The 72,089-nt window shown below is 37.2% G+C and overlaps 1 long non-coding RNA gene across 1 annotated transcript; it reads right to left on the reverse strand.

Moving 5' to 3' along the window:
- Positions 1-22,258: 22,258 nt before the first annotated feature.
- On the reverse strand, positions 22,259-46,937 carry LOC114017831 (uncharacterized). Its single transcript, XR_003563099.2, has 6 exons — positions 46,860-46,937; positions 35,559-35,661; positions 34,794-34,962; positions 25,187-33,127; positions 23,810-23,888; positions 22,259-23,230 (listed from the first exon to the last, which is right to left on the reverse strand). It is a non-coding gene; the product is annotated as an uncharacterized LOC114017831 (long non-coding RNA).
- Between the last annotated feature and the right edge of the window lie 25,152 nt (positions 46,938-72,089).

Consider the following 72,089-nt stretch of genomic DNA (forward strand, 5'->3'; position numbering starts at 1 on the left):
TTTCCTTTTCTCCTCCAGCAGCACAGATGTTCTTCCTCGGTGAAGAAATCTGTATCAATAAAATGCACTGCAGAAGACCTGGCCATGCACACATGTACATTAAACTTGATATGTGTGCATGGATGAGTGTTTGAGTAGACCCACAAGCTCTAAATCAATCCCATCAAATACTATGTGTGTGGTGCACTCCTCTAATTATTTCTTTTGTGATTATGCAGCTGTTCAATATCTCATCTAAGGGACATTGACATTGATGTCATAGTCTATGCTGTCAGTTTCATTCCCAAAACAACTTGTTACATTATTTTGCCACTAAATTAAATTCTACAGTTTGCCACAAGCAAAGGACAACAAAATAGTATTGAAATATATAGTATAGCTCTGTTCAAAATCTATATTCACAAACACTTGAAATTTTCAGAAATGTGTATCGTAACTTTAAGAACAGGGATCAATTCAGAAGCTGTATAAGAATGAGACAAAGGATTTCACTTCTAAATTTAGGAGGTGGGATCCACTCCAGGTAATTTAAACATTGAATTTCTGCCTGCATACTTAATTGCATGGAGAAAAAATTGTAGCAAGAAAATGCATACTGTACATCTCTGTACACAGAGAATAAAGTATTACTGCAGGCATCTAATCTTTCAGACAGAAGGATGTCTGAAGTTAGGGACACTGGCTCACAGACATGTTTTTTTGGTTTAATTTACTTTTCAAATTATTATGAAAAATCAACCAAAATTATGAAAATTAATTCATCTTGTAGCTCTTATGATTGATGCCAAGTGAAGTTTCTTCAAGTTTCTTCATTTTCCTTATGTTTTGTAGTTTTCTGTCAATAAAATTAAACGATAAAATTATGATATTCCCAGTAGAACTAATGAAATTGCTCTCAGAATCTCTTCCACATCAGTCATTTAAGTCTGTTAGTGAATAACATGTCTTCTGGAAGTGGAGTGCTCTAAAAACATGCAATGTTCTTAAACAGGTTAGCATTTGAATAGATTATCACTGAACCACCAATTTCTAAAATCCTTTTGCTTCCTGATAAAAAGTAGTAAAATGGGCAGGTATTCTAAAAATGGAATTACAGCCCTTTTTCAGTATGCTATCCTTTTCCTTTTGAGAACATTTCATAAAACTTCCCATATTAGTCCCTAAGCCCACTACCTCTCAATTATTTTTTTTCCTATTATGACATACTTTTTCTGATATGTAACTGCATGTTGCAGATTTTTCCAGCATAGTCACAAGCAAGAAGACTAGTCAGCAGTACCTCCATCAGCCACTGGGACTATAATTAATGCATCACTCCCCTCAGCTCAGGGCCACTTATGCCCACCAAGCTCTTTGGACTGCTGGATAAACCAAGCCAAGCCCACTGTCGGCAGTCACTACAGCACACTGGTGTGGCATGCCCTTTAGAGTCCAAGTTCTTTTCTGAGTCCAGCTATTTCTACTGTCATCAGCAAATATGTGTTATGTGTTAACTAGAAAAATAAAGATATTTGGGCATCATCTATAAATAACAATTAAAAATATGTAACAGTATAGTGTAACCACTAAACAGCTTAGATTTCAGGCTGTATCACTTATTTGCCTTTTTATGATTTCTGTTAAGACTTTAGATCTCTCTTTATTTGTTTGGAAACACACACCACATCTAATTTCAGACTATTTTATTTTTCTAGCCTTACGTAAATGTCATGTGTATTCAGAGTTTTCATTTCAAGGATAAGTGAAACTGTGTGAGACCTCAAATTTGAGTTTCTGGCCACATTTCTGTTTTATGGAAACTGATTAGCATGCTAAAGAAGGAAGAAGGGAGAAAGTATACTTAGTGCTTCTTGAATACAGATTATGAGCTTGCATTGTCATTGAAAGATAAATGTGGTAAGCATGAAATACCGTATTTTCTGATCTTGTAACCATCAACCAATTTTAAGTGCAATTTTTTCCCAATTTTTTTTTTTTATAAAAATCAGTCAAAGTGTCTGAAAGTATTTCCAATATCTTATTTGGTCCTTCTACTTAGTTATCTAAGCATTTTACAGAGTTACTTAGTATTCACATGAGAGTTTTATCTTAAGCATTTCCTGTAAACTTATGAAGGGAACTGTTACCAAAAATCATAACCAGGAAAACCAGGAAAAAAAGGATACATTAGAAAGCTGACATCGGTTTATTGCAGCGCTGGGTGCATGCAGGACCTTTCCTTCTAACGTGCACACCAAGTTAATCGGGGGTGGGTACACATTATATACAGTAGAGTACTTGCACATTCATAGGACATTGCATGTTCATTTTCATTCACGCACAGGTTTAGCTGCAAGTTTCTTCTAGTGCAAATCTGCGATTGCAACACCTTACTGGCTTGTCCCTTTGTGGCCAGAACTTTTTCACTTGAAGACTTCTTTCTGCATAATTTAGATAACGATGTTCTTATCATTATCTGTTCTTTGTTTCCCAAGGCTGACCCCCTTGATTAGTTTTGACAACTTGAGATGGGGTACTTGAGAGAGAGAATTATTTAACGACCTGAGAGGGTGAGTCAGCTTCACCTAAACTTTGTACACGTTCCTGTTTAACTAGATCAGAATTCTGTAATTCAGAAGTTTAAGCAACAGAATCACATGCAAATGTTGAACTGTCAGTTCATAAACATTTGTCAGTGCTCCTATTTTTTTTCAGTACGAATACATCGAAAGATTAATTTATATTTAGCAAAATAATTAACTTTCAAAGAGATAATTCAACATTCATAAGCTGTTCCTGCACCTGAATGACAGAAAAGACATATACGTGTACAGACATACATATACATTCATACAAATACTTATTCACAATGTTTGTGTGTAAAAACAGATACGCACATCTATATGTTTATGCTGTATAGATACAAGTATGCACACCTACACACATATACCCACTCATACACCAGAATAATGCAGAAAAGTGTATTACATTTATATTTCAATGGTAATCTTCATTATCACTAAGATAAATAATTTCTCTTTTCATTTGTTGATTAGCGGTTTTGCTCATTCTTTTCTTAAACATTTTGAAACACAAATCTAAACAATGCTCTGAATTCAACATTAGGCTTGAAAGAAGTATATTAAGTGAGGCAAAGTAACAATTTCTTACATTCCAGGAGCATCAGCTTCTGTTACAATGAATTGGACGTTCCCAACTTTCATTAATTTTTTTCTTGCAGACAGAGCTTTACACATTTGCAGAGGTGATATGGAGAAATAGTGTGAAATGGGGACAATGGACACCGACTGTGATTGTATATGTCTGCTCCAGGAATGTGGGTATGGTGACTAGTCATGGGTGCGGTGTCTGGTCACATAGGCATAGGCACACAGCTTTGAGGAGACGCCTACATTTTTGAGGAGACGCCTGCCCTTCTTCCTCTAACAAAGGGGCTATTTAAAAAAGAATGAGAAAAGGATGAGAGACATTCCAAGGCTATCTAGAGGGAGGGAGCGCTAAGTCTCCTTGCTGGAGAAGATCCGGATGGTCACAAGGACGTGAATCACCTACAAATCTGCAAGACCACCACATTCCAGGCAAAGGACTGATAAGCTGATTAACATACGAAGCGGGGTTTAGGTAACGAATATGTATAGGCGTTAATTGAATATTCATTTGTTTTATTGTATAAATCTGAGATGGTTCGTCACTTCGGGCATGCACGCTTGTGGAGGAGCGATCCCCCGTGCATCTGCGCGCAATAAACATACCTACTTTATAACTTTCGAGTTATAGTCTAATTCCGTACATCAGAGGTATGCTCTTCTAAAATGACAGGACCGTAATCGTTGCTGAGTACATGATTACACAATTATTAGATTCATGACTACACAAATTTTTATCACTTCAGAATTCGTCTCTAAACAATTTTGCTGTCGGTGGCAAAACTCTCTGGAATTTACTCAGGAACAATATTCAAGTTTTGTTTTGTGGGGGTTTTGTTGTGGGGTTTTGCTGTTTTTTGGGTTTTTTTGGTTTGTTTGTTTGGTTGGTTTTTTTGTCATACCATAAATATTTTTTAGAACTTTAATACAACCCCCACATTTTAGATTTGACTGGCCTTGAACTTTAGATAAATTTGACGTGGGGATCGAACTCTGCAACTCGAGGAGAGTTCTAAAGCAGGTATGTTTATTGCGGCGCCGGGTGCAGCGGGGGATCGCTCCTCCTAACTTGCACACCATTTCAACAAGCAGTCCGGTATTTATCATACAAAGTCATGCATATACATAAGGTTTCTGAACACTCAGAATCTCCTCCCTCTGGCGCTTCTTCAAGATGTACTTTTCATAATCTTGGGCAGTTAGCAGAAGTTCTTGTTTATCTTTGCGTACATTAGCAGTCTTTGTTATTTAGTTTCTGTTACCTTAAAACATCTGCTAGCTAACGGTTAGTCCTTCCCTGTCGTCCACTCTAAACATGCCAAGCTAACAGATGCCCACTGGGCTGGTTTTAATCTATATCAGCATGATCCTCGGGTGGGGGAATCCACCTTCTTTGGGGTGGGGGCCATTTGAGTAGGAGGTCGCTGATCTACTACTACCACAATTATTTTACCTTGGTTTATTTTCTTTTAGCAGTTAGCACGTACTCGTCAGAAGGCTGCTTATTTACATTCTTGTTAAGCTCATCTACATCGGTACTAATTGTTCCCTTCTTGAAGTGCTAAGTGCTAAGCTCCCACCCTTCGCTCTTTCTCTGGTGTTGTTTCTATGTAGTTTCTGTCTGCAGCAGAGTTCCAGGTTTTTCACTATATCAAATTCAGATTTTATTGTGAAGTTTACAGTTTGCTGTTGACATAAATCATGAATAAGGAAGACTGTTAAAAAGGAAGAGGACACTTTTTTTCAATGGAAATGTTAGCAAATGGGTATTGCACGTAAGACTGAAAGATTGTTGCAATAAGGGGGTGATGATTATACAGAAGACAAAACAAAAACAAACAAACAAACAAACAAACAAAAAAACAAAAAAAAAAAAAAAAAAAAAAGAGCAAGCTTTGAGGTCCTAAATCCCCTTTTGAAGCTGCTAAAAGGCAGCTGCTGGTCTGAATTGAAGCCAGGTGCCAACCTAGCCTGCAGTCCAGGACATTAATGTTTTACACGGAGCTGTAAGAAAGCACTTGAAAAGAAACAAGGTGATTACGGAAGACATAGAAGCACAATGGCAGGTAAACTCGGACAATGCACAACAGTTCTCTAAATACAAAGGCAACATTAAGTACATCTTAAAAGTGGTAGCCATATTATCCAAGCAGTCCTGGGCCGCTGGACTAAAAGGTAAAACAGGTTATGAAACAGTTTATGCTTTTAAATCAACTTCTAGCAGGGTCTACAAGTGTCAGATATTACAGACTGACAGTACTTTGCAACTTTCAACATTCTTTTGCTAATAATGAAGTTAAAATTTCTGTCACAGATCATTTAAACAGGACACTTAGAACCAAGATGTGGAGATTTACAGCTGTTGTGGGGCAGCTCAGCCCACACAGCCACTTGCTCACTCCCCCACAGCTGGATGGGGGTGAGAATTGGAAGGGTAAAAGTGAGAAAACTTGCAGGTTGAGATAAGGACAATTTAACAGGTAAAGCAAAAGCTGTGTGTGTAAGCACAGCAAAATAAGAAATTCATTCACCACTTCCCATGGGCAGGCAGGTGTTCAGCCATCTCCAGGAAAGCAGGGCTCCAGCATGTATAACAGTTACTTGGAAAGACAAAAAGCCATAACTCTGAACATTCCCCCTTACTCCTTCTTCCCTCCCAGTTTCTATCGTTGGCCATATTATATGGTATGGGATACCCCTTTGGTCAGCTGGAGTCAGCTGTCCCAGCTGTGTCGCCTCCCAACCTCTTGTGCACCCCCGGCCTGCTTGCTGATGTGGTGGGGTGAGGAGCAGCAAAGGCCTTGGCAATGTGTAAGTGTGAGTCAGCAACAGCTAAAACAGCCCTGAATTATCAACGCTGTTGTGGTCAGAAATCTAAAACACACCACCATGCAAGCTATTATGAAGCATAACCCTACTGTTATAAATGATAACAATTAAAACAATTTTATTTTGGGTTCAATCAATTTAGGTTGAGAAACAATAAGCAAAAACAGCACTGGGTGCACGGAGAACTCAATTAGTTCCACCACTTGCACACCTGAGTCCTAAAAGCAGCGTTTTTTATCCCCGGATCTTGACCAATCTCTTCTCGCTGGATGTTCGTCCTGCTCTTTCTCCATTGGGTCCTTAGCGTACACATTCTCCTCCTATTGGCTCTCCTTTGGAGCGCTTTTTCTAATCTCAAGGTCTTTGTCTCCTTTGGCAGGCCTTCCCTGGCATGGTTTCTCTTTCCTTATCTGCTTTGGCAGGCTTTTCCAAGCAGCGATTGCCTCAGGGGAAGGGGAAGCCATCCCATTGTCTCAAAGGAGAACCACACATGCCCACTCACCACAACTGCGATACAGGTCCCAGATTTACACAGGGTACAACAGTTACACTTACCACAGTACATTCTATTTTTGACATGAATCATGACTGCGTTTATCACACCTACCTCAGTCAAAACCAGCACAACAGCACAGAACTTCGTTGTGTTCTTTGAGTTTATAAAGAGCTTCCACAGCTTCCACAAAACTACCAGAGCCAAGCCCGCAGACATAAACCTTTTAAACTCTGTAAGCTTTTGAAAAATTCTATGTAGAGATGTGTTTAAAATTAAAGGATCTGTACTTCTGCTCAAAAAAAGGAGACCATGTATAGCTCTTTAGAGCAACTGAGGGATTTGAGAATGGTTATGAGCAAATGTCCACAGAAGAAATTTTCATAGCAGCTGAAGCTGTGAAAATGGGATGTGTAACCGTGTACCACTATAGACTATGGTCTACTATGAAGCAGTCAAAGGAACATTTTACCCTGAAGACCTTCAAAAACTCAGTCCTGATAAGGACTGAATCTACAAAACTGAGATCATCATTGCTGCAAAATGGAAAAGAACAAAGAATCAGCTGCTGCTGAAATGATGTGGCTGGCCCCAGAAGTTCAACAGCTGGAGAGAAGCCTCCCACACTCAGGGTATCTAATGCCTGCCAGTAAAGCAGGGGAAAAAGAACCATGGTGGACAGGGATTTCTACATCATGCTACTCAGCAATGCCAGTGCCAGATTCTGCCCACAAAACACTCTCAAACTTTACTGCACAGCTGGTGAGGCCACTGGAGGTCTCCAATTAGTGGCAGGTGGGGCTGATGGAAATATGGTACCCACACAGCTGGAATAGCATCAGCAAAGATACTGTCTCTGAAATAGCACTGCAGGGAAAGACAGGGCAGTACACTTTGTGCAAAGGTTATTACACAACTCTTCCCATGTTGATGGAATGTATGAACCATCTTCTTAACCCTCACAACAAAGCTTCATCTATTGACTCTGCAGGAGTGGGTCTGGTCCATGACCCAATCATAAGGAAAATAAAGTTCAAAATGGATGTAAAACCTCACACTTTATCTACCACTTGGGATCTGGGATGTAATTTGGGAGCTTCTATGAGTGCTGCTTCTAAGAAATTTCTCTTTGTGGCAGACATCACCAGAGGTTTTAACTCAAGCCTGCCTTTACATGGATCTTGTAAGCACCAGCTTGTTGGGGACCTTGTGGTTCCTTTATCGTGCTGTGTTCCAGCCAGTGGAAATAACAATGAAATCATAACAGTGATGTATGGTAAGCCACATGATGTACCGGTAAACTGCCAATGCACTGACAAAATCAGCATTGAAATAAAGACAGACAAGAACAATCATGTCTTTGCTTTGGGAAGGTGATTATAAAGCTACATCTTTGGCCCTGGGAGCCTGTGATATTTTTAAAAAACATGCCAAAACGGTAGTGCTAAAAAATTATGGGTACCTGTACTTTTACGTAAATTATTACAGAGCCTAGGCTGGCAATGGTCTCCCTGGATATCAAGACATTCCTGTGATGTATGGCACAGATGTTGGAAGTATATTCTGTAGCCTGTATATATAGAAAGGCTGTCTCACTTTTGAATAGTGGTTTGGAAATTGTTTAGCCACACATTAAAGTGTGTTCAGCATACCAGCTGGCAGTAACATCAGCAACCAGGAAAATTTGTTTCTACAAGAGTTGCCCAAACTTCTTACTTGGTTTGTAGGTAACAACACTTTTGGTGGAAATTACGCTAAGAATCCATTCTGCTTTAAATATTATGACAGAAATCTTGTGGCCCTATAAGTAGATGGTGAACCTCATAGATTTCATCAGCCTTGTAACCCTTCCCCAGAGCCTTGTTTTGTTCCCAAGGACACCAGGTACTCATGAAGGCTCTTCCTTCATCATTGTGGATGCAGAGTGCCTAGCAGATTTCAGCACAAGAGTGGCACATGGGAAACAGTAGCTTGCCATTTACTATCACAGGAAGTACAGCGGGAAAAAGGACCACGGGGCAGGTATACTTTTGCTTTGACTATCCCAGAGTAGGATGTCAGGGTATCAAAATTCTCAAAAATAACACTGGGGTGTCCAAGAGGTTATTGTTTTGTTGATGAAGCTATGACCATGGTTATACAGTATATAACAAAGCTCACAAAATTTTCCTACCTTAATAACATTGCTGACATCATTAACATCATAATAATGCTTGTCATGTAAAAGAAAGGAAAGGGTCTTAGGACATATAAAACTGTAGTTTGGCTTAAAAATCCCCCAAACCCTTTTACCTTCAGATAGGAGGATCATGCATACATTAACATGTAGAAGATTGTCAGACAAGGGAATGCCACTCAGTGTGACCTTCCCATACACAGACCATCCCAGTCTGTCACGTAGCAATTTTGCTCTGCTTAACAATTCTGCATTTGTCAGATCCCTCTCTGCTGTAAGCGCTGTGACTGCCAGCAAAACAGAGGTTGTTGCTGTTATTTAGATCAATTCAATAACGTCACTTTTTGTCTTTGATTTTGGAATGGGGCATAGGCTGCGGGGTTTGTGTACCCCTCCCCCAATGGCCTTTACAATATTGTTAGTAAGTCAGAAAGTCTGAATAAACCCCAGCTTGCTCTTATTTTGTAGGACAGTACTGACCCACTCTAAAAATGTTGCAGTGTTCATATTGTTTGAATTAATAGTGAAGGAATAAAAAGTTATGCATGCTGACAGCTTTAAGATGGAGCTAAGTATAATCATGAAGTTCAAACAGCTGGCATAAATAATTAAAAATTTGTTCTATACCCTGACAAAATGTTTCATAAGCATCTTACAGTGCTACCTGATCTCAATTAAGAGATTTGTACTCTTCTACATATGACCTAGACTCAAACCTTTGGACCGGCCATTGCCATTGCTGAATATGCTCCATGGAAGCCATGGGCATTCTCCTTCACCATCTCTGCTACAACTGAGGGTGGGAGGTTGCTGTGCTTTAACCCCAGCTGGCAAATAAGCACCACAAAAGCGCTTGCTCACTCTCCTACAGCGGGATGGGGGAGAGAATCGGAAGAGCAAAAGTGAGAAACCTTGTGGGTTGAGATGAAGACAGTTTAATAAGTAAAGCAAAAGCTGTGCATGCAAGCAAAGCAAAACAAGGAATTAATTCACCACTTCCCATGGGCAGGCAGGTGTTCAGCCATCCCCAGGAAAGCAGGGCTCCATCACGTGTAACTGTTACTTGGGAAGACAAACACCATCACTCTGAACGTCCTCCTTCTTCCCCGAGCTTTACATGCGGAGCATGACATCATACGGTACGGAATATCCCTTTGGTCAGTGGGGGTCAGCTGTCCCAGCTGTGTCCCCTCCCAACTCCTTGTGCCCCCCCCCCACCTGTTCTCTGGCGGGGTGAGGAGCAGCAAAGGCCTTGGCTCAGTGTAAACACTGCTGAGCAGCAGTAACAAAAACATCCCTGTATTATCAACATTGTTTCCAGCACAAAACCAAAACATAACCCCATAATAGCTACTATGAAGAAAACTAACTACCCCAGCCAAAACCTGCACGGAGATAAATCTGGGCTTCTGAATTAGTCATCAGGACCTGGAACTGTAGCAAGTGGACACCCCCTGCGAAACATCATCATTGTGTGGAACAGCTTCCTGCTCTGCAGAGGGCTGCATTAACAGGGATGTTTCTTCCAAGGTGTCATCTTCTACCGTAACTGGAGACACATTCACTGTTTCACCAAATTCAGAAAAGCAGTTTGTATTTAAAGGTCCTTGTGTTCCCCATAACCCTTTGCCAACAAGATGCTTGCAGCAAAGTAAAATTAGTCTAGCTTTCCTAATTAACAGTCTTTGTTGTAACACATTTTTTCTGCTTTGCCAGCCTGTAAGCTAAGGCCCCAGACCTAACAGCTCCACCATCCTTTTTACCATCATCATGCTGCTGCTGCTTCTTTGTGCCTGAAAATAATCATGGTCTTTTAGCTTTGAAACACTCCCACTGCTCTTACTGATCCACTTGCTCTTTCTGCAGAAGCTGTTACCTCTAAGAGCATGGGATGGCAATATGTCCCAAAGCTGGGGTTTGCAGTAACTTGTCTAACATAAGAGGTTTTATTGCATACTCAGTCTTCTGCCTCTTCTTTGCAGCATTGTCCTAAGGGTAGGGAAACCACCTTTATGTGTAGCCACCTTTATAAGACCATTACATGCAGCACCAGCTTGGACCCCTCAGTAGTCTTCCAGATCCTGAAAGATGCCCCAAAACTGTGGACAAAGCAAGCTCTCTCCATATCACCTGCCTTCTCTGTATGATACTTACCTCAAATCCAGTTTGCAATTGATGGGGCCATTCTTCCATTTTCATGTCATATTTCTGGGGAACATATTAGGGTCTTTTACCTACTGTGTCCATGCATATGTTTGTCTGAAGTTGGCATTTTGTTCTGGTTTCTCATTTTCACAAACAGTGTTGCCTGTGTCTTGTACCACTGTGCAAAGCCCAAAGTCTCACCCAGTAATACTGCACAGTTATGTTGGGCCGGGCCTAGACGCCAGGGTCTCTCAGACCAGCTTAGAGGTCTGGGATCTTCTTTGCATCTGACAGGATTTGCACCAGGGGTCCCTTGACAGGACTTTCAGGAGGGGTCCATAGCCCTTGGACATGTTCCAACTTGTTCATGCTGCCCTTTGCCCTTTGGTGCCCCTGTGCCCTCCTAAAGTAATCCACCAATGTGTTGGTACATGTTCTACAGCCTTCAGACTTTAACGGCTGTTTAATTATCTTCTATTAACATTTAAAATTGAATTATTAATTTCATTAGCTCTTATAAAAAATATTTTATTCATTCTTTACCTATGCAGTTATGTATGTATATATATATATATAGGTATATGGGTGCATCTGAAGGAAGTTGGAGGTGGGATAGTGGTCACTTGTCTGGGTAGAAGGTGTCCCAGTACTACTGAAGTGGGGCAGCTGGAGAACTGAATCAAAAGCACGACTATGCTGACTATGCTTTTATCCAGGAACAGATTTAGAACAATTCATTTGAGACTGAGACTGCTGAAAGCTGAGAGCAAGTCCAAGCACTTGTCTTGTCCAGTTAAATAAAGAGATAAAATGAAAATTTTTAGAAAATTCTAAGTATGTATCTGATGGAGGGTGGTAGGTTCTGGAGAACTTCTTATTCTATTTTCAATCAAATGACCATTACAAGACTTTAGACAGTATGTCTTGTATGTGTATATCAGGGGGAAAAAAAAGAAAGGAAAAAAGAAGAACTAGCTGTTCCCAGAAGAGCAATTTCAGTTGAACCTTTTCTAGAGCTGTAACTATAGATTAAATTACTAGGTTTACCTGACTGTCCATGCCCTCTGAGTTTAGTACTGCTTGTATCATTCTGTGTTTAGAATGATATGTACAGTCATGGTCCAAACTATTCAATCCTCTAATTAAGGACTTTACCAATACTAAAGGTTTGTCTGTCTAAATGGACTGAGACAGTTATACAGAGATGTTTAATGCTGGCTATAACACTCAAGATGGGAATACACTTGCACAGGGAAAGACTTCTCATGTCCATCCAACCAGAAGTTTAAAAAGCACAAGCATGCACATGTCTGTTTCTGTCCATGTAGATTATTTAAAGTACAGGTTAACAGTCTTCTTTCCTGACTTCTGTCAAGAAATTAACATTATCTTGACATTCTGACATAATTACTTCTTAGAAACCGGCTATTTCCCTTGCATTTTTTTATAACAGCACTTCTCATCAGTGCATCTGCTTGCTTTTGACATCATGACCAGTTTGCTCTGAAAGAAAAATGCATAATTTAGTGACATATGGTTGATAACTGCACAAACAACACAGCAGGAGAGCCCCAGGCTAAGCTTGTGTACAATGTGAAAAATTATTTTCCAAAAGCTATACCCCATCAAGACAACTAGTAGAGAAGAGATACATCAGAAATTATACCTAAATAGGATCTACACTAACTACGAAGTGGTGAGGTATCCCTCACCCTGAATAGTCACTACAATTGATCTGTAATGAACAGTCTCTTAAAATAGCTAGTAAAGTTCACTTCACAGTGCAATTCATCACTTCCTAAAGCAGATGACCAGATTTGCTCAGACTCAGTGACTTCATAGCTAGACCTACCTTATCTATTATGGCTGGTTTGGGCAAACAGTTTAAGTTTAGATAGGTAAAAAGCAGTGAAATTGATCCCACCCTCACTGAAGGGTTTTATGACTATATGGCATCACAGACACAATCTTTTCAATTTAACAAACCTAACATCACCTCTGAATGACAATATGTTCTTTGATATCTGAAGGTGAATTCTTTCAGTAGGAAAGTGAAAAAGATGGAGGCTGTATATTATGAAAAGAAGCTGTACTATGGATGCAGCTGGCCTGTTAACAATATTACACATATTAGCTCTGTTGTAACAGGCTGGAATCAGCCTTACAAATATGCTTTGGACAGTTCTCTGACCACCTCTTAAAAGAGTTGCCAATTTTATATGGTTGTTTATGCTCTATTTCTTTAAACGGATATGTGTGCTATCAGAAAAGATTGCTTTACTTCATAATACCAGCTACAGCTCCTGAAGTCACAAACATGATTTCATTTTATTTATTGTACTATTTGTCTTTGTGTTCCTATTTGTTTGCAGAAGGCCTAAAGTCCTGCAGCAGGCAGACTGATTTCATCAGACACAGTGCATGCTGATGGATATGCAAAGCTGACACTCTTTTGGGTTTTAACCACATTATTGAGCCTTCCTAACATCATTCACAGAGTCAGGGAAATCAAGATGATAATAGCTGATATGAAGTTAACATAATTTGTAAGCATGCCATTGTAGGATTGAACTCTATACACTTTCAAGGGAAATCTTAATATTTTTTTTCCCCTCCAACACTTGTGGTAAGGTATTTTTCTTGAGATACCCATTCTGTGCCAAAGTCCCTAATACAGTGATTTAAGAACCTCTAAACCCAGCACAGACAAGGATTAACCTGATGAGAAAAAATGCATTTTGAGCTATGTTTTCTTTGACTCTTGACCATGCCTGAGAAGATGTAAACTAAAATTATCACCAAGTGTAAATAAGTATCACTCTTAATCTACTTCACTAATAGCTGTCAAGAGACTCCAAGCAGTAGAAACACATGGAAATTAACAGAAATTGTGTTTTGAGTGTTCATAAGATCTTCAGTTTCAGACTACTTTGAACATTTTAATTATAAGCCAGCAATAATACCTGCCAGTTTTATCACAAATACATTAAAAGAAAAAAACCCACCCATAAAAACAACCCACAACACAAATAAAACCAGATAATACAAATAAACCTAAATAAAAATGACAAAAAAACCCTACCTATTGTACTCACAAAAACTAGTTGATTCTGCTAGAATCATGCTATCTGTCTATGTAATTTATCATTCTTACATGAAATTCACCTGTCACCACCTGCTGGGTCTCCAGTAAGTCTGTACATAAAAGGTAGTAAACGATTTAGCATGTTTTAGTTTGTTTACAGCCAAAGTAATCAGTCAGAAAGATATAAACTGCATTTTAAACAAAAGAGTATTCATTTTAATCCATTATTTGCAGTGCTATTATAATGCAATAAAAGTTTATTTTAAAAATTTGTTTTACTGCCTGTGTGAAAGGTGTAAATGTTTTATTTAGTTGCTTATAATTTAATGTATGTTAATATAAGCCATTAAATATGAAAAGTGAATGGCTGGAAAGCAGGGAGGATGGATGCCTACAAGCTTATAGGCCTTGCCTAAAAGGATAAAATTACTGAAGAGGTAGGGATATTGATGTTTCAATAAGTGCATGTATGCTTAATTTCCAGAAAAAAAAAGTAATTTCCAGATGAAACAGGCAAGGAGAATGAGTGATAAAGCTAGACAAGGGTCAGCAGTTTGTTCAATACATCCACTCAAACAAAGCCAGGTTCAAAGGACACGGCCTTCAAGAACATCAGAAGGATGTTTTTCAGCCTTTTTATTTAATCCATCTCAAGAACAGATTTAGTATATCATTATTACTATTACTATTATTATTATTATTAAAGTTATCTTGCTTTAATTTGTAATATAAGTTTTAATGGCATTTTGAAGCCTTTATTATCATTAGTTTGATCTTCTGATGTCATATTTGTAAAAGCCTTAGCTATTAAATGTGAAATAAATTTAGAATGTAGGCTGCATATACATTGTGAAAATGCTTGAGAAGATGAAAGTAATAAAAAGGGCACGTGAAGGATAAAAGCTGTTTCATCAGAGTCATGTTAATGCCAGTTGTCAACAGCTGATACCAAGAACAAAATGAAACTATGTGGAGTCTTCAAAGCATGTATGTATTTTGGGCTTTGCTAACTGAGGAGTTGTGTATTGTTGAAATCCACCAGCCAACACCTTCTTTGATAATAATTACTTGTATATGTACAGATACCAACATAATAGTTAAAATTTAGCATGCTATTCACCTTATGTGACTATATTATACAGGGCTTCAAAATGCTTCATCACATTCTTGTAGTGCTATAGACATAAATGAGTTAAATTCATAAAGCATAAAGCAGTGAATTACAACTATCTTGGGGTAACAGTCTGCCCCCACAGAATTCTATACCTGCCAGTATAGTCAGCTGTAGGCAGAATGCAATTGTGTAAATGTAAGCATTTAGTGTTGGAATTTAGACGGGAAGCCTTCAAGTCCAGCTCCAGAAGTATGATAGCCTCCTATAAGACCTGTGTTACATCTGTCAGACCTACAGAAATATCCAGAATAACACTTAAACAGCTCTAGGTGCAGATGTTTAGGGAACTGAATAATGTTCTAGGTGTGTACTTCAAAGTGAACTAAATAATTCATTTGACTGTCTGTTCATCAACTACATAGGGAGCCTAGATACCTTAGAAACCTACATACACCTAAATAATAATTCTTTCACTTTCAGACTTATTCCACCCTCAGATTTGTATGTTTCCTTCTCTGAGTTACTTCCTCATTTTATGCAATTATTTCATAATAAACACTATCTTCTCCCCTCAGAGTAAACCAGGATGTAATTACCAATCAGATGTAGACACCTACATGCCAGATATCTTTACCTGAGCTAATCACTACAGACTCCCTTTACAGTCCCTAAGAAGAAATACTATTGCAAGATTTAGTTAATCTCATCCTTATAGAGACACCTCAGGATAATTCAGTTACTTCTGTATAGGTGTCTAATGACATTAAATGCACTCTGTGATATCCCACCTGAGTTTTATCTCCCTGTTTAGAAAGTAATTTCTAAAGTCCTGGTTTTTTTTGCCTGCAAACTCTGTGTGGATGTCAGGGAATCTCAAATGGTACCTGACATCAAAGCTGAAACAACAGAACTGAACTGCTAACAGAAGTAATTTTTGTCATAAAAATGTCTGCTGCTTCCCATTGACTGTGATGGGCTCATAAGATAATTTTCCACTCTTGTCAGTGTCTACATCTTAGGTATCTGAATTTGACATTTAAATGTTAAGTTCATAATCTTTTTCAAGTTCTGGTGATCTCTATAGCCAAAAAGATTTCTTAGTTTCAGGCAATGGACTGTCCAATCTTAAAGAGAGACTGACTTAGGACTTTATACCAAGCTCTCTAACTTACTGAGCAAGTTATGCTTGCTCTTTCTTTAGTACTATCTATAGGAATTTTGCCTGTTTTGGTTGCTATCACAATGGATGTGGCTGTATCAGAAGCAGATGTGACGTTTGATGAGAATAGGTCACTCCTAAGACAGAAAAGTTCCTCTCACACTCAGTTTGGATTCTTAGCATTTATTGTTCATATTAACCTTATGCCCTGAGGTTTAGAGGTAACTCTACATTCTCATATGTCGATGCAGGTTTGGAGGAAGAATAAAAATATAATTTCTTAAATGCAGATCTTATTTATCAAGGATCCAGAAGGGCAGAGTTCCCAGAAAAGGAAGGATCTTTCTATTTTCTTCTGTTGAAGTACTATGGGGATATAATTTCACAGAGATCTTCTGCTTAAATTTTCAGCCCACAATTTATTTGCTGATTTTATGATGCCAACGCAGACATTAAGCAATACACATCTTGTTAAAAATAGCTGAACTTATCTGAGAAATTGGGAGAAAGAGACTGTAAGTGGATGACAGGGGATAATGCTTTCTCTCATGATTATTTCTGAGCCTGAAAGTTCTTTTACTATGAAAAGACTCTCTGGTAAGAAACAGCTAGTTCAAACAGAAACATGCGTGATAAAGTCATGTTAAACTGAAAAGACTGGAAATGAAATAAATAAGTTTGCTGTCCATCTGCCCTACTAAAATGAAATGAAACTGAAATCACTAGAACTTCCTCAGATGGTGAAGATTTACCACTCAGTTGATTCTGTGTAGTGATTTAGAGGAAGACTTACCAGAGAAAACTAAGACTATGCTAACCATTAGCACCAGATTCTGATGAGTTTTAACAGATAGGGATAATAACGATATAATAAAGATGTCTGCTGGAGATTTACATCAGCATATAGACAGTTAAATTCAGAAACTATTGTCAAAGCGTGAAAGTAGGAATTTTATCATTATTTAGGTATATATGCAAGAAGAGATACATATGCATATATGTACATATATATAATACATTATTCAAAATATGTACATAACAGATACTTTTTCTGCCTGTGAATTCACATTGCAAATCACTTTTCTAGTACATTATTTCCTGTTCTGTACACTGATTCTCTTTCAAAAAAATGTGAAATTATTACTATAAAAGTAGTTAGTGAAGCTGAAAATCCTAGCTTAAGCTTCCAGCTAACAGGCTTCAGTAGATGTGCTGAGACCCAAAAATGGCCCTTGTTGCCCAGTGCTTCCTCATAATGGGTTAGATTTGCAGGATTAATACCATTAAGACAGCAACTTAATTCTTTCAGTTGAATCTAACGGAATGAGAAAATAAATATAAAACATTTCATTTTTAAAAACAACAACAAAAATCCCAAAACCAGACACAAGATTCTCTTCATCTGCTCTACTTCCATTCAGAACTGTTTGTGCCCTTTTCAGTTCTTCTTAAGGCTGATGCTACGCTAACAGAAACACAATAGCCAGTTGTTGAATTTTCCTTGCTTTTTTGCTGTGATTTTCTTAAAGAGACTCAGAGTAAGATGCAAGCATTTCAAAGGAGCTGAAAACAACATGCCTCACAATGCCTTCCTTTGTACTGCTGAAATTGGTCTTTCTGGTAAGAAAGGCAAGAAGTAGCTTTAGTATTTCTCATTGGTAGCATTCATGAAGAATCTCATCTGACTGTGCCATGGATGTTTTTGTAGAATCTTCAACCAAAACCGCCACGATTAAACAAGTAAGCAAAATGTAAGGATGAAATCAAAACAGTCATAAGGGATTTTGACTGCAGAGGACTTGATTTTTCCATTCTCATTCAAGGTGAATACAACGTTACTTACGAGCAACTTCACTGATTTACTGGGGCTTCTCTCAGGCTTCAGCTTTGCAAGAAGAAAAGTCGTGGAACCAGGCCCAGAATGAACTATGATATCATTGCCATTTCCAGAAATAATTAACCTTCAGAGAACATTGATACAAATAATATTGCTGCCCAAAATATATCCTCTAATCCTTGGAGAACCAGGGATACAAATAAGCCTGTAGTGACCCTTTAAACACCAGTGCATGATAGGTGAAGTCTGCATTAAACATGAGAATAAGACACATCTTACTAGCTCATTTTAGCAGTTCAAGTGTAACAAAGCTTGTCAGACAATTTGGGAATTTGTCAAATATATTCATCTCCTGTTCCACCCACTAGAATCTTAGAGTCATAGAATCATTTCGGTTGGAAAAGACCCTAGGATCATTGAGTCCAACCGTTAACGTAACTTGGCCAAGTCCACCATGTCCTGAGGCTCCACAACTACAGGTCTTTTAAATACCTCCAGGGATGGTGACTCAACCCCTTCCCTGGGCAGCCTGTTCCAGTGTTTGACCACCCTTTCAGTGAAGAAACGTTTCTTAATATCCAGCCTAAATTTCTCCTGACATAACTTAAGGCCATTTCCTCTTGTCCTATCACTTGATATCTGGGAGAAGAGACCTATCCTTACCTGTCTACAACCACCATACAGGTAGTTGTAGAGAGCAATAAAGTCCCCCTTGAGCCTTCTCCTTCCCAGACTAAACAACCCCAGTTCCTTCAGCTGCTCCTCATAAGACTTGTGCTCCAGACCCTTCATCAGCTTCATTGCCCTTCTCTGGACACGCTCCAGAACCTCAAAGTCCCTCTTGAAGTGAATGGCCCAAAAATTGTAATACAGTATTCGAGATGCAGCCTCACCAATGCCAAGTACACGGGACAATCACTTCCCTAATCCTGCTGGCCATGCTGTTTCTGATACAAGCCAGGATGCTATCGCCCTTTTTGGCCCACGTGGGCACACGGCTGGCTCATGTTCAGCTGGCTGTCAACCAGCACCCCCACGTCCTTTTCCACCAGGCAGCTTTCCAGACACTCTTCCCCAGTCCTGCAGCATTGTGTGGGGTTATTGTGACCCACGTGCAGGACCTAGCATTTAGCCTTGTTGAACCTCTTACAATTGGCCTCAGCCCATTGATCCAGCCTGTCCAGACCCCTCTGTAGAGCCTTCCTATCCTCAAGCACATTAACACTCCAGATCAACTTGGTGTCATCTGCAAATCAGCTAACTAGCATGCAGTTAGGAACAATTCTTCACATGCAATATTGACTGAAAAAACCCAACCCTAATAACAGTAATTTCACTGCAACACTACCTTACTGGCTAGACATCATTACTTCTTTTTGAGCAGATACCATCAGTGGTACCATCTATCATCCTCCAGAAAGCAAAAGGCCTAACTCCTTCTACACACCAGTGATGACTGAATTTCTTGTCATTATACTTTTGTCTATAAAGAAATACCACTAGACCTACCAGTCATAGAACTTGTTGATGACATAAGTGTCAAAAGAAAAAAAAAACCCACAGGAAAATATTTTTTCTCTTAGAGATCACACCTACACTGTTAATTATTATTCCCTTTTGTAGTCTTCCCTTTTCTGAAGACAAACAGTGGACATGCAGAGTTCTTTTACTTTCATAATTTAACAATCTGGAATTTCCATTTGAGGAAAAGATGTTGCAGATTTCAGACATAGACACATTCTTAAACAGAAGTGTTCTGAAAAGCCCTTTGATTCAGTTTACAGAAAATGGAATTTGACATATATTTAGCATAAATACATCACTGAGAATCTAAATGCCATTGTTAGCATAGTACTGGTGTGCTTAACTGTGCTGTATTCCTCACATTTGGTGGGAAGTTACTGGCATCTATACAAAATCACTTTCAGTAATGCAAAACTTTGGGTGCTGCTGCACTTTTTTTCCCCATTCACAGTTTTTTAATCTATAGTTATATGCACAAGGCTTTGTATTATGGCATGCACAACCAAACTCTCCTCTTCTGTTATTGCTATTTTTCTTGGCATAGGAGCAAGCCTGAGATAACGAAAAAACCCCAACAAAATAAAGGATTTTTTTTTTTCCCTCACTCCAGTACAATTTTAATATGATTAACTACTGAATAATGAATTACAGTTAGGCTGAAGTTTTAAGCCTTTCTGTACCTGTAAGGTCATTTGAACACAGTGAAACAATAATGCATAAAGTCCAGGTTCATCCTTGTTTATTTTGTCAAGTATTTTTTCTGCATTCTTCCCAGTGTCAGGAATGCTGTCTGGATTGAGACATTTACAGAAAGGGGTAGGAAAGTTCTATAACACAAATAACGTGGATCTTGAAATTACACCTCCTTTCTCTCTCTACCTCTGAGGTGAGCAGCCAAATAGGAGACCTTGTCAGAAGGGGAAATTTACTGAACAGAAGAAACTGCCTGCTGAAACACTTACAGAGAAACTGCCTGCCAGCCTGGGAGCTGTGAGCCTGGGAACTAGGCCTGGGAACCAGAACCATCCCTGAAAAGTGCAGCTGGCATCTTTGAAGTACACCTCGGTACCTAGAAACTGGACATACTGGAACTGCGAAATTAAGGAACTATAATAACTTATCTTTTGAAAAGGTGAAAAATTACTATGTAATAGAGGGTAAAACATCCTGACAAAATAAGAATCTGTACCTGCCATTGGCTGTTCTAACTGCAAGAACAGGAAAGCAGTCTAGAAAAAACAAAAAGCAACAACAAAAAAAAATGGTCTGAAAGAAAGTAAACTTTTGGCTGCCCCAGGTGAAATAGAAATGAACAGCATCTATTGGCTGCTTGAAGTGGTGATGTTCTATGCCCTATTATTTCTCTATGAAATAAAAAGCTCTTAATTTTTATCCAAAATGTAGCCTCTCTCTCTGAGAACTTCCCATGTGGCATGTACTTTTCCTTTCCTAAACAGGCTGAATTCTCAACATGAACTTCTTATGAGATACTGGACCCTTTCAGGGCACACCTGGCTGAATCCGAACTCCCTGACATGGATCATCTTTGAAATGAAACTGTCTGTTATTTTACTTTTACCCCTCTGGGCCCACTTCTGGGATAAGTTAAGTTTGTCTACCTCCTGATAGAGATCCAGCCATGGTTGCGATCTCTACATACATGCAGGCTGGTTAACCCCTCATGTTGTAACATCTTTTAACACAATACTGCTTCTAGTGAAGTAGATTTACATATTGGCTTGTGAACACCCTGCTCATGATGACTGAAGTGGTATGATGATGGAAAACTCATAATGCTGGAAAACCCACCAGACTTTTCACTCTTCCTTTCATTTCCTTCTGTGCTGGGTCAGAACACTATCTGCCCTTTATTCAGCCACCAGAAGCCAAAACTAAAGAATGGCAGAAACGTTTTTGCTACTGCATTCTTTGACACAGGCTTTTAATGGTATTCTGTGCTTAATATTCACTGCATGTGCTTTATATCTTATTTAGTAGAGCTAAACATTTTGAATTCACAAATAGTACCCTCTACTAGAACAGGAGGCTGTATTTAAACATTGTTTATATTTATTTACATGTTTGCATTAGTGCTCCCAAGATAAAAATAAGTACGTAAGACTAATGAGAAAAATTGCAAAGTCAAGTATACAAATGCCATCTTGATTGAGGTTGCAAACTGCTATCACTACACATATTAGAGTTCATCATCAGTCTTAAAAAGATGGTGTGCTACTGTTTTCTTAGAAAAACACGACTTATTACACATCTCTGTGTCTACATGTATCTGTATGTTCAGAAATAAATATAATGTTTACAAATCTTACCACTGTGAAAAGAGATGTTGATCAGATAGCAGCATACCTGCAAACTGTATGAACTTCATGCATCAATGATTACTCTTTGCATGCTTCTTCATCTCTCTTGTGAAGACATCTGAGAAATGTGCATACAATCTACATAACAGCCTTCCAATTTATTTTGTCTAAGTGAAGTGAAGTGAAGCCTTCAGCATAACTAATTCTTTTTGTGTGGCATTCTCAGAGATTTCACTTTGTAATCTCCAGTTTAACATGTCTGTCAAAATGTTACATGGCAGAACTGTTCAAGTGTCAGAGAAAACATTAATACCAAGACACACACAAAAAAACCCAACAAAAGAACAAAATAACCCTTACATTTGAAAAACTACATTGGCACCTTGCATGTGGAAAAAAAAAAGTTTCTCTACAGTATTATTGATGACTGCTGGATTTTAGAAAAAGAATCTTGAAAACTTGATTTTTTTCTGACTGAAATAAAGAATGACAGCCCTTAAAAATAATAATACAGGTACTTTTCTTAGCAAAGTATCAGTTCAGTGACACATGCATCACTACCAGAATCAAGACTGTAGCATGGGCTTCTAGATGAACAAAAAGCAGAATAAATTTATACTTGAGAGTGCCATTGTCTTTATTTTGCTTTTTTATAAAAGAATGTAACTCCACAGACTGCTTCTCTAAAACCAAGAGATTGCTGTTGTTGAAATTTGTTTTCATTTGTCTTTTTTTGTGGTTAAGATGACCCTTTGTTAATCATAAACTTCTTGATTTCCTGTCACACTGTCCCTGATGTTCTTAAATAGAAACAAAAAACTCTATTTGCTGTGTAGCTGCTGAGAAAATAATGTCAAAGCAACTGTGGGCTTGGGAAGATTTCTGAAGTGTTTCTGAAGCCTAAAACTAACGAGACTGTGGAATGCTACTGCCCTAGAAGGTGTTAGACATAAGTCCTGAACTAAATCTGACTCAATAATAGGGTTTGAATTTCATGGGAAGCTTTCTAAAATTTGGGTTTATTCCAAAAAAAGGCTGAAGTTAAATAGGAAGCAAACAAAGAAACACAGCATTTCTCATGGACTGATCTGCAGCTGTCCCATGAAACTGGCATTCCCAGACCAGCATAGAGTAGATCAAAGGTAAATGACACAGCATTATACAGTCCAGCTGGAAAAGAACTGTAGAGTGTCTGATTTTGCTTCGTAGCATGATCAGACTTAGCTATTTCATGCCTGTCAAATATATTTTTAGGCTGCCTTCAAAGTCCTTCAGTTTTGGAGACTCATAATATCCTTTGGGCAATCTCTTCCAGTTTTCCTAATGTCCAGTCAAAATTTCTGTTGCTTCACTTAAGCCCATTATTTCTTCTCCTATTCACTGTGGACACGGAGAGGAAGGTATCTGTGAGAGAACAAGAAAATCAGATAAAGTACTATTTCGACTAAGTATATTTATTGTTTTTACATTTCTACGACAGTCCTCATTAATCCCCATTAATCTAGATGTTGGTATCCCCTATTTATACAGTGTTGTGATCCCACACACCCCACACACCCCCACAGACTTATTCAGTGAAAAGTAAAAGACATGCTAACTAAAACAAATATTGTATGGGTTTTGGAAAGAGGTTGATAAATCTGAATAGCTGTTAGATAGCATAGTGAAACAATTAGGAGCTGTAAAAATCTGAAAATATTTTATGTAGCCATGTTTACATAAAAAAAAACCCCAAGAGCTATGTTTTAAAGCTCTTCTTTCTGTTTTTTTCAGAAGTAACTTTAGGGGAATTGGTGTTTACAACTTAGTGAAGACTAAAAAGAACTGAGAAATATTTTCTCTTTTTTTTTTAAATGTGTCTTTATAAATCATGTATTGTAAATAATTGCATACCTAGAATGCAACCATTACTTCTAGCGAAGGTGAATGTATTATCTTTATAGCTTGTGCTGCACATTCTTATAAAATGGAACTCAATTTTACCTTGTGGAGTATTCATAGCGACTCTTGATGCTTTGCGTGAAACAGAGGACATAATTTGGTTCAGAATATCCAAATTTTTCTGCAACACCAAAAAAAAAGAAAAGGAAAACTCTGAACTATTTGTCTAATATTCATAGATTTTTATAAAAGCAATACCTCTGTTTATAAAGTATTTTAATGCAATGAAAATAATAAAATACTGTTTTACTATCATTTAGTAAATGACACATTGACGTACCCAAAATCATCTGATAAGATAGTCATAGAATCATGGAACAGTTTGGGTTGGAAGGGACCTTAAAGATCATATAGTCCAACCCCCCCTGCAATGAGCAGGGACACCTTCAACTAGATCCATCTGCTCAGAGCCCCATCCAACCTCACCTGGAATGTTTCCAGGGATGAGGCATATACTACCTCTCTGGGAAACCTGTTACAGTGTTTCACCACCTCATCCTAAAGAATTTCTTCTTTATATCTAATATAAATCTACTCTTCTTTAGTTTAAAAGCTCTAGCCATTGTCCTATCACAACAGACCCTGCTAAAAGTTTTGTCCCCATCTTTCTTATAAACCCCCTGTAAATACTGAAAGGCCACAATAAGGTCTCCCTGGAGCCTTCTCTTCTCCAGGCTGAACAACCCAACTCTCTGTTTTTCCTTATAGGAGAGGTGTTCCAGCCCTCTGATCATTTTTGTGGGCCTCCTTTGGACCTGCTCCAGCAGGTCCATGTCTTCTCTGTCCTGAAGACCCCAGAGCTGGATGCAGTACTCCAGGTGGGGTCTCACCAGAGCATAGTAGAGGGGCAGAATCACCTCCCTTGACCTGCTGGCCATGTTTCTTTTGATGCATCCCAGGATATGGCTGGCTTTCTGGGCTGCAACTGCACATATGCCAGCTTTCACCCACCAGTACACCCAAGTCCTTCTTGGCAGGGCTGCTCTCCATCACTTCAGCCCCTGCCTGTATTGATATGGGGTGATGCTTTGTCCCAGGTGCAGGACCTTGCACTAGGCCTTGCTGAACCTTGTAAGGTTCACATGGGCCCACTTTTTGAGCTTTCCTGGTCCCTCTGTATGGCATCCTGTCCCTCAGGCATGTCAACCTCAACATTCAGATTGGTCGTTTGCTGAGGGTGCACCCGATCCCACTGACTATGTCTATTGATTAAGATATTAAACAGTACTGGTCCCAAGACAGACCCCTGAGGGACACCACTCATCACTTATCTCCATCTGCACATTGAGCTGTAGACCACTACCCACTGGGTGTGACCATTCAATCAATTCCTCATCCATCAAACAGTCCCCTCATCTAATCCATATCTTGGCAATTTAGAGAGAAGGATGTTGTGGGAGACCATGTTAAAGGCCTTACCGAAGTCCAGATAGATGCCATCCATAGCTCTTCCCTTTGCCACTGATGTAGTGACTCCATCACAGAAGGTCACTAGGTTGGGCAGGCAAGATTTAGCCTTTGTGAAGCTGTGCTGGCTGTCTCAAATCACCTCTGTGACCTTCGTGTGCCTTAGCATAGCTTCTAGGAGAATCTGTTCCATGATCTTCCCATGTGCAGAGCTGAAGCTGACAGGTCAGTAGTTCCCAGGGTCCTTCTTTCTACCCTTTTTAAAAATGGGTGCAATGTTTCCTTTTTTCCAGGTACCAGGGTCTTCACCTGACTGCCCCGACTTTTCAAGTATCATGGAGAGTGGCTTGGTAGCTACATCAGCCAATTCCCTCAGGACCTGGGACACATCCCATCAGGTCCCATAGACTTATGTATTTTCTAGTTCCTCAGGTGGTCGTGAACCTGATCTTTTCTTACAGTGGGAGGGGCTTGAATCTTCCAGTCCCTGTCTTGTGGTCCATCCACTTGAGAAGTGTGGGAAGAGAGGTTTCCAGCGAAGACTGAGGCAACAAATCTGCTGAGTACCTCAACCTTCTTATCATCCATTGTCAGCAGTTTGCTAGTTGTGTTAATTGCAGGGGGTACACTTTCTCTGACCTTCCTTTTCTGGCTGAAACTGAGTAGTGTCCTTATACTCTTCCCAGGATACCTGTCCCTGCTTCCATTGCCTGTGTGTTTCCTTCTTGCCCTTCAGTTTGACCAACAGGTCTCGACTCATCCATGCTGATCTCTTGCCTTCCTTTCCTGATTCCTTACACCAGGGGATCAAGAGCTCTTGAGCTCTATGAAAAACATCCTTCAAAATCTGCCGTCTCTGTTCTGCTCCCTTGTCCTGGAGGACAGTTTCCCAGGGGGTCCTACTGACTAGCTCCTTGAACATACTTAATTAATCCAAATATTTTCCCTGCAAAATATATTTTACTCAAAATGTATCTTTAAAGTATATTAGTGGCTTCTTTGTCTTTTGTGACATCTAATATCATATTCATATCTACACTGATTTTAATTGCACTGAATACGGAATAGTTTTTAAAAACCCAGGCTCTACATATTTCAGTATCAATACCAACCTTGCTCTTTATAAATTTAATGTACCAACTAATTCCATTAACTTTGGTTTGTTTTACTGGTTCTACTGAACAACCTGTTTTTGTGGGGGTTTGTTTATTTGTTTGTTTGTCTGGGTTTTTTTCTTTTTTCTTTTTTTAAATTTGATTTCAAGTAGTGTCTCTGTAGATCTTGGAAGAAAACTTCTTGATGAACATTTCTTTAAGATGGTTATTGATTAAACTATTTTTAGTCTTATGTTAATTTTTTTTTCCCAAACCACATAAAATAACTCAACCCAAATTCTTTAAAATTGGTGACAGTAAGATACACGCTTTACTGCTAAAATGACTTGATAGTGCAATGGTTATCAAGTAATATGAAATAATTACAGGATACTTAAACATGCTGCACTCAAAATCCTGCTGAAGGCCAGAACAGTAAGAGCACCTTAAATATAATTAAAGCCAAGAATTCATTGTTAGTATACATGAAATATTAAGAGTCTAATCATTATTAGTCTAGATCTAATTGTTAAATTAAAATGAAAAGAAAGAATGCAGATAAAATCATTGTGCACATGCTTCTTAGATGCAGCTCCTATGCCCAGTGCTGTGCTCATGCTCTTGATGGTCCTCTGGGCTCTAAGGTTGGTGGGTTTTATTCGTGTGTGTGTGTGTTGGAGGTGAGGGGTTTGACACTGAGTTGTGAGCCTCTAGAGTCCTTTACAGGGAGGACTGTGATGTTCACGTTGATGGGTCTCCCTTCCTCTAAGGGTCCAGTTGGAGCCATTTTGACATGTTTATGCTTCTACAGCCTTGCTCTTTCTTCTTTGGTTTGTAGCTCGATGTTATGTCCAAATTAACTACATATGGCTCCCTTTACATATGTCAGATATTTTTTTTTCCTGTTACCCCTAAAACCAATGTTGCCCAGGTCCAGGTCTTTAACCCACCATGGGAGAATTTCTCACAGCTGTGGTACCTCCAGTGCCAAGAGCCCATCTCTTATCACTCCTGTGCCTGAGCTCCTCTACACCACATCCTGTGTCCCCTGTGTCCCCACTTCTTCAGGTCTCTCCTGTCCTACCATACCTGTGTTTCTCTACACAATGCCACTGTATTAGGGCTGTATATATCTCATTCTATACAGAGTAACTACTTATTACAACCATGGCTGTACTGTTTTAAAAATAAAGTAAATCAGCTGTAGGCACCTGATCAATTAAGAAAATTCCTGTCACAGCTAAACCAAGCAAACCAAACCTGCAGGCAGGTCAACAGAAGTTCAGACAGAGCAGGTCTGTCAAGCGTCAGCCCTGAGGCCTTGCAGACTCAGTACAAAGCTCGGCCTGTTACCAGCAATGGCAATGCTCTATTACAGTGTTACATCACTGCAAACTGTCCTAATCAAATACTCTTTTTTTTTTTTAATAGGAAGTCATGAAGCAGATGTGCCATGGAGGAATTTAGGGTTGAGGTGGCCACAAGGACAGAACCACAACACTCAATTGCATAAGGTCTTAGACTGGCTATTAGGAAAAATTTCTTCACTAAGAAGGTTGTCACGCGTTGGAACAAGCTGTCCAGAGAAGTGATTGAGTCACCACCCCTGGAGGTATTTAAAAGATGTATAGATGTGGCACTTAGGGACATGGTTTAATGGTGGACACAGTAGTGTTACGTTAACTGTTCAACTCGATGATCTTAAAGGTTCTTTCCAACCTAATTGATTCTATGATTTAAAATTTGTTTATGAATGAACATAGGTATAGCGGGTTGATTATGATTTCTATTCCAAGGTCTCTGTCCTACAAAACATACACTTTCTGCACAGAATACAAACTCTCATACAACACTGTATTTACTACTACCTTTTGGTCTCCCACTTCAAACATGTTATAAGAATGTAGATATCTTGAGAATTAATTTGTACTTCTTTTTGTTATTTCCTGTACATAGCTGCATACTACCAAGGGTTTTGGTAAGCCTCTCCAAAATGATTTTTTGTGCCTCGTTTGTTTTCCCAGTGGAGAGTTCTGAGCTGGGCAGTGGTTCTCAATGTCTTATTTACCTGAGCAGTGTTTTTGGGTGCCTCTCACCCCATAACAATATTTTTATAAAAAAGGCAGACAGCATTGAAATTTTTTTAATAATTTCAGTCCAGGTCCATATATGTGCATATACATGCATGTTTTTCCTATAGTTCTTTCACAAATTACTTAAGGAAGCTTAGTAGATTCAGGGTAACCATCACTCATTCACTTTACATCTGAAAAATCAATCGCTCCCTCAGAAAGTGATGGTTTATCCTTGCTGCTCAGTGAAAGCATTTTTTCTCATTCAAGGATATCAAAACAAGTAGGTTTTACCTGCAGAAGTCCTGCTGTGAAGCCTAATATCTCTACAGCAAATGAAAACTCATAATCATCCTTTTCTGAATATTAGCATTGCAGGCTAGAATTTACAACCTATATCCATTCAAATAACTTAGCAACTGTGCCACATAGATAAGAGAAATGCATTTACCAAATGGTCTCAAAAAAAGCCAAGATCTAGTATCAAGGCAAAAAAGTACATTTAAAGATTCACTGATAAGATCAAATCAGCCATAAGGGACAGAATTTGACTGAAAAGAAGGTGTTTCATCAGTCCATCAAAATGTAAGAACTATTGTCAAAAGCGTCTGGATACTAAAAGTTCTGAAGAAATAAATGTAAAAATCCTTTTTCTTAAATATCTGTTCTTCAGACTAGAAGAATGATTTGGAATGTATCATCAGCCTTTAAAGACTAAATTTTACTGATGATCAATTTTTTCTTCTCTGTTGCAAATACTTTTGTTGTAAATTGACCCTCTTCAAGTTTTGAAAATGTTGACTGTTTACTTAATTACTCAAAGAGGTTTAAAGATTAATTATATCCCTGTTTCTCTTTACTTACATATATTCCAAAACAGAAGGCAGAACATAACTTTGTCCATCTTTATAGATGGATATAATATAGATATTTACTTTTTAAAAGGGAGACTTTTTTTCAGCTGAACAGTTGTTATGGAATCACAGCTGCTGTGAATGAAGAAAATAACTTGTTTCCTAAGTCTTGCAACAATGAAAAAAGGGCAAAACTTAAAATTCTAAATAAAATACATCAAGTATAATTGCAATGGTAAAAGATCAAGGTTGTGAGATGCCTGAAGCTGGAATATTCTACAAAACAGAAAAGTACTGTAATAAAAAAAAAGAAAAGCCAGCCCGGCTGGATAACATTGAAAATTTCCACAGAAGGGAGATATGAATTAAATAATAGAGAGAGAATTCAGAAAAGGTAATCTCAGTGGATTTATTCAGAAAGTGTTTGGAGACTTGCTTCATCAACAAAAGGCAGAGGAAATCATAATTGACAGGCATTGTACCTTCCCTCCAGTTCTGACAGCAGGCCAATGTACGTTACATTGAGGTGCTGTTATGATGCCAAATGCAGGTCATTTTGAAAAAGAGGGGAACTGAGTATAAGACATTTTCAAGGTCATATAATATAATACATAAAGAAATCTCTACCCTGATCTTCAAAATGGGCAAGGTACCAAATGTAATAAAAGCAGGGTTCGAAGAAGCAGGCTGACAAACACCATGAATTTTACTTGGAGATACTGATTTTTAAAAATAAAAGCATAGCAAGAAGAGCGGAGAAAATCATCCAGAAGTGATGATTTTTAAAAATAAAAGCATAGCAAGAAGAGCAGAGAAAATCATCCAGAAGTGGGGCAGGCATGGGGTGAGAGTGAGAGGCTGGTAGGGGTGGAAGCAGCTAAAAGAACCACTTGTGACTGCTGTGCATCTGGAAGACTGAATGTTTGTAATAAAAAGACTCTCTGCCATTTCCCCCAGTTCTCTTCACGCACTGAGTTAGCAGTGTTTCTTTGTAACAGAGGTTTGTGTTTCTCTTTATGTTCAGAAACATGAACATATTATAATTTTTAAAATATGCATGTTTTATCATCCACATAAGATGTCCAGTGGATCTGATATTTCTAAATTTTTAATGTCAGATATTTCTATCTTTCAGGTAAATATACTTGTTATTAGTGTTCTTTATCATTCAAGGCTTTCAAGGAGACATAAAGACAAACAATAGGGAAAGTGTAACTCCTCTGTTTAGAAAACAGTTTTGTCACTTCCTTTTTAAGAAAAAAAAAAAAAAAAAAGCAGCTAGTAAACAAGGCATTTTATCAGCCATCAGCATTATTTTCCCCAGAATAAACATATGCAAATGCTACTTGAAAACATTGCAGAAAAAGCCATGGAGTACTGTAATACAATAATAAATCCCACAGATCAAGAATAGTATATTCTTATTTATAATTTCTGTAGAGTTCTTTGACTCTGGACAAAACCCTCCCAAAGGAAGAAACCATTCTTCTCTTTGATAGCCTAATCAAAAGAATGGTTTGCTGAGGAATAAAGATGAGGATAGCTGAGGGTTATTCACAAAAATATAACCAAAGTAAATAAATCCAGAACCTTGTCAGCAGTGTCAAAAAGGAGGGAAACATGCAGGAATATCCTTGGAGTAGATCCAGTTACGCAGTGAGAGCCTTGAATTATGTCATCTATATCTCAAGCAAATATTTTACTTCTAGATAAAGGGAGTAATAATAAAAGAGAGGACAAAAGAATATTTCATAAATAAAATTTCTCTGGTGAATGGAGGTGTTCTTCAAGTTTTCTCCTAGGTTAGATCTTGCAGATGAGTTTGGCAGTGAAATGCCACGGACTAGTACATGATCCAGTCACAGTTATGTTGTTATTCTAATGAGCAACAAATAGGTCTACAATGGGCTTTACTGTAAAAATGTAAATAGCTGGAAAAATTATGCATTATCATTACAAGTATCATAATTTTACATAATCATGCTCAGCTTTACAAATACGTAAAGCTTACACTGTACTCTCTCAGCTCACAAATCAAGTTCCATATTACAGCTTCTATAAATCTGGTCTGTTAGGGGCATGATGATGAAACTTGGCATGTAGTAATAGATGCCTCAGAATGTCTGTGACTAGGGTAAAGCCACCACAGGTCTTTCTGGAATTCCTGACTCAACATATATAGACTTTTTTAGCATATATGAAGATATGATATATTATGAGAAGACTGATTCAATATCCCTAGTTTTGCCACACTGGTATTCATATTGAAACCTCTTAGTTTATTGGTTTGCTTGCCTTTCTGGAAGTATGAAAATGGACAAGTGCTTATGTGATCACTTTAGAAACTTCTTCTGGACCCCTGTCAGAGGTTTAATGAAGAAGCACTGGAGCTTCTTAAAAGACAGCACGAGAGGAAATAAACAGAACATAAAAAAAATAAAATTCAATGCAGTACATATATTTTTAAATAAATGGTTGATTTATTTCTGAATAGCTGAAAATCATTAAAAATACTTTTAAAAAATTGAAACATTTAAAATTAAATTTTCATAATGAAGTGATGTTTTCTTCCCCTTGAAATTGTCCTAATAATACTAATTACTTATGTACTGGGACAAATGATGAATTCTCTGGTAAAAAACCCCAAACAATAAAATAAGTCAAAGGTAAATGTAAAGATGAGAATAAGAAATTCTGATAATAAGAAATCTTTAAGAGATGAGAAGAATGAAGTCTGAAAATCCTGCTATGCTTATTTACATTCTAGCTTACTTCTGAGTAGCCAAACAGCATAGTGCAAATTTTATAAAACAATCTAAATTCATCTAGCATTTTCAAGATACCATATAGTTTGTTGCCATAAATATTTGTGAGTACTTAGTCTTAGGATATGTGAAAATTTTCTGCCAATGACATATGAGTAGGAATTGCAAAGAGAAAACAATAGTCATACAGTTCATCTTCTTCTCTACCACTGCACTTTTTTTGTTTGAATACATACTTGTGATATAAATCTACCACTTAAAAGCATTCTATCAAAACCAATCTTTGTAGTCTTGATACTATTTAAGATTTTCAAAGTGTTTTTTTCTCTTGACCAAAACACTAGCTATACCATTCCAGTGACACTTGGCTGTACCATTTCAGTGAGTGAGTTAGCTAGAACTGCATGATGAACCCAACAATGTGGGGTATCTCTGGAAATACAGAATGCTGTGTGTTAGTCACAGAACATTGTCAGTCGGGAAGGACCTTTGGAGGTCTCTAGTCCAAACCTGCTAAAAGCAGGTCTAATCAGGTCAGACTGTTCAAGGCTGTGGCCAGTACAGTCTTGAACACCTCCAAGGACAAATATCCCAGAAACTCTCTGAGCAACATGTTGCAGTGTTCAATTACCCTTATAATAATATATGCTTCATCATATTTAATTGCAATTTCCCATGTTCCAACCTGTGTCCATTGCTTCTCATTTAACCTCTTTAAAGAGTTGGACTCTGTCTTCTCTGTATCTTCTGATTGGGTACTGGTAGACAGCAATATCATCTTCCTGTAGTCTTTTCTTCTCCAGGCTGAACAATCCCCGGTCTCACAGCTTCCCCTCATAGACAGATGCTCTGATAACTTAATTATCTTCATGTCCTTTTGCTGGACCTCCTTTTTTATATCCATGTCTCTTTTATACTGGGGAACTCAGACCAGGACACTCCAGACACCACACTCCAGATGTGGCCTCACAAGGACTGAGGAGAGGGAAAGGACAACCTCCCTCAATCTGCTGGTAATGCTCTTCAAAATGGAGCTGGGATGCTGTTGTCCATCTTTGACACAAAGGCACATCTTTGATTTTTTTTGGGGGGGGAGGAAACTTTCTAGACCAGTCTTTACAATAAAGTAAAAGACACACACAAGTTATTAATCCTGTTTATGAGACTTCTGTAAAAAGAAGGAAATAAAAAAGAACTGGATTTTAATCTTCTTGTATTTTGAATAACTGTATGTATACTTGTAATAAACAGGGGGAAAGGTGGTGCATGTATGCAAAACTTGGCCATCAGAATAGCATTTTCCATTGACGTTGCAAAAGAGAAAATTACTGTTTAAATAGCAAAGTGAGAAATCTCAGACTCCTTATGGTAAAATACAGCTATCGGATGCATGCATGCTCATCAGTTGGTGAACATGTAATTGATGTTGATTTTATCTGGTGTAATAGACTAGGAGTAAGAAAGAAAACCTTCTGAGCTAATAAAAGACAGGAACTGAGGAAGTTTAATTGGAAGAAAGGACAAATGTAAGGCTACAGAAGCACAGGTATAGAATAAGCAATTATTTTTAAAAAAGAAGGAAAAGCATCTGAAAGAAAAACCAAAGAAACAAACCAACTATGATTTGGTCTACCTAGCTTGCATGGAACTTTGCATCATTTCCTTAACAATACATTTTTGTTCTGTAGTTCATGCTTCATTTCCTGTGACGTTTCCAATTACAGTAGTGAACATGTATAAAGTAGAGTCTTAGCAACTTACTTATTACAGAAAAAGGACTCTGATTCCACATCATATGCAAGAAATAAAAATACAAATGTATCAACGAAAAACAGTTTATATGAATGTAGGATAAATTTCTACAAAAAAAAAGGATCTCTGTTCTGCACTGGAAAGGGTACAGATTTATTTCCAGGTCTCAATAAAAAAGGCACAACAGCATAGTAAAATTTGTTAATAGTAAGAAATAGAAAGTGAAATATAGATTGTGAGTGAATATTATATCCCTTCAGATGTTGGGAACTTCAGCTTTGGACAAATGCCCAGTGGACAGACAAAGCACACTATGCAGAATTCCCAGCCATGGAGAGGTTCAGTCTTCCTCTATTACCATGGTATCCGCTATTTAGTGTAATAAACAAAACTATATTTCTTGTCTTGACACATAGGAATGTTGTCTCTTTTTGTTCACCAGAGTATATCCAGCTGCATGTATCTGGGAGCTACATCCAGGAGCAGCATGTTCTGGGCATCCCAGCATGTTCTCTGGCATTGTTACATTGGTAAGGTTATACAGTGGTCACTCATGCTGGCATAGGGGTTATTAGGCCTGACATGGCTTGCCTGAGATCACAAATTCCTCAAATACAGTATCTTTCATAACAGTCCAAATACAATATCATCAGTGGAATCAATCAATATACTGCAGAAAGATGCAACAACATTAAATATAAATATATTTTTTAACAAGTATTTAGCAGCAGTAATAACGTGTAACCATTGTGGATACCCTCGTAAAAGAGAAGCAACAAAATATTCATTGAAATAAAACAGTGAATTAACAAAGTTCAATGGCAAAGTACACTTGATTACTACCGCACAGAGGACAGGTTCAAACAAAACTGTCAGGGAGATCCTCTCCTTGAGCCATGAGGCTCAGAAAGGACTGCCTTGCTTTCTACATTCCTACTCAGAGAGGAGCCTAGGTGCGGCTGGATCCAATCCTATTCCCAGACTTAGTCAATGGTTTATGTCTAAAGGGTTATATGTGCAAAATCAATCCTTTTTATTGCTTAGCTAATATTTCAAAGTTTAGCATGCTATTAATCACTTACCAAGAATCTGTTGCAGGAAGAAAACTCTCAGCTTTGAGGAGTAACCTGGAGAGGCATCCCTGCTCAAGGAGAGGTCCTGGCATGCAACCTGATGCCATGCAGAACTCAACAGGCTCTGGGCTGTCCACTATTTATAAATGGCCAGTGGGGAGCACACTGCCAGAAACACCTATGGAAAGGAATATTTGTATAGCTAGCCTCTATTTTTTTCTGAAGTATGGAATTTTACTCTACAAAGATGCAAACTGATGGTATATGTATATATGCACACATGTACTTCCATTTCTATCCATATTGAACTGCTTCCTTCAAAAGCCCTTTCTTAAGTTTGGACTCCATGAAGGGTATCATTATTATATCAATTATTTACACAATAGCTTTGTTTAAGAAAATTAATTTCTCACTGCATCAACCTATTTGAGTATTAATATAAAACAAAGGTCAGCATACTACAGCTAATCAAAATTTCAACAGTTTATCATGGATAACTACTTCTCTGATGAAGATATATAAAGCATATTGTATTGCTTGCAATTGTATACATATGCATATACATATATATATACATACATGCATATATACAAATACAAATGCAAATACATATGGAAATACAAACACAGCTTCCAGTCCATCTAGCTGGACAATTTTTTTAGTTTACATATGTTCCTGGTACACTGAAGATTGTCAGAGTTCCATTTTCAGTCAGGTGCTTGAGAGAGGCTATTTTTAGAAATACTTTGGCCATGTGTTTTTATAGACACTCACTTTTGCTCTCAATAGAACTGATCATTCTCCTTTTTCTCCTGTTTTTGCAGTCTTCATGAAAATGCTTCTTCTGTGCTTCAGGAACCTCAGGTAAACTTTAAAACTGGAATATAGAAATAGCATATTAATAACCCTTCTGGATCACTGAGTCAGTTCCATGTTCTTGAATACAATCACAGTATGTAATTTTTGTCATGATATATCAAATGTTTACTTGACTGTAGCTACACTTTTTTTTGCTCATACTTCACTGAGGGTAAAGCTGCTACAGAATATCACTATATGATGGATAGGAAGTGTCCTTTCCAGTCTCAATGTATTCATGGGCAGTTTATATCAATTTTTGCTTGTGTCAAGATTGTTCTCCGTTTGGATAGCTCTCCTCCATCATTTGTAGTATAGATTGCAGTTATGTCTCATAAGCAGTCAAAGATCTATCAGCCTTTCATTATTCTAGTAACCCTTGCATGCATTTATTCTAGCACAAATTAATTTTTCTTGGGAGTGAACTACCAGAAATATCTGCTGTATTTTAGACAATGTCATGAGTGACTTGTACAATGTCATTCTCACTACGCCTTTTTCTGTATTACCTATAATTATTCATTTTCTTAATACGTAACTTCAGTTCTGCTCTCAGGATAATAATTCTAATTCTTATTTTACTATAACACAAGTGTTAATTTTAGGTGTCTTTGTTCCTGTGAATGGAACAGTGTTGGTATGCAAGAAGCCTTGGCATTGATGACTTTGGTAGACTCCTGTCTGCTCTAGGCTAGGATGATTACTGCAAAGTCTGTCTACTGTGACTTGGTATTCTGCTAGCATAAATCAAAATCTCATGTGTTAATTAGCAATATTTAACTTGCAGGTAGAGAAAGACTAGAAAGATCAGGGGAGGCTAGCAACCCAAATGAATAAATGCCTTATAGAAGAATGAAGCACTGGTGAAGAATTTCCAAAATTGCTCATCTTGTGAGAATTGAGCCATTTTGACCTGTACTTAGAATGATGAAGACATCAAATAGACAAATTAAGATACTTTCTTCTAAGGTCATAGGCTCCCTTGCAACTCCTGTAATCTCTCATAAAATACATGTGAGGGGACTTCCTAGAGAAATTCTTCTGTCACTTTTAAAGGGAAGATGGACAGAGAATACTTCCTAGTCACCACTCTTGCAACTTTATGTCCAAAAGGGAACAGAAGCAATGACAGAGGATTATGCTCTGCCTACTCCATGAATAAACTCCAGAAAGCAACTCAGACCATCATCCCACGATATTTATGCCATATATGTCCATGACAGGATTAACCAACTGGATAAATTTAGTTGTAATTCATTATGTACAGAAATATGCTACTGGCAAAATTGCCAGGGCAAACAATATAAGCCTATTCCTGCTGACTATGGTTTATGAGATTTATCCTGTCTAGAGGACAGATGATGCACCCCTTTTTATAAAGCCAGCTAGCAGTAAGTACAGCTGCTAAAAGTAATAAACCCATTTTGAACAGTCAAGGTGTTTTTTTATATGACCATTATTTTCTCATCTGGCTGTGGGGGTTTTCATGTGGAAGCAGGATTCCTAAAGCTGGAGCTGCTCTTTTACTAGAACAGCCTCAAAAGTCTGTTGTAATTGATGGTTCTGGAGTGCTTTGATGCACTCTATGCATATTACCGCCAAGAAAGCAAAGGTGTACTTTCTAACTTTCTCAAAACCTAGCAACAAACCATACCATAGTGTAAGACGACCGTTATCCTAAAGCTGGTATGTTGGTGGGAGGCTGGTAAAGCTAGTGGCTTTTGCCCACACCTGCCCATTTGCCAGTTTTCTGTTCTTTTCATAATTTTTCCCCCTTAAAGAATGACTTTTTTTTGTCAGTCTTGAATAAACAAAGTAAACCATCCCTGAGGGAAAGATGTCCACTTAACCCAGGTGCCTTAAAGTTGCAATATCATGGGGTGACATAGACTGTTCATAATTGTAATCAATTTTGGATTAGTTTGCCTCTCTCCTCACGTTTTGCTTGTTTATTTATGTACTTTTAATTATTTATGTAGCATGATTTAAGCCATTCTGCAAGTGTAAAAACCCAGATTTGTACAGAAAGGCTCCACAGACTATTTTTGAACCATTTGTCGTTCTTCCATTTCTTGGTAACATTGCTGATCTAAGGCTGCAAAGCTCAGCAAATCTGTCCATTTGCTTGCCTGTCTGTGAGATTTATATGGTTCTGGGAGTTGTCTTGTCCCTTTATCTGAGGGATGGCACAGGCAGCTACCTGTGTCCCTCTATGACTCCAGTTATATAGAATTTTACACGTCTAAAGACACTGGTTGTAGCAGCCATGTCTTAAAAATCCATAATATTCTTTGCTAATGCCCTAAGTTTCCATGTTCTCTGGGGACTGCGGGGCAATTCACTGCTATTTTATGGAAGTCACTGAAATGTTAACATGAATGAGAAAATATGAAACAAGCATAGTTTAAAGGCAATGGAAGATTAATAACAAGAGTTCCAGGCTTATAAATGACAAAGGCTTGTACCAGAGATTAAAATGACAATAATAAAAAATGCAGTCTTTATGCATGTAGTATAACTAAAACCTTTTACAGCAGTGTATGGATTAGCCTCAGTTGCTTTTAAGCATATGTAGATGGAATAGGAAGCATCCTTGATTGTCTGTCAAGAATTAACAAATCAGATTTTACTATTACATTATTATATTGCATAGATTAATATTTTAATTACATTGCAATATATTATATAATTGTGTAAGTATTATAATGCATTAGTGCTATAATTATAATGGATAGCATATAATAAATATATGCTATACTAATCATAACAAATAAAATATAATCAGCATGTTAAGATGGTATTTTAAACATTTATTTATATATTTTAAATTTCTAATATTATTAAACTGCAATAATATATAATATATGTTTGCAATATACAACATAATTTCTTATTAAAAGTGTATAAGTATACTGTCTTATATTAACATATTATTTTTTATTTAAAATTTAAAATTTAATATTTTGGTCTTGAAAAGAATGTATATTAATATCCTATTTATAGTGTTACTATTTGTATTTATAGCTGTCAGACTCATAGTATCAGATGTGAACAGATAGCAATCTGAAATAAGTCCATGCTTTAAATTTCTCTTTTGATACGAACTTCCAGAAATATAATGGTCTTCTGCAGATATTGCAGCATATAAGAAAAATTCCACAACACTTAAAGCCTAACAGGTAAATAACAGTAAATATTTCTGCGCAATATTTGCCACACTGCTTTTTAAGCATCAAAACAACTTAAAAACCTTACGTGACAGGATGTCATTTAAACTGAAAACAGCACAGCGTAGATGTGTTTATTTTGAAGTTGTTTCTTGTGAATAAACTTCAAGGTATAAAAAGAATTATCAATGCAACTCTTAAAGAACTAAGAAAAATATTTTATTTATTTACAGATATTATATAAATTAAAAGATAATCAGAATTTATTTGAGTGGAAGCATTTAAAGATATGCTAAGAAAATGTTTCATGCATGTAGACCTGTGTGCCAAGAGTGTCTTAATGATAGCAGGAAACATAAACAACTTCATGGATCAATACATCCTCAGCCTACACGGGAGAGGAAGAAGGATGCATAGCTGTGACCACATTTCATGTTCCAGATCTCACACCTTACTGATGCATTCCCAGTAGCGATGCACTACAGTCCCAACTGTTAAACCCACAGCTAACTAATCTCCTCGTGTTCATGAGAATAAAACAGGAATTTCAGATGTTATATCCTAACAGTCACACTTGATGGATAACACATGTAAAGTCATTCTCCTAGAAGGACTTCATTGACATTCTTCCTTTAACTATATGTGACAAGTTTCTCTGCCACTTCAGTGCATCTTACGCCTGTGACAAATGGTCAAAAAGACTGCTAAAGTTAACTTTATTCTTTTAAACTTTTGTCCTTTGTGGCAAGGAGATGGCAGAAAACAAAATCTGCAGTCCTTTGCATGTATTCTTCATATACATTATGTAAGTGTCACATTAAGAGTGACAAATGGCTGGGGGCTAGGGGGAGACTGCCCTCCCATTGAGTTAAGAGGTTCAGAAAGGATCTCCTTCCTTTCTGAACTCCTTCTCAGAGCGGAGTCTAGGTGTGGCTAGATTCAGTGCTAGTCTTAGATTTGGTCAAAAATTTCAGGTGTAAAGGATTATATGTACAGCCACTCACCAGCTTGCTTGTCAGAGCCCCACTTAAGGACTTTCACTGAAAGAGTTTTGCAAAGCTGAAAAAATACGTGACTTATTAAGGCAACAGATGTAACAAATCCAGAATTGCCATTGATAAATACACTCACTGCAAACATCAAGCCTAAGTAAAGAATACAGCACTTCTGTTAGTAGAATTGTCCCAGGTAACATCCAACATAGTCAGAGCTGCAAGTCACACCAAAGAGGCATCCCTGCTTTGGGAGGAGAGAGGTCCAGGCTCATTGACCCGTCCTAGTTAGAATTCTCTCCTCAAAGAAAGAATAAAAGGATTCTAAAATGACAGATTTTATGTTCATGGCAAGGTGGGACTAAGTCTATTATTGTGTGCTGACTGGCCCTGAACAAGGTATCAGTTCTGGAAGGTCAGTTGGGCTCAATGAGTTAGCATGGCGCAGGGAGGATTCAGTGCAGACAGATTTATGGTACACGTTTACAGCGACAGCCGTGCAGGGGTCCTCCTGGCCTTCACGTAAGCAACACCAGCCTGTGAGGCCCGTGCCTCAGCCCAAGTTCACTCAGCTTGTTTAGACCACATCTGTTACATGCTTTGTGCGATAGGCGAGCTGCTCAGGTCAAACTCCTAAATCCACTTTGAGCTGAACAGAATTGTTCATTTTTAGGAGAGGATGGCAGAGCACACCACCACAGTGTTGCAAAATTGTTTAGGATAAATTTGAAAGGCACTGCAAAAAAGGCAGATGTGTCACCATTTTAACTCTGTACTGATTTCTTTGATAACTCTATACAATGAAATAATAGCAGCAAAGAGTGCCTTAACATCTTCTAGGCTCATATTGTAATTGTTATAACTGATATGCTGCTGCACCTCACATTAATTTGATTAGACATAATGAGACCTTTTCACTAAGAAGTTTTACCCATTAAACTTGTAAGTATTTGTTCAGCTGTTATCTTTCCGATGCCTGCCAAAAAGCATGGACTAAAATGGGAGTAAGTAATGCCCTAGATAAACTCTTTCATTTTAATGGCTCTCATTCAGAGAAAAAAAAATCCAAACATTTAAAACTTCAGTGAATAGCATATTTTCCAGTTGGCTTCTCAACAATTTTCTTTATAGGCTCTGGTTGAATGGTGTTTAAGTGAACAGTACATTTTTACGAATCCAAATTGAAAGCAGTAACTGCATGAAATAAAACTGGACTACATGGTGCAGTATTAACATAGTTCACTAGGTAAAGCATGAACACAGAGTGAAAAGCTATGTGTGATGCTGACAGTGAATATAAATAATGAAAAAAACTTAGGAGCCTGGCCCCATCCTTTTGACACTCACCCTTAACATATTTGTAGACACTGATAAAATCCCCTCTGTCTTCCCTTCTCCAGGCTAAACTTGCACAGCTCTCTCAGCCTTTCCTCATAAGGGAGATGCTCCAGTGCCCTAGTCACCTTTGTAGCCCTCTGCTGGACCTTCTCCAGCAGTTCCCTGACTCTCTTGAACTGGGGAGCCCAGAACTGGACACAGCACTCCAGATGCGGCCTCACCAGGGCAAAGAAGAGGGAAAGAATCACCTCCCTCGACCTGCTGGCCACACTCCTCCTGCTGCACCCCGGGATCCCACCGGCCTCCTGGGCCACCAGGTCACACTGCTGGCTCATGGGCAACTTGCTGTTCACCAGAACTTCCAGGTCCTTGTCTGCAGAGCTGCATTCCAGCAGGTCAACCCCAGCCTGTCCTGGTGCACGAGGTTATTCCTCCCTGGGTGCAGGGCCTTCACCGAACTTCATTACATTAGTCTCTGCCCAACTCTCCAGCCTGTCCACGTCTCACTGAACAGCAGCGCAGCCTGGAAGAGGGTCCAGATAGACCTTATTGTGGCCTTTCAGTACTTAAAGGGGGCTTACAAGAAAGGTGGGGACAACCTTCTAGCAGGGCCTGTTGCGATAAGGCAAGGGGTAATGATTTTAAACTAAAAGAGAGTGGATTTAAACAGATATAAGGAAGAAATTTTCTAGGATGAGGGTGGTGATACACTGGAACAGGTTTCCCAGAGCAGCAGTAGATGCCCCATCCCTGAACACATTCCAGATGATGTTGGATGGGGAACTGAGCAGTCTAATCTAGCTGAAGATATCGTTAGTCTTCACAGGAGTGGTTGAACTAGGTGAACTTTCTATTAGGTCCCTTTCAACCCAAAGCATTCTAGAATTCTATGATTCTTATTAAGAGTGTCTCAGGACAGAGTAATTTGGCAACATTTCTGTGGCATAAGTACCTGTAAGATATAGTACATAACAATCATATACCTTGACTCATCCATGTGTTTTAGCCTGTTTTGTTCTATTAACTAAGCTTTTTTATCAATCAGCTAAATCTTGTTAAAAAATATCTCAACGTAGTGTGACACAGGATGATTTGACATTGAGACCGAATAAGTGTCATTCTGTTTTCCACTGTATATGCTATAGCTTTTATCATCTGATCTGTTTGTTGGGTGGTCTTGGTGAATATCCAGTTGGTCACAATGCAATGAAGGCAAGAACAGATATGTGAAAATGCTGAATGTTACTTGCTTCGTCATGTCAGATTTCTCTGACTTGCCCATTTCTGAAATAATCAATAGAGAGCATCATACTGTAAAATAAACAGGCAAATAAAACCCCTGTGAATTCAATTTTTCCCCCAAATGGACCTCTTAGTTGTTATGCTTTTTAATTCTTTAATAGCTTTGTGATTTAATTTGGCATATTGCCATAATAATGCATATAGTATCTCTAAGCTTGGTGTATTTTTCTTAAGAAAGCAAGACGACTTATGTGACTAAGTGTATCTAAATAAATCTTAATGTTTTCAGTTTTTTTTTTTTTGCTTTAGAAGTATAGAGACAAAACTGAGCAACAAAACAAAAATAATATCCATAATTATGGTAATACATTTTATAACACTGGACTGAAATTTCTGTGGTTAAAATAGGGAAAAATTATGGAATGAATAATTGGTTTAACTTTTTTTAACATGAACCTCATTTTTTTAAATAGCTTGTACAGACTTTTATGCCTGTTATACTGTGACAATGGTTTTAATGGTATATGTGCATTAGAGAAATTTGCACAATGATAATTGTATGGTTCTGTAATTTTGATGTAATGAATTTATGAAAATTCAAGTTCGTATTGCTATTACATAATCTGATTAATTACCTGTAAATTACATCAGTAATCTTATATATTCCTACTTGCAATAATGTAACCTGTAACAGTAAGTACTGACAATATTTTGTATGCCTCAGTAATCCGGTTCAGATAAACTACATTGCTAACCGAGAACTTCAGAGACTTTGACTTTGCTGGGATTCTTTGCAGTCTTCCTATGAGATTATGAGCTCAAGACGCTCAGTGTCAGGGACATATATCAAGCCAGGTCTAACATTCCAGAATATTCTTGAGACTACTGATCATTCATTAAGAAAAAGTAGTGCAAGCTACATCATTTCTCTCAAAATCACTGGAGGTTTAGTATTTTCTGATAAATACTAATCAACTATTCAGTTACAAGTGTACTTCTCAGATAAAAAAACCCTTTCATTTACATCTTATTCTTCAAAAAGGGACTTTAAATTGTAATTACAGGCTGCCTTCAAATAGGGTAGTCTTGAAAATAAAACAAGTACGGACAGAAAGAGAAAAAGAGAGAAAATAAACAGATCTTTAGCACTGTCCTGCCATTATTCATACCACTTATTTGTATGATGATTTCAACCACAGGTTTTGGCCTGTATCACGTACTCTCCCAGCAGAAGACCAGGCAAGCTAAGAGATTTGCATGTGTCCAGAGGCTTTCACCAATGGCTTGTATAGACAGGACCATTCTGCCCTTGACGGAGCGAAGAGTTTCACATTACAGCTACCACCAGCGTTGAGTGAGTTCTTTGCTTTCCAGCCCAGAGAATGGACACTATTGTAATTACCAACCAGCTTCATTTTGCAGTTTGATGACGGGCTACTGATCTAAAGGAAAAATGCCTACTTTCTGTGTTCTTAAGATTGTTTATCACTTTTACATTAAGCTGTCACTCAATTTAATGTATAGACTGTCCTAGGAATGTAGTCCAGAAGTTAAGTCTTTTCCTTTATTAAGGGAAAGATCTTTCTTGCTCAGTGGCAAGGTCTCACTTCAGAAGAGCCTTTCCAGTAGTCAAGGCATTCACTTTGGGTTTTGAAAGGTGGGTGTGAATTTGCCTTTTCACTTATATGCTTCCTCTTCGCTATTTCACATAACTTTCTATGCTAGCCCTGCTGCCTCAAAGTAATCTGACTTTTATTTTGAGTATTTCTTACACTGATACCAACACAGTCGCCCTCAGATTTCTAAAAGCCTCTTTTTACAAATGTGAGAAATACCTGATTATCATAAACAACTGAAACTCGCTTGAGGTAATTTGATTAAGCAGTAATGAAGCTGTTATTCTAAACACATAATACAAAGTTTTATTCAGGGGACTATTGTGTATACCAGAATAAATTTTCCTTCTATTGCTACTTACAAAAAGAATTAATGTTATTAACTTAATTAAATGTTGTATGAATTGGTAACTAAATATTGCTTTGTAGTAAGTAAATATTTAACAGCTATTATGTTTCTTTTACTGTTCTTCAAGTTCCACCAACAATTTCCTTCCAAATAAGATTACAGAGGACAATGAAAGGTATTTTTTAAATTGACACTGTAATTTTAAACCTACAGTAGCCAAGGTTCTGATAAAGGTTATATCAAAAACCTATTTTTAATTACTTTTACATAAGATATAAGAAACCAGTCCAGATTTACAATTTTTATATAACTTGCTGAGGGATGCTAAGTTTTCTTTTTTTAAAAAAAAAGATTTATCTTAGGCTTATACTGTTAGTTACATATATAAAGGAAAATGGGTTACCTTTTAAATTTGCAGCTTTCTCCAATACTGTAAACCATACCCATCTCCAATAGAAAAACAAAAAAACAAACCAATCAAAAACCAACCAAAACCCCACAAAACATAAACATAATTTTAAGTCTACCTCTACACAATTAAGAATTTGTGTTCATAATTATTATATATGCATATCTTAAGGTAACAATGCAATATGCATTTGGGACTAGAGAGGAAGCATGGGAGCATAACTAAGGAAATATTTTACATAGTAGAAGAGACTGAATGAATATACACACTGTGTTTCCTTATCTGTTAGAAGACTGAAGTTGCTATTGAAATTTCAATCTGACAGGGAAAATGTCACATGTAGGTATAAAATGACTGTAAAAATGATCTTTAATTTGTCAGTTCCCTGGACTTAAATTATAGCAAAATGAATGTTACTTTTAGAAACTGCAATCCACTTCAGATAAGGATTTTGTTTGCTTATTTTCTGGAGTAGCTCAATTTAATCCACACACAAGTTGGGGGATAACTACTTCTCTAAGGAATACATGTCATTTCAATACATTTTCCTTTTAAACTTGATTAAATAAGAAGCAAACAGTTTCTCACTGGTCACTTTGATTATTAGTGTTATGTTCCTCTGTAGCAGAACACAACAGGTGCTGCTTCACGGAGTTAGAGGTAAGCTGGAGTAGGAGACAGTTCCATGATATTTCAGCAGTGGACTGAAACAGAATATCACTCATTTAGGCTTAGTGGTTTCTCTGTATCCCCATGACCAAAAAAGTAAAGTATTTTTTGCCTAATTTCAGTGTGTGCTGCTAACCTGACATACACTATTTTTTCCAGCAACCCTACTGCACTCATACCACAATAGGTAGCAATGTACTGACAATGCAATGCTTCCATTACTGAAGCTCTTTAGCAAATTTCTTCTTGTGCCAGTAATAACTTACAAGGCTGTAAAATTAAAACTACAGAATTACTCACAAATAGGATGTGTAATTGGTCTTATTTTGTGCAAGGATAGTCTGAATATTTTGTGCCACTATCAATGTTGAAAACCAAGCCTGAAATCGAGCATGTGATCTTCAGTATATAAAGAAAGTTTTTCCCCTTGAAAAATGAAGAAGTTTCTTAAAGAATAAGGACAGAAGAATTGTTGTGAAAGGTGTAATGCCCCGTGGTGGGTTTGACCTTGGCTGGCTGCTAAACCCCCTGTCTTGCCACTCTGTCACAGCCTGTCCTCAACAGGACAGGAGGAGAAAATAAAGACAGAAAAGTTTGCGAGTCAAGATAAAGACAGGGAGATCACTCACCAACTACCATCACAGGAAAAGACAGACACCACTTGGGGAAAATTCATTGAATTTTCTGCCCACTAAAAATAGACTAGGGAGGTAAGAAACAGCAACAAAAATTAAAATAAACAACTTCCCTCCACCTATTCCTTCTTTCCTTTCTCTACCTCCTCTCCCTAAGCAGTGTAGGAGGATGGGGAATGGGGATTTTGGTCTGTTTATAACAATCTCTGTCACTCCCTCCTCCTCACGCTCCTTCCCTGCTCCAGCATGAGGTTGCTTCCGCAGAAGATAATTCTTCATGAACATCTCCAGTGTGGGTCCTTCCCACGGGCTGCAGTTCAAGAACTGCTCTAGCATAGGTCCTTTCCACAGGGCATAATCCTTCAGGTATGGACTGTTCCAGTGTGGATCCCCCATAGGTTCACATGTCCTGTCAGAAAACCTGCTTCTGTGTGGGCTCCTCTCCATGGGCCACAGTTCCTGCCTGCTCCACCATGGGCTTTCCATGGGCTACAGCTCCCTTCAGGGCGTATCCAGCTACTACAGCATGGATTACTCCACAGGCTGCAGTATGGATTTCACCTATTAATTATGATCAAAATTTCCCATATAAATATATAAAAAAATAATTGTCCAAATTCCCATGACAATTGAATATGTTAGTGTTCTGTAGTTACATTACCATGTGAAACTGAGCAATATCAATAGGCATCTTTTATTATAACTTGTAGCTCAAGGTGAGGCACACAGTGTACAAACTATATTGAATGAGCATGAGGAAAATAATTTCTTGTGAAGTTTCAATAAATGGTGTAACTTACCGATGGGAAATTCTAAGTGCACTTATTGCTTCCATCTCTTAATTAGTACATCAAATACCCAAACGTTCTTCTGAATCTGTGAGTAAGAAGATATGTTTAATGACTCTTGCATATAATATACACTCCCAGACATCAGATGTCTGTTGAAATGAATGCACAGAATACATCAATAGAGACAATGGAAAGGTGCCCTAGAACATCTGGCACATAGATGCATGCACGAGAAAGCCTAAGACATGTGATATACCATATGAGAAGCAAAGATCCAAAGAGATAAGAATAGCTTGGAATAAACATGGTTTTAAAAGTAAAAAGCAAACGAGCAGAAGAAAGACATGAAGGAAATCAGTGAAGGGTAACAATTATAATATTCAAAGCTTTGTATGGCACACCTTTTGCAGAATCACGTGAAAACTCCCCAAAGTAGCAGTTCATATATTTGTATTGTCATATATTTATTATACATATCCAAGTTATTTATTAGTGAAAATGTTTTTGTTTTTTTTTTTCTTTTTTCCCATGGAAGGAAAGGTTTATCCACAATCTACTTCACAATGAAATACAGTAAAATTCTTCCCCAGGGTTTTCAGACCTGTCAGCTTTTAAACATAGTTTATTTTTTCCAATGTTCTTTTTGTCCTTTGTTTTCCAAAATGTTCCTTTTCTTGCTGTTTTGGGTTCTTTCCCACCCCCCTTAATTTGATATTTTGTTTATTTGTTTGTTTGTTTTCTTTTAGCTCATTGGAGTTTAAGATGAGGTGATACACAAAGAAATATGAGGCAAAGTGTAAAGGAACATCACCTTTCAAGTTTATTCTTCTTTGCTCTGTGTATTCCTATTCTTTTTAACTCCCCAACATTGTCTATTAGAAGGAAATTACAGGAAGCCCTATGCAAAGCTTCATTTTACTTGAAATGCCTTCATCAGTCTAGCACTGCTGTATCTCAAAACTTTTGACATTTTTTCTGTTGATGAGATGCTGGTGTGGAATACAATAACATGATGAGCATTTCGATTTCTAGCTCATCTTCAGCGGAGAACTTGCCCAAAGTATGCAAAATGCAAATTGATGTCAACACCTCTAAGTCTTGCCCATTTAAACTGACATTGACAAAACTGTAAAAGTGGAAACTGTATTTTTTCCAGAGTTTATTTCTTAGATATCCCTGTGACTTACAAATTACCCTGAATCAAAAACAGGTTGTCTTGGCTGTCAAACAAAGTGAGGTAGAATTAACATGTAACGGAGAAGGAACCAGAGGTCTCATGGATAAAATATATGAAACTTACATATAAATGATGATACCAAAGTGTACATACAGATATTTAATATTGTTTTGGATTGCCCTACTTTTTCTATAAAATACTTTTCCTCCAGAAATGAACCCCTAAAAATACATTTTCAAAGAAGCCTCAAAGTTGCTTAATTAGTTTGAACAAAGTAAGTCACTGAAAGCAGAAAACAAGGGGCTGAGTATCTATTCCAGAGGGGAGTTTAGTAATAAAGTTTTAATCTCAATAGTAGTAATTTTAGTCATATATAGCAAAGTGTAGCTGACAGGAAATGTCAGATTCATTAAAGGAAAGAAAAAATAAAAATCCCATAACTATTCATATTTGTATTAAGTTCTTATTATATATAATCAAAATAAAATATAATACATAGCTTTAATTAGTCGATACTTGCTCTTATATTGTTAATTATTGTATGCATGTGAATAAGTGAAACAAAGAACTGTTTTTCAAGGTATTAGGAATAACAGCTATTGACTTTTCTCCCTTTCTTTGAAATACTGAAAAATTATCTTTCTGGAACTTTGATACTGTATCATTAGCTTTTAATTCTAAGAAAGTGAAGAGAAGAAAATAAAAAAAGAACTTTACTTGTAAAGTTACTAAAATTGCTTGTCAGATGAAGTAGTATTACTATATTATCTTGTTCTTCCTGAGAAATGCGAAACATGTCCCAGAGCAGCAACGTTCCTTCTTGGATATCTGCCAATATGAGGAAACCAGACTTGGTGAAAGAGTCATTGGCTGGATGATTACACTGAACTGTATAGTACCTGTTCCCTGAAAATACTATATCTCAGATCAACTTCATATCATCCTATGTGAGAATATGATTTTGCTGACTCAAATAGCTCATGAAATTTTCTAGATATCTGCCTTTGCTAGTGAATGGTGATACCTCCCATCCTTAAATCACAGTTTTCTATGGTGATGGTTTTTTATAGACTGAATGGGTATTTCAAGAACTAGTGCCTAATCCAAGAAGGATCCTTTATTTTTGTACAGGATATCAAAACCTAGTAAGCTACTCTACATTTTTATTTTGTACAGTTGTTATGTCAAGACTGAAAGTTAAGAAGGAAAAAATTACTACTTGTTTTTAACTTGACATTTAATTAACAACTTTTTAAAAGAAAAAAGAAATAAAAATGAAAGATCACACCGTTATGTAATACTAATCTTTAAACAAGGTTTCAGGAGACTGCAGCTCCTTGCAAAGCTGAAATAATATCTTATTTAAGCTATTTCCCCAGCAATACTTAGTGGTTTTCTTCTCTCTTTCTGAGGCGAACCCGAGGTCTGCCGATTTGTAGACAGCTCTCCAGCGCAGCACTAAGATGTCATAAAAAGATAAAGTGGAATCTTAATATTTATAATCCTACATTTCAGTTCTCATTATTATTGCCACTGACCTTTCCTTTTTGATTTTTTTGCTAAAAGGATCAGAAAAAAAGTACAGAGATTTTGTAGGAAAAAAAAGGACTTATCTAGTACATAATTTTTTTGGTACAAAATTTTTTTAGTACATCTGACTATTATATCTCTATCACTGATTTATGTAAAGTTTTTAATTACTAAAAAACCTACGAAGAAGGGAGAGGTAAGATAAAAAGTTTTTTCTTGACATTTTTACAATCTCTTGATCTTCTTTGCAATTATTGAGGAAAAGGAAGGACTTCTAGCTCCAGATAAACACCTAAATGACATTAATTTTATTGGACGATAAAGTAGTTTGAAGATAATAATTTATTAGATTACTTAACTATACTAGTAAAAATATTTGTGACATAATCAATAGCAATATTGCTACAGTGCTCAAAGTGTTGTAAATGATAAAACAAAACATGGTTGACTGCTCTGGAATACTGGAATATTTTCCTCATTTGCTTTCCTTTATCAATATTTCTTTTCACTGCGCAAATTGCACTATACTGTTACTCAGCTAAACTGTATTAATTTGTTCTACTGGTTCACTGCTTCTAAATCAGCACTTGTGTTTTGTTATCTGGGTTCTTAGCTCACTGTGGAAAAGCAGTTCATAAACAGTCTGTTACAGCTGCTGTGGTGGTCTTAAATAGTAACTGGGAAACCATTTTGAAGAGATAACTGAAATGACATATTGCTCAATTCATGCCAACATTGTAAACGTCTAATAGCATATCAGCCCTGTTACTAAGTTTCTAAAGAATTGTCTCTGCTTTCAAGGAGACCTCACTGACTTCTTCATAAATGAAAAGAAACAAACAAACAAACCATAACTAATATTCATAAAAAGTAAAATTTTTCACAAATCCTCTGCAGCTAGAGACAGCACTAACAACATGAAAATGAGATTCTTCAAGCATAATTTCCACTTACACTTAATATAGGTGTGACTGTTACTTGGCAAAAAGTGTTGGTCTTTCAGACCTTTCAGTCTTTTCATGTAAGACTGGAATGATGTTGAAAGAAGTGTGAGTCATGGTGCAGTGCTACTTCAACCCCAGGAGGAAACAGAGGTCAATTTCCTGCTTGCTTGGCTGTACAGGTTAACATTTTTAAACAGTATTTCAAAGAACCCTTCAAAGTGCTACCAACTCTGACAGGTAAGATGACTCAGCAGACACACCAGGTAGCTTAACTTTTTGTAACTTGAGGTACTTTTTGTTTACCCCAGTTTAAAATAAAATATGCTGCATATTCTTTGATTACAGCTACTGTTTTCAGTTCGTTTACAGGTTATTTGCAAATTTAATTCCACATTATTTAATTTAGTTACAAAGTATTTCTTGAAATATCCTTTTTAAGTAGAAGTTAGTTCTTTTAACTTAATGCCTGTAGCTCCTTTTAAGGACCAGAAATTTGCTGATACCCAAAGTGCATGATAGATATTACATAGTATGCACAGATCTTTCAAAGTCATAATAATAATAATAAAAAAAAAAACAAACCTCAAACTTTTTCTCAAACATCTTGCTAAATTACAAGTCAGGCTGTTCATTCCATTCCACACTGAAAAAAGGGTACAGCAACATGTTTAAATGAGAACTCTTTAGGTTTGCTTCTTAAACCACATGCACTGCCAAATAGCAGCTCTAATTCTTTACAGTTTCTTTTCCCATATTTTTAAATTAAATTATCGAGGACTAATGGGTATTTCCTCTCTTTTGAGCCTCACAAGTTAGTAAGCTTGATAGCACTCCACTCAACACTCCCCACGTGTATGCAGTATCACTTGATTTACTACCACGCCTGTTGCCAGAATAAAGATAACTTTCCTTTACAGTCCTTGCTCTGAGCAGAATGTTACGACTGTTGCAAAAAAGATGAGCTGGGATGCAGCTTAGGGAATGTCTTCCTGCAGAAGAACTAGAAGAGCCAAATGCCAGCCTTTACTTTAAACTTTGAGGGAATCAATAAACAGGAGTAGAGTCCATGTTGCAAAACGAGGGCCAGGTACCAGCTGGGTAGGTTTTTTCAGAATACAACAGAACCTGAAAGAGGAAGGAAATGTAACTTCCACCACACTGAGAAAGAGACTCTACAGGACAGAAACCACAAGAAAGACTGGTGATCTAGGAAATCCTATTTGAAATAACCATGTAGGTTTATACCAGAAAAGTCAAAAGAGCAAGGCGAAAACTCAGCTAAGTTACAAGCACAGGTGCTGTCCTGTCATTATTCAGCCAGGCTTAATTTTCAGGAGATTCCCAGGCATGGTTTTGGCATATGCCATCTGCTTTTCCACTATTAGAGGACAGCATCAACCAATGACTTCCAGTTCTGCAATCTAGTTATTTTTTACAGTTATAGGGTGAGGGCACTAACTGTTGTGTGCCATTTGCCTCAGAATCAGTAAGTGGTCCCTGGATCATTTTAATTACCAATATAGATAAAGTTTAAGGAATTGAAATGGAAGGAAAGCTGTGGGAAAAAAAAGAGTTGTTAGAGAATTCATAAGCTTCTGTGAGATTGGAAAAAATTTCCAACATCAGGGAGGAGCTGGAGAAGCTGTAAGCTGATATCTTGGAACAAAAGTGATATGAAAACCCCAGGAGATAAAGATCTGGAGCTGAGAAAGGAAGGAAGATTTATTTATAAATATAGGATTAATTAGATTCCCAAGAATAAAACGTTACTTTTACTCTTCGGTACTGTGAACATGCAAGAAAACATTGAAAGTCATAAAGGACAGCCAGAATATTTTGTGTGGCAGAGGATTTTGGCAAAAATGGTATTATTTTGACAAGTCAGGGTCTGTTCCAAAGTTGGATAAAATAAAACTTCTCATATACTCCACAAGTTTTTAACTTACCCCTTAAACAAACAAGGCTTTACACAAGGTTTCATACTGACTAACAATCTCAGTTTGGTAAATGTAAGATTATCTTTATTATCCATGGTACAATATTTATTGTATTTCTGACTTTGAGGTGACTTGTTATAGAAGGGGTCATTTTTTGAGAAATGATTTGATTTGGTGAAAAAAATACTGCATTTAATTTGGAGACATTTTGTGGAAAGGACGATTAACTGTTCTGGGAAAAGGAACTGTCACATTCATAAATTTACATATGTGAAAGATCTGGAATAACAAATGTTATATATATTTACAAAATTGTACTTGCCTAGCGGCTGCAGTGGCATCACTTTTAAGTTACACTTAATTTGTGACATATTTTATTTGGTTCATTCTCTAAGCTTCTAGAGTCAGGCCATTTAAGGGTCTCCCCCTTCTCACAACTTTAGAATTCATTGCAGGCACATGCTCAGAGAAGTTTAATGTTATGACACACATAGCTGTTATCTTATGCTACATTCATATGACACTTCAGTATTACACTTGGGCACTTACTGGTATTCAGCTAAGAGTCCCCTCAGGAGCTAGATCATGTTTCTACATTATTCAGAAGCTTGTAATTCAGAGTTTTATAAATTTTATATGCATTAATAATGAGACTTGGTGGTCTGTAAAGATCAAAAATTGATACTTCCTACTTTAAATAAATGCATCTCAGAGAAAATATCAAATTTCTTATTATTTTTTATTTGCAGTATTGGCTTAACTTCATCAGAACAAGATTGAACAATCCTAATGCCAAAGAGCAAGCTACTTAGTAGAGAGTTTTTTCCTGTTACAGGGCATAAACATTTTGATTTGATTAAATGTTATTACTCTGTTTTCAAAAGAAGTTCCTTCCCGGCATGGGAATTTAAAAGTATTGTACTAGGAGATTTTAAATAACAATGTTTGTGTCCTGAAGAGGACAATACTATACTGTTGTTAAACTGATAAGAAATTAACAAGGCTGGCAAAGGTAAGTAATAGTTTTCTGCAGCAGAGCAATTCATTAGTCTCCCTGCCATACTCTTTTAAGAATTCACAGATGATACCCTTCTTTCTACACATTCCTTCAAACAAATCAGCACTGTCTAATATTATTCTGAACTGTTCAAAATCTGTTTTATCTGAGGAAAGTAGATGCTCATCTAAAGAGTTCAGCTTGCAACAAGAAGTTCAAGATGGCATATGCTTGATCTGTCTTAGTAACTCTTCTTGTCTTTGTATGCAAGAACCCACTGAATCATTTTGCAGCTTCCCTTTCGGAAGACTACTCTCATCATTTCAATTTCTTATAAAGCATAGGCTGTGTGTTTTGTAGCCTGCTGCAAGGTAATCCTTCTCTATCTATAGTTAACTGAAACCTGTTTTCACTGATTACTTACTCAGTGCAATACATGGTAGAACTTTCATTTGTTTTGGCACTGTTTACTATATATGTGATTAATATTAGTTCGTTGTTTTGTTTTGGTTTGTTTTGATTGAGTTTAGAAAGCAGAAAGGAAAATCACCTGCTTGTCTTGCTTTACAATTGAGTGGTGAACCAAGTAAGGCTGAGTAAAAGGTTATTTCTTTTTTTGAGGTAACTAAGGGTAACTCTGTTGGTAGCAAATCCTGGAGCACAAAATGGGGCAGGTACACAATGAGGCATAAAAAGTAGGGAGCCTGCAATATAGGTAAAGACAGGAAGACTCCTCGTAATGACAAATACAGGAAAAACCTTGGAGATGGAAAGAAGCAGGTTTCAAAAGGAGGCCATGTTGTGTTACAACCAAGAAACCCATTGATAAAATTGTTGAACCCCCACTTGTGTGGTAAAAGATTTGCTTTCAAATCTTTCTGCCTCAGCTGATTTCACTGTTTTAATTTAAAAAAAAACAATAATCTTATTTCACTTTGTATTCTGAAAGAAAATAGTAATGGAGGTGGAAAGCCACTGCAGTTTTATACAGTGTTGTTTGAATCAATTCCTCACCGACCTTATTCTAGTCCTAGATAACTACCATGTTGCATTAGGATGCAAAGGTTAAAGAAAGGGATCCTGCCAACTGTGAGATTTACTTTTTTATTGTCTCATCTCTAGGTAGAACACCATTAGGCCCATAAAGTGCTAATATAGCACCATAAAGATAATAATGCACCATAAAGAACAGGTGCTCTGTTCACTGTTTACCTGTTGTTTCTCATTTTTTGTAAAAATGACTTGTTAACACTGTCCCCTGCCTCCACCACTTCCTTCCATCTATTGTCTCCCATACTAATTTGGTTTTTCTTCAGATTCCTGTAAAGATGGTCACTCATTTCTAAGGGATAAACCAACAGGAATTATGACCAGAGGAAAAAACGTCAACCTACCCATTTCCTACAGGGCAGAACTGATGGCCTCAACAGTAGCAAATGCAGCTATTCATTCTCTTAAAGCCATTCCTGAGCCCTCTCCCATCAAAGCAGAAGGCAGAGACCACTATGGCAGGGACTGACACCTCTGTAATCCACAACCACTGTTGCTATGCCTACCACCACCATACCGTTCTCACTACTATTTCTGAAGACTACGCAGAACAGGTAATGGAATGGGCAGCACTTTTTATATCCATTACAATAATCATTTCCAGCTGTGGCCTACAAAGACATTTAGGGAAAAAAAAATACTATTTTCTAATTATATTCCTGTCTTCCAGTGTTTTCCACTGTGAGAATCAAGAAGACTGAAAAATGAATGAATTGGGATTCAGTCTAACAGTTACTAGTACAGGATGCATTGCTATTTCTGGAAATATTACATACAGGGTTTGTTTAGAAAATAAGTTTTTCTTAAAACAGCTGGGAGTTGATTCTCCATTTTGCTCTGTTCCTATGAGGCAGCATGGTTTAACCATAAAGCATTGACATGGGACTTAGATATCTTGGTTCTCACCTTTGCTAATAAGTATCTTGTGATCTTAAGCATTCCACTTCCTCTTTGTTACTTTTATGTATTAAATAAGATGACGATTCATTACTTTTCTCACAAAAAATGGTAAACTATTAAATAGAAGCCTAACTTCAAGATGCAATTTATATTTTTAAACCCCCTTTGTTTAAGTTTAAAGCACTGAAACAATTCCATTAGTCTTGTGCCATTGTACTTTGACTTATAAAAAACTAAAACACTGACATGATTATGCAGTAATTCAAGTATGTCTAGTGGAAGGATAAACAATTTAGATTTAGCTAACCTAAAGAAGTTCTCACTGTTAATATGACTTACTATCCCACCATTATAAACCCAAACCAGATGATTCTTATCTCTGCTACCACAAACATTTTTTTTTCTATAAGAATACATAGCATAAAATTGTCTGGGAATTTTCTAATTATCATAAATATGAAGCTATTTTTATAAAACAAATACTTTAATCTGAATGTATATTTGGATAGAAGACAAGAATCTTCAAATGAACTGAGTTTTATTAGAGATAATGCTAACGCTTTCCTCTGCTGCTCCCAGTGACTAACTTTAGCCAAGAGAAGTTTACAAAATGTGCAAACAAGATGGAATGAAACCCACAGAATGTCTTCTAACATGATCTGTAAACACAAGCTCAAGCTTCCAGTCTATTTAAAAGTATTTGTGATAACTTCTTTGAAACTTACTTCAAATTAACATTGCAAAAATTGCTCAAGGTTTATCAAAGTATAGCGTATGACAATCACATAAAATAGAAGGCTTGTGGACCTAAAAATAATATTTTCATAGGAAATATAATTTATAGGTTGAATTAGGATTAATACAAATCTCATACTTTCACACTATGGACTGTAGATTAACTGTTACAAAACTTTGGACTTCAGTCTGCAAACATTTAAGCAATGTATAATCTCATATATTTGGACAGAAATACAACAAAGTGAGAACCCTACTCTGACGTTCACTGAAGACAATTCTAAATTTCAGTTGGCTTTGGATCAGGCCATACATGAAAATATGAATTAAATTAATCTGTAGGTTTGTATATACATTTCAGTTTGGGCCTTTTCTCTAGGCATTCTACACATAGTACATGGTTGTTTTGCCTTCAGTCTTACAAAGATTTTACAAAATCTCATGAAAACTTTTCATATGTCATCTAAACAAATATACATGTTTAACAGATAATACTAAAAGGACTCAAATCAGAAACATATTTTATGATTGATAAGTATTTTTGTCCATGTTTTAATTATATATAATATGTTATTTCCTAATATAACTTTTTTGTTTCTGTCAAATTACAGCAGGGATGACCAGTGGCATTATTTTGCTAACATCTGAAATGAGAATCTGAATTTAAATTTGTCATTCTTTCATGGATTCTTAGTGATGCCACCCACTACACACCTAGTTAGACTGTCCTGCTTAATGGATAAGCACAATTATAATTTTATTCCCTGTAGTAAACATGCTGATAAAAACCATAAATTAAATAAAAGGAAAGATAGTCCTATGGCAGCATGCAGGTCTTGCAGACTGAAACATTAAGGCCAGGTCAGTGGTGATAAGACTGAGCTAAAGATCTCATCTTTCTCTCTACATTATTGAGTGAAAGTATTAAGAAAATCTTTCACCTGCCTTCATTTCCATGAACTGCAAGGAATTTGGGAAAAGAGCCAAAGAGAATGTAGGTGACATAATGCTAAGCACTGCAGTGACTAACATTTAGGAACCTGATTTCCAGATCCCTGGGCCATGCACCTGCTCTTCCTGCACACGTAGAACCCAAACAACTCGTATGCACAGTGTGAGAAGTTACTTGGTGTTAACTACACAGGAGAGCAATGGAATAACAGTGTAATCTGCTCCTTCAGCAGGTACTTAGAAACACCACTGTGCATTTCAGACTTGTCCTGAAGACATCCTCTGATGTCCTTTTCTTCACAAACAAACAAAAAAAATATAACTCCACCTGTGCGATGCTGCTTCCTTATTAAACAGTAATTAGGAGATAAAGCACTTTACTAACTTCATTTTCCTCTCAGCGGCAAGATACACCTGCCCAGAATAAAATAAAAATCAGTTACAGGCAGTCATAGCAGTTTCTATTCTTATTTTGCAGTTGTCTATTTCTCCTCTTTTTGTGTGCAGAAAATCTGAGGCTTGACTAGATCAACAACTGGTAGCATGATTCTACAGGCAAAAAATTTTTGCACCTGCTTGGAGCTGTAGCTTGCATTCATTGAGGAATATTTCTGTACATCTATATTAAATACATATTTGCTAAAACATACAAATAATTATTAGAATGACGAAGATTCTACCTTATTGTTAGTGCCCAAGTATGAAATACAAATTTTAGACATTAACAGCCTTAATCCCTCTCTCTGTGTAGCCCTGTAGCTGAGCAAATCATAGAAATATAGAATGGTTTGGGTTGGAAACCTTAAAAGATCATCTAGGTCCAATGCCCCTGCCACGGGCAGGGACACCTTCCACTAGACCAGGTTGCTCAAAGCCCCATTCAACCTGGCCTTGAACACTTCCAGGGATGGGGCATCCACAGCTTCTCTGGGCAACCTGTTCCAGGGTCTTGCCACGCTCACAGTAAATAATTTCTTCCATATATCCAATCTAAATCTACCCTCTTTCAGTTTAAAACCATTCCCCCTTGTCCTATCACTACAGGCCCTTGTAAAAAGTCCCTCTCCAGATTTCTTGTATGTATGTATTTAATATTTGTATTTAAGTATGGAAGGCTGCTACAAGGTCTCCCTGGAGCCTTCCCTTTTCCAGGCTGAACAACCACAACTCTCTCAGCTTGTTGCCATAAGGTATTGTCATTGTTATTGAAAAGCCACAGGTTTAGCCCAAAATCTCCAGTGCCTCAGGACAGTGAGTTTGCAGGACCTGCAGCAACACTTGTCTTGACCTGTCTGGAGCTTTATATATATATAACTTAGCTGTAATAGCAGCTGTCAAATTTCCAGACGATTATTAGTTAATTTGTTTTAGATTTAGCTTACTTTTGTACAACAGTTTGACATAACACCTATTCTTACAATAATTTTGATATACATCTGTAACTAGAAAATGCTGAAACTAAATGTGTCCATGTAGAATAAACTGTGACCATAGAACAAAACCCGACATAGAGAAGCTAAGGCATGATAACAGAGCCTTGAAAGTGTGTATATGGCATGATGACAGAGGCTGCGAACAACACACCCATAATCAAACATTAGCTATTAAAGGGTTGCAACACTGGGAGCAGGACAAAACTTATTTGAGGGGTTATAAATGTGGATGTTATTTGGAAACGAAGACCAGTGAAGAAAGAACAAAGTTTGGAAAATACATAAAATTAGACCCTAGGAGGTCTAATGAGGAGGAATGATCACTCCTGTCAAAATCGTACTTTCCCCTGTGGAGGAGTTGGGGTGCCAATGACCCTCTGAAACCCGTACTCTCGACCTCCTTCTTAGTGAAGATTGATGGCTTTGACCCTGAGACCCAGGTGGGCACAGAAGGGTGAGCCTAACATTGGCTAAAAGGTAAGGATGTTGAGAGAGTATGTGTGTATGGGTGTGTATGTGTATGTGCCTCTAACAATTTTAAACCTCATTATACGTGAATGATTTTTTTCTAGGTAATTTATACTCTAAGGGTTAATGCCGTTATGACTGGACTAATACCAGTCCAGCTAGACTATTAAGATATGAACTGAACCCAAAGTAAATTTTTGGCTTTGCACAAAATGCATGTTCTTTCAAGACCAGTTAACTTGCATCGGGGTTAATGCAACACCTCTGTCTTCCTGCCCCTCCTCATCTAACTCGACTCTGATATATATATATATAAGTGTATACATATATATAAAATAAAGACCCTTTTTTGTGTCTCTAGTGTGCCTGTGTCTTCTGTTCAGAATGATTAAAATGCTTTAAAACTTAAATAACTTCAGCTCATTTGACTGCAAGTTAGAAACTTAACTGTAAAATAACAAAAAATCAAAGCCTGTGCTTGTTCCAAGTTGTGTATTGCTTACACTCCTGCATTAAGAAAAGGGTCATATGGCTCTGTGCTCAGCATGCTGGAAGGAGTACCTCTAAAAAGCTGATTGAGGGTGGGCATCGGAAGTTTCATTACCTTGTATAGTAGGATTGTGTTACCCAGAACACAGCTGAGTTCTTAAATTAAAAACGCAAAACAAAACATATTTCTTAATTTCTCTCAAAAGAAACTAACAAAGTAATTTACCTTTAATGAGCATCCTCATCGTTCAAATCAATTAGCCACTCGTTAATTGAGATGTTACATCATCTGAACCTACTGACCTATTTCTTGATTCTTGCATTTCAAGTAACTGGTTGTTAGCGAATTTTCTCTGAATTATACCTGCTTGGAATACAGGAAGCTGAGAAAAGCCACTTCCCAAACAAACTCAACAGTCAGGAAACCGTGAAGCAGGTTTTTGTTTATTCAGCGCTGGATGCGAGGGGGATAGTTCCTCCTGGCTCACACGTTCTGGCTCTCAAGTTACTTTTTTATATACATACAGTTGCATTAATATTCAATAAATCTCCTAGAACAGGCAGCGCTTATGCAGATTATTTACATCTCGCACAACTGTCTCTATTGCTCATGCACAATCTCTTTTGGGTGGTCGTCCTCAGCCTCCTGGTGGTCGATAGTGATGAAGGCCATATGTCTTCCTCACCTTGGACTTTTCACCTCTACTTCCTTGCGCATGCTCTCTATTAATTTACACTATCACTAAACCACAAAACTGGTTAAGGCCAGTGCACATCCCCACAGCTGCTTTTCTTAAGCTCTCTGACTGGCTGTTCAGCTGTTTGCTTACAGTTACAAAACTTAAAACGCTTTTAGTGCAAAAAGCTTCTACTTGATATCAACACTTGCACGGACTTTACTTTTTTAGTAAAATCTATAAAATGCTTGAAATGTATAGAGTTAGTTTGTTCCATAAAACCTCAGAGGAAGACTAAGTGCAGATGAATACTGAGAAATACGTCAGTGCTCAAGATCCCCAAAAGGATTTGCATGTTTAAATTTCGTTACAAAACAATAACCACACTGCACTTCCACTGGCATTTGGTAACACTTCAGTCTTGTGTATCAATAAGGGCACTCTGAGAGAATAAATGGTGAAAGTGTATTTTGCATTAGGGTGAATTTTCCTAATTCAGGATTGTGCTGATTTTGGAGAACTCTACAATAGAAGTAAATTTTTGAGTAGGTTGATGTTTCCAGGGAGACGCAGTTTAAGATGTGTCAGACCCACGGGTATCTCTCACGATCAAAAAACCAGCAAGCTCCCAATGTCGCACAGCTCCAGGGTCAGCCCACAAAACTTTCCCAATTCAACCATGGTCGCTAGACAGACATCTAACATGTAGCTCACTTAAAGATCAATTTGACAAATCAAGTTTCCAAAGCAAAAGAAGCACAAATCAGAGGCAACCTCATCCCTAGTGGAACTAATTGAAGTAATTACAGCGTTTCTAATGACTGGCTTGGAACTTCAGGGTTTTCCCACTTTATCCAAAACATTTTATCAAATCAAACTGAAAAGTAACAAAAAACTCCGAATCCATCAGCCTAGACAAGCTGCTCTCCTTAGCCGTGTATTGGAGCAAAAACAGCATCAAACTGACACAGCATGAGGAGGTCTGAACTGGCCAAGTGCGATGTTACACTTACCTGCTGTCCCGGCCGGGGACCGCCCGGCCCGGGGCGACCCGACGCGACCCCCGCGGCGCGGTGCAGCCGCTCGCGCCGCCAAACGCCGCCCGGCGGGAAAGTGCCTCGGGGCGGCGCGTCCGTACGGACACAGCGGCGGGAGCGGGCGGGAAGGGCAGCGCGGGAGGCGCCCGGGGGACGGCGCCGCGAGGGACAGTCACCGCCGCGGGCCCAGCGGCGTCAGCGGCCCCGCGGGTCCCCCGCCCGTCGTGGCCCTTTGTAGCGGCCCGCGCGTGCCCGAGGCGGCCGTGGGTGCCCGGGCCCACCCCCCGCGCGGGCGGGGCCGCTGCTGGGCCCCGGGCGGTGCCCGGTGGCGGGTGGCTGTTTGCCCCGGGGCTGGGCACCGCTGCCGGGGGCGGCCGCACCGCCGGGGCGGGGGGAGCGAGCGCTGGGGCGGGCAGCGTGCGGCGCGCCGGCCGTGCACCCCTCTGCCATTTTTGCAGTCATTCTAAGTGTATCCAATTAGTAAATACTGAATCAATCACCTATATGGAACCCACGTATTATGCTTAAAATTCTTCCATGGATCTGACCTAGTTATATCTGCCTAATGTAAAAGCGTATTTCCATTTGTCAAAAATAGATGTGAAAGTAAATATGGAGTGACAGCAAAACAAAATGAATTAATGAGCATAACATTGTAGAGAAAATATGTGAAACAGTCATGAAGGCACCTGACATTCATACTTTTGTGACTTGTCCTAGACTGTTTTCAAGAAGTTGCTGTAATTTATTTTTTTTTGTAAAAGCTTTCCTTTTTTTCTTAATTTTTTTTTTCCTACAGCAGAGATGCTAGAATGAGAACGTGAATTTTAAGATAATATTACCACTTTCCATTTTCTCAGTGGAAGAGCTACAGTCAGAAAAAAAGGCCAATATTTAATTATGATAACTCAAGGGGCATTTGACAGAGTTAATAATGAAATAGTTCTGTTACACCCAGAATATTTCTTTGGGGATTATTGGTGAAGCGTGGAAGTCACCCTGTGCTTTCTTACCAAATATATGTCTGTTTTGATAGCTTCTATTCTTTCTTTAGAAGGCAGAACTCATTACAATAATGTGACAAAACACTCAAATAAATCCATATAATATCAGCCTTTCTCCTAGACTGAAGTTCAGTTTTTCACAGTTAAGCGATGGTTTAATTTGCTTCATCCTTTACTGACCTTTGGGTTTTGTACTAATTTTTTTTCCTGTTCTCTAAATATTTAACCTAGGAAGAAAGTGAAATAAAAATGTCAGAAAGAAGCATGAATATATTTTTCCAGCTGCTAGAATAGTATTTTTTGCTTGTGTGCAAATTAGTACACGGGATGAATACTCCCCTACAAATACGTTGATCCATTTCATACAAAAGGTGTTGAAATGGGCTCAAAATGAGGCTGGGACTAGGAGAGCATATATGATGGACGGATACATGACAGGAGCAGAAGTTCTCTGATAATTCTTAATCTATCTAACTCATGAAGCTTTCTCAGCCTGCTTCTGTCAGTAAATCATCCCATTTCAATTTATGAAACCACTCCTTTTTTTTTTTTTCTTCTCCCCATTTAATCAGAATGTTTGAGTATAAAATGACCTTATTCATGACCCTGAGATCCATGAATTAAAGGGACTGTAAATGCAAGTCTTCAGGAAGACCAGAAATTATTTATGATGTCAAATAGATTTAAACAACTTCATGTAAGAGGCAATTTTCAACTTAAGCTGAGCTTTGACTTTCCTAAATCCTTCCCTGCATGCCCAGGCAATAGTGTAACATTCTTTGAAGGAAGCTACTAGCCACACACTTCTTTTCTGTATTTGAGCTCAGTCAAGAGTTTCCTGCTCTGATCGGGCAAGCTGGCCTCCAGCTATGCCAGTCTGTTTTGTTCTGCAAATAGATGGACAGCTCTGTTGCTTGGAGAGGCGGTCCCTGACAAAAGACCAGTTTCCCAAAGTTTTTCTGTCCTTCAGGGCAGCCTCACACTGCCTACCCACATACCCTGAACAAGCCAAAGTCTGCTGTTGTGAAATCCAGGGTCTGCTACTTGCTTTTCACGTACCCCCCAGGAGGCATTAAGTATATTGAAAACCATCATGGAAATTTTTTTGTCTGATTTTGCTTCTCAGACTCAATTGTTCCAACTAATTCCTGTTTTCAGTTCTCCAAAACAAAGGAGAAAAAGCCTTGTAATTACACCAGTAAATTTATATAGTCTATATTGTACTTACTGTCCTTCATTTTGGTGTTAAAGAATAGCAATTTATCTTAAAAAGAATGTCAGGAGAAGCATTTAGAAGAACAGATAAAAAGTGACTTGTGAACAGAACTTGGAAAAAGAACCAGAAGATGGATAATCTATTTATAGTTACAGCAGTAAAAGTTTATGGGTTATGTGTAATGAAATAAGTCATCAAAATAAATAAGGTGATTACAAATAGTGGTAAGATAGCACAAAAACTATGCGTGCACATTGTATTCAGAAAATCAAATCTGATGTTGTTCTATATCTAATTTTACCAGTATCAAATTTTACTACACATTACAAGTTCATCTCTTTCTCATCAATTATTTTCTTTCCTCTGGTAGGATTTTTCAAGTAGAAAAGTAATTTAATGCATTTCAACCATAGTTTTATAACTTGCCAGAAGTCTATTAAGTTCCTAAATGTATGCAAGTCCAGTGTTAAACTGTTGTAAGCTAACAGTACTACACTGTCGTATTCTGTAGTCCTCTGAATGAATGGCTAGTAACCTGAGTGTACTGACATAGACTGAGTATGCATTTGGGCTTCTGCATGAAAAAGCACTGAAATTATATTAGAGGGAAGATTAGTCCCCTCATTAAAGAACCCAACATGAAAGAATAGGAGATGATAATGATGATGATATACATACATGGGTATAAAATTTAAATTGTAATAGAAATACCAAGCTAAAGTTGGTCAAGGTGGATTTTGCTTCCAAGTAATGGAGGAAAGAAAGTCTGCAGGGTCAGCAAACTGCATGCTTTGTAAATATAGGCAGAAACCCCCTCACTTTTCCCATATTTTGCTTTGTATATTTAGCTGAACATATTTACTTACAAAATACTTGTACATGTTATTAGATGAAAATGACCTGATATAATTTTTTACAGATTTCCCCCCCCATTGAATGGTAGCATTTCCTTGTCTGTGTTTAAACCTTTCTCAAAAATTAGCACAACAGAATAAAAGAAACACACTTTACACCTAAGCCTTGTATCTGCCACAGAGGATCATGTTTTCTTTCATGGACTACATGAAAAAGAAAAGGGGATTATATATGAATAACACTAATTTCCCTTTGCATTCTCATTGCTCTTCTTTTTTCATATATGCTTGTGTTGTCTGCCTAAATGGTAGGATCCTCAGGACAATTTTAATATTGTCTCTGTACAGTACTCTAAGACTGGAACTGAAATTTCTGTATAATGACAAGGGTGTTGTGACATGATTAATAAAATGTCTTTGGGTTCTAAATCTCTTTTTTCTGAAAATAGGCTTATTTATTAAAGTAAATATGTTGGGTTTTTTTAATGTTGCATTTCATCTGTGCTTTAATTAGCAATAGCTTTCCAACAGACTCTTTTGACAAAATGCAGTTTTGTCACTGAGATTTTGGAACAGTCAGGTAACAGTACCTGTCCCAAATTTGTTAGTTAGCCTAGAGCAACTGAGCAACAGGTGACATTCATAGCCGTACCTTACAGCTGCTCCTGTCTCTTTTGTGCTCACACACCAACAGAAATGGTTCAGCTAGAATAATCCTAGTTCTGATTGATTTAATGCTTACGCAGGAAAGGCTGCTTGCAAAGTCATCACAACCACTCCTCCTTTGCAAGGATTTTGCACCTTATAGGGAGAGCTCAGAGACTACTTCCCACCCTGCCTCTAACATTGCCTAAAGCTAATTTGCCATGACAGGTGATTCTAATGGCGAGAAAACAAAGTATTGATGACACCGTGGATCATTGTAACATTCAGAAGAGAAAGAATACAAAATTGTTGTCAGTTTGCTCTTTCAGGAGAAAAGATAAGGTAGGAATATAAGCTTACAATATTGGTAAATCCAGACACTTTGCATCTTTATCTATAGACAAACAAATCATGTCACTCATTGTGGAGATGCATCTACTTCTTGGTGCAACTCCTGAATAAGCTGGGGTATGTTCAGATGATATTCAAAGTTCTTTAGAAGAGTGTTATCTATCAATTAGATAATTTTGCCAGTTTGTCTTCCCTGGTTATATTTCAAATATAATGTATATAATGCTAATGTTATACTTTATTCTAAATAAACCTAGCTTTTAGTGAACGAAGCGTAGGGCTGTGTTTGCCTAATTTTTTTGAGAAGTGAAATACAGGAAGAAAGGGGAAGGGAATATAGGAAATTCTGAGCTGGTTTGGTTTCTGCCTTTTTCTAAATGTCTCCTTAAAATTATTTTGCCATAATATCAGTAAAAATGTGGACTGATGGTAGAGATAAAAATTTGGTGTTGTATTTTTTCCCCCTTCATAATTGTCAAATATTAATATCAAATCTTTTCATTACCCGTTGGAAAAGATTCTTCTAGTTCTTTATGGATGCATCTGAACTGCAGGGTAGAAACATAGCAATACTGACTGCTAATATAATTTGCCCATATGCCTGGATTTCATGTGGAAATGGAAAGGAAGATTCACTATAGTCTTTTGAGAAATATTTTCACAGAACCAGAGTGGTCCAGATCAGATGTCTTCAAAACTGCATGAGAGAGCAGACACAGTACCCTGGATATTTTATTTCCATGATGTGTCAGCAGAGTCCTCACAAGGTTCATCTATACTACTGTCTCAGTCTGGACCAGGAGTGAGCTTCTGGAATGAATTTCCCGGTTATCTCTGCTACTATAATTTATGCATCATGGAGTGGTACCCAAGTGCTTGAACTGAATTCCCGTCAGGTGAAGCTGAAAAATGTGATTCAGGGCTATACCAAAATGCCATACATGCATGCAGTTCATGACACTGGAGTGAAACTAGTTTGAAGAAAAAAACAACAAAACCAAAACCAGTGAAATATGTTTACTATGGACATCTGAGCCTCAGCACTGACTGTTCTGCTCTAGAGATTTACTCCTATTAGTCCTCATTATATGCTAGTGTAGACATCATAAACATCACTTTAAAGTCACAAAAGAAATCAGGGAATTCCATCTTGAAATGAAATCCCAGAGTATTTCAATAGGCCTGGTAAGTAGATGCACCGTTCCTACTATTAACTGCTAGGAAATGTCCTTTTTCTTCAATTTTATACCTAAATATCTCATTCATTCTTTTTTTTCCCCTCCACCCTCTTTTTCTTTCCTACCACTTCATTTCCCATATGTTTGTAATAGCAAGACTTTTTTTTTTTTTCTTGTTTGCTTTTCTAATGCAGGTCTTTACCATATCATAAGAAAATACAAGTCAGTATTTCAGACCAAAACGTGCTTTAACAACCTGAAATGACAAAGCAAGCTCCTGAAAGCTAATATAATTTGGAACTATCTTCCATAATTTAGGTTTCTGACAAGTTTCCACAAGTAGCTAACTTGGTTTAAGTTCCCTTTACAGTCTCTAGAGACTGATCTTAATTTCAAAAGCAATGTATAGCTACCCCAGTGTCAATTAACTACATTGTGACTATTTTTGGTATTGAAGCAACAAATTTATCCAAAGCAAACCAGATGGTTTGGGGTTTTTTTCTCAGCTTTTTAGAGGGAGAGCTACAGTGTGAACCAGAACACATTAAAATATGTATATTTTAAACATACTGACATTCCACGTAATTCCTGTGTCTTTATTTCTCACTATGATGTGTCCCATTTGCCTTACATCTTTTTTATTTATCTAATTTTAATACCAGCTTCAGTATTTAGGTAGGACAAAAGCACATTCATAAAACAATTTTTCCCCGACTATGTTAATTCCAAACAGCTGTGTTTTAATATTGGTTGGTTTTCATCAAGACAGACCCTTAAAGCTCATTCTTTGCTCTGAATAAAACTGACCATGAGGAAAAAAGGAGCATAATTAATGAAGAGCATTTAGTTTGCAAAATTTAGAAAGTTCTATTTCCCAAAAGTTCATGTGAGGTGTAAATGCGTGATTCACTGAAGATTAAAGACAGCAGTCATGTACAATTCTGGATATTCATAGGAAAGATATTTGTACCGAACTAATAAACTATGGCTTAAAGCACCAAAAACAAGGGAGTGTCTAATTTTCTTATAGAGCAAGTGTTTCTTCAGAAAATTAATTTAATACAGTTCTTATGTATTTTTACAAACTTTGTTACAGGGATAGGGTTCATAATTGTTATTGCTGTGAAACTGTTAGTGGCAGACACGCACTCCTATCTATGGAATATTGGTTGAACCATAGATGTGGACTGTCACTATCAATTAATAGGATAGAAATGAAGTAAACAGAAAAGATGAAGAATGAAAAAGACAAGTGGAATTAAGGACTGTCAAAGTTTACCTTTTTTGCTTTCCTTCCTACATTATTGATAACTATTTTATAAATTTACAGCTTTTTTTTTTTTTTTTTTTCACTTCTATTTGCATCATTTTACATCATAGTTCCTTACTGAAGGCTGCTAATGTATATCCTCTTCAAATAACTTTATCAGTCTGGAAAATTGAAGGCTGCTAATGTATATCCTCTTCAAATAACTTCATCAGTCTGGAAAATTGAGAATAGCAGGTGGTGTATAGTATATACAGGATGAGTTCTAAATGCATCAGTATATATCTGATAGAATTTATTGGCATTTTGGACTAGTTTTCAGCAAATTGCTCAGTATGCGGAGAAGAAAGCTATGCTCCAAGTATATTTCTTTTTCTTATCTGACAGCTGAACCCAATGAAAGATGTTCTCTGGTCTGAAAGGGCTTTGGTCAATCTTTCATTGGCAGTGACTGATTGACATGCTTGATTTTTCCTGGTGCAACACTGATACAGAGAAATGCAGCAAGGGAAAACCCCCAATGTTCTTTCAGTGAAGAAAACGAGCTGGAAAGAAGTTTTATTTATGCATGTGCATATGATAGTTGATTTCATTTTTTATCTGCCAGTTATGAAATAATTTTCATCTCATGTATCATATTTTTCATTATCTACTAACGTTACTACTATGTTAATGCTCTTGGGGAAAAAAAAAAAAAACAAACAAAAAACCAAACAAAACAACCAAACCTGACAAAAGTCCAAAATCTTGCTAGGGAGAAAGGTTTTCCTTTCCAAATCATAAATATACTTTTAAAGAGGTAACTTAATTCATGTTGATCCTGCTGGACCTGTGCTGCCAAAACAGCGTAAGGGATACTGTACTGAAAAAATATCTACCTCCACAATAAAGTGGAATTACCAAGATAAGAATATATTTGAAAAAAAGAGTACGTGTACAATCCTTTCAAAAGAGCTCCCCCACTACAAAATTTCTGTTGAAACCATGCTTTCCTTTTTTCATATTCTTCCTGGCATGTGTTAAGTCACTTACTGTGTGGTTGTTTTGGACAAAATGTTTTTGTTGCCAGGACTGGCTTGAAAGCAGTGGTTTTCTCCCACATATTAGGGGAAATAAGGATAAGAAGCTTCAGTTTTGCCAAACAGGGACTTCAAAGCTTAGCCTACAGATGGTTATGCATGTGTGCAGTACTTGCGCTTCATATACTGTTACTTCATTTCACTCCCTCCTCCATCATTTCAAGTGGGTTTTTTTTAACGGTCTGCAACAAACGAAGTGTCGTGTATGGGGGGGAGACATTTGAAACAGAGTCCTTTTAAATAAGCTGTGGATGTCAAAGATGTGCTTATGGTGTGACAGACGACAGTGCTTGTTCGTGGAAGATTTCATTTTAAACAATAGAGCTGGCCTGAAAACTCGAAAGAGGAAATTTTTGGCTGCATTTTTCTTCTAGCACTAGCATTAGCTGATTTAAGAGTTCTGTGGTAATAATAATTTGGTTTTTCAAAGAAACTCACAAATGTTAGAATAAGAATGAAATTAAATTAATTTCCATTTGGAAACATACAAAACACTTTAAGAGAATTTAAGAGTTCTTATGGCCATAGTTTTTGTAAGTAAATTAAGAGTTTCATTTAGAAAAAAAATCACATATAAGACCTTCCCATATTTTATAATATACATGATACATATATTATTGTATAATATCTATGATGTAGATAAAATACATAATAAAGTCATATAAACATGTATATATTTGCATACATAGATGCTGAAATAGCTCTGAAAGTCTTCTGAAAGACTTCAGTAAGGTGTAAAATTTTAGCAGTGTTAGATAAAGTGATGGAACATCGTCAGTCAAGCCTTTATGATAGGTGTGCCTAGATGTTTAAAAGAGGTATTGTGTGTCCTATTATTTAAATTACTAGTACTTCTACAGAAAGTTATCCATCAGAAAATCTATGCCAAAGTTTTCCTATTATTTAAATTACAAGTACATCTACAGAAAGTTATCCATCAGAAAATCTAAGCCAAAGTTTTGTTTTATTTTATTTGACTTGATTTTGAAGATGAGATAATAAAGTATAAGTGACATGCTGTTTCTGAAGCTATTTGTCCATTGAATATTAAAATAATTGGGTTTGATTTGATTTTTTTTTTCCCCTTGTGGCATTCTGAATGTGATACTGAGCTATATGTTCACATGGATCATAACAAACTGCCATTTCTCTTAAGTCTGAGTATAAATTCTTGCTTATTGTACACATGGGAATATACAAACAACTGTAAAAGAGAAAAAAAATGGAATCTACTTATACTGAGAAACACTGCTTTTTTAAGGGATAAAAAAACATGTGCCTGAAGTCCTGCCAGTATTATTTTGAAGGATGGAATTAAACATGTATGTTCTATTTCAAAGGACACTGAACAAATTTAAGAAAACATTACTTTTGGAGAATAGAAAGGAACAGGAAATATAAATAATATTTATTCCATAGAGCTGTCAGAATTGGATTATTGAAAACCAGATTCTGAGTGTTCGTTTTATTCTGGAACTTCTGGCCTTTGGCTTTATGGGACAATCTTGAGAGTCCAATTATTTCCAGGCTGTTTCTTCAGTTTCCCACCCTTCTTTATTTCAGAATTCTTAATCAAATGCTTTGCTTTAAACTCTACACTCCAATCTTAATTTCTATAAATTTTCATACCGTGACCTCTGCTGTTATTTGACTTTATAAGATTGACCTTTTTTGTATTTGACTTCCCTTCATTATGCATAATCATGTTTAATGAGCTTGAAACAATTAAAATACAATTCTAATTTTGCATATTCTAGGTTTGAAAACTTTTATTCTATTCTGTAATTCTTTTACACTGTTAAGTTATTCTTACTGGTACTTTATGTATTTTTTTGCATGGCAATTGTCAGAATTTACAAATCTTTCATTAAGTCAGAGAAGACACACTGTATTTAATTTTTGCATGATTATTTCCTAGATAGATAAATTTTATGAAATTATTATTAATACCATCAATAGATATATCAGTAAAAATAGACACAAATTCTTTTTATTTCAGAAGGAATTTATACCTTTTTTCTCTTCACTTAGCAGCCACGACCGTGGAAAAACTGTTGGCAAAATTTGTAGCTCCTGTGTGCTCATGAGCACAGTTAATCAGCTTGCCATCTTGGTTTCTAATATCCTCTAATTCACAAGAATTCCCACACGTTTCAGGGGAAAAAAAAAAAAAAAAAAAAAAAAAGATGGCACAATTTATAACTCACTGAAGAAGACCATGTTTCAGATAATAGTGAAGAAGAAACATACAGTTTTAATGAAGAACAGAATTAACTTACTAGTAAGCCATAGATATTAAAACATGGTTTATTCCATGATTTCAATGAACCAGTAGTCTGATGAATTTCAAATTGAATTATTCAGATTACGTTGGATATTAACTACTGATATTTTCTGGGAAAGGGGTGTCTGACCATCTTTTGTTTTCTCCTTTAAGATAATATGAATCCTGGCCTAGAAATGTCTCTTCTGCTCTTTGACTATAAAGGGACCCTTAGATGAAGCTAGCTTAAACTTAGGGTTTAGATTTCTTTTTTTGTTTATTTTAAATTCAACCTTATGAAAAGTTTGAATCAGCCATTTTTCTGTCAGGTAGTTCTGCCTCCTTAACACATACAGAAATACAGCTGATGTAGTCACAAAACAAAAAAATAGTGAGGGTGGTCAATCACTTGAGGTACCGCTGAACGACAGACATAAAAATCTGAAATGACTCCTAGAAGAAAAAGTCATCTGCACAGTTTGGGAATGGACTTATTTCCCAGGTGCCATACTGTAAGCTTACACTAGAATATTTTTTTTATTTTTTATTCTTACTTCAAGTAAAAGGACTGAAATATCTCTGATATCTGTAAGACATGACTGAAGATAGCACCAGTTTTCCACAGCTGTGCAATAATTCAGTCCTAATAGATGTAAGATGGTATCAAAATTTTGTAATTTAGAGGTCATCTATGACCTTGAATTTACTGAAAAGTTAAGCTAACACGGAGTGGCTTCCTATGGAGTTTGACAGCTTAAAATTGTCAGAAAATGCAATACGATTATTGATCCTTAGCTGAAATAAATCAGTGCAACTGATTATTTTCAGTTTATTCCAGAACATAAAGGTATCACTGCTTCTGGTCAGCTTGATGATGGTAACTACTTTAGAGGAAAACCAACATTTTTTCAGTATCTTAACCATTACTGGTACTACAGACACAACACTTACAGAAGACTGAGTCTAGCTTTTTCTTTTATTGATTGTTTTTTTCAATAGACTTTCTAACAAAATGCAACTTGTGAGATTATCATTCCTCTGATGGAATCTGGCCTGT

Source organism: Falco cherrug, chromosome 2, assembly GCF_023634085.1.
Source record: "Falco cherrug isolate bFalChe1 chromosome 2, bFalChe1.pri, whole genome shotgun sequence".
In the NCBI taxonomy this organism is placed as follows: domain Eukaryota; kingdom Metazoa; phylum Chordata; class Aves; order Falconiformes; family Falconidae; genus Falco; species Falco cherrug.